This window comes from Pseudophryne corroboree, chromosome 4 (assembly GCF_028390025.1).
Source record: "Pseudophryne corroboree isolate aPseCor3 chromosome 4, aPseCor3.hap2, whole genome shotgun sequence".
In the NCBI taxonomy this organism is placed as follows: domain Eukaryota; kingdom Metazoa; phylum Chordata; class Amphibia; order Anura; family Myobatrachidae; genus Pseudophryne; species Pseudophryne corroboree.
This window is the reverse complement of record NC_086447.1, coordinates 594,665,519-594,737,607: the sequence shown is the minus strand read 5'-3', so window position 1 is coordinate 594,737,607 and position 72,089 is coordinate 594,665,519. Positions and strand designations below refer to the sequence as shown.

Below are 72,089 nucleotides of genomic sequence, written 5' to 3'. Positions count from 1 at the left end.
AGCCTGTTCATACGCTGATTCCGCCTGAAGTGGTTAGTGCAACTCATGTCCGGGATTCGGATAGGCCAAGGCAGGATGGTGAGTTTGTTTAATTTTTTTATGTAATTTAAACATCTGTGCTTTGTCCTTAGTTGTGTGAAATGTCTTTGCGCTAATTGTGTTTGTTATTTGGTTCTTTCTTCTAATGTGTTGGTGATGTAGTGCAGGCCTGGCCAACCTGTGGCTCTCCAGCTGGTGTAAAACGACAAGTCCCATCATGCCTTGCAACAGTTTTGCTATTAGTGAATGCAAAATGTGTTGCCGGGCATGCTGGGATGTGTAGTTTCACTACATCTGGAGAGACACAGGTTGGCCATGCCTGATGTAGTGTTACTCTCAATTCTGGTTTTTTTATGCCTTATGTATTGTCAATGTTTCTGGTTGGCTTGGCCTTTTTCTGGTGTTTGATTTTCAAAGTAAATGTTAGTCTGTGTATTTGAAAGAAGTGTGATTACTGTGTTTTATGTATATGCTTTTGTTTTTAAAATTTCAATGGACTTATGTTTATTTTGTGTTGTTCTGGCTTGTCATTTGTGTTGAATTTGTGTTTTTTCATGCATTTGTGGATTTGATGTTTACAATTTTGTGCAGATATTTGTGTTTTCTTGTTTGCGTCTAAAATTGGTAACTTAGCGTGCAATATTGTGGCTGTGTCAAGCTACGACGTTTGGCTTTTAAGTAGTATAATATTGTGCATTCTGCGCCTTTGTGTATGTATTGTTTGGTGAAATTGTTTCGCATTTAAAGTATACACACCCAATGAAGTCATGCATTCAAGCCTAAGCATCGTTTAGTTTAATTCTCAGCAGGTACCACATATGTTTACATCCCAATAAGTAATTTGCATAAACATATCAACCAAAGAGTATGTTCATATCGACATTCCTCATATTTCCAGTACGCCGGAGAAGCAGCACAGCCAGGCCACATCCAACATTGCCAAGAGATGCAGATGGTGGCAATGCAGGTAAGATTTAACTGTAACCACATATTCTGCAAACACATAGAAACACAAAATGTTAACGATTATCTTATCACATAGGTTCTTCGGCTAATCCACCTCCACTAAGGCGCCCATCACAGGGCTCGGTTACTGTGGCTACGAGGCCACCCAAGAGGCCCCGTCTTGAGGCTCAAGCTCCAGCACCAGCATCACCACCCCAACGGCGCATCTCCGCAGTGTCGGCCGTGCCACCACTTGCTCTTTTAGCCAGCCCACAAAGTGAGGATCCACAATCCCCTCAGTTGTCTGGTGAGTAAACATAACAATTACGTGTAAATAAGTTAAAAAACAGTGGGGTAGATTTATTAACCTGGAGAAGGCATAAGGAAGTTAAAAAACACTGATATGTGCAAGATGATAAAGGCAGCAGTACAAAATAAACACAACTGTTAATGTACATATTGGAGCTGTTTGTCTTGCGCCTTTAGCACCTAGCACATATCACTGGTTTTTCACTTCCTTATGCCTTCTCCTGGTTTATACATCTGCACCACTGTTAGTACTGGAAAAAAAAATGACCAGGCATACTTGCAATAATAAACAACACCAAGCAGATGGTGTTAAGGTATTTTTTGTCGGTTTATTGTCATATGTGATGTTGCCCATATCAACACATTTTGGAATTTTTTTTTTTGGCCTAAAAAAAAAAGGAAAGTGTCATCCAAATGTGTACATTTTAGACCACTATATTAGTTAACGTTTTGGACAGACCAATGACTGCCTTGAACAATGTATGAGTGTATTGGTCAACACATTAATTGTATTGTGTGTGTTGTTCCAAAGGAAGCTTCATACCCAATATGTAAATGTTGTACTTTGTATTTGTTAGAGTTCTTCGTGTTTAAACAGTAATTATGGCTCTGAATCCGACTATTTCCACAAACTTTAAACAACTGAGTAGTGAACGTTAGAAGCCACATATTTTTAATAAAAGGGGACCAACATAGTTAAGTTTAGGCCACAATCTATTTAGCTATTACATTAATATTAAGAAGTAATGCATGTTGACGTAAAGCTATCGTAAGACCAATGCTACATATGTACTAAATAGTGGCTGTCTTCAACCCCATACAGACCCAGGCATCATCACCGAGGATGTCCAGCAGGACCGTGACCAGGAGACCTTCACACTTCACCTGCAGACCATCGATCCCACACAGCCAAACATGCCTCAGGACATACCCCAACCACCCCAAACATCCCAAAGCCCCCAATTGAGCACAACACAAGGCCACACACAAATGGGCCCTGAGTTTTGGAGCCGTTGGTCCTCACAACAGGCACAACACTACGCGTGCCTCACCACCCACAGCCAATACCTGTCAAGTCTGCCCCATCATTTGCCAAGACTGAGTCGCAACTCAGGCAGACTTATAGTGCAGGTGGGCCGAATTGCGAACTCCATGAAACAGATGAGGGCAGACAACACCCAAATGCTGGCAAACCTACAACGCATCTTGGATGAACAGCAGCGCCAGCAACAAACACTCATCCAGATCATCCAACATAATCAAATGATCAATGATAATCTCTCTAGAATGATCGCAAACAACACTGCTGCTAATACGCAGCTCACAGCAAGTTTGAATAATCTTAGCCAAAGCCTAAGTGTGTTGCCATCACACCATGTGACATCGAGCTCGGGGACAACAACACCAAGCCACACCCCAGTTCAATCCCCAGATTCGACGCTCAAGTCGAAGCTGCGCCAACGAGCCTGCACAATCCTCCGCACCCAGCACCCCAAAAAAATAATAATAATAATGCATGGCCAGATTATGGTGACCATTTAATTTGTTCAAGTTTTTGTTGTGCCAAAATTGGTGTGTTAAATAAAAAAAATTGTTAACACAGAATATGTGTATTGCTTAATTCGCAACACAAACAACCTCCACATTAGTATCTAGGGCCAGAAGTGTATTGCTATAAATATATTGCCTACCCCTAGGTGTCCTCAGCTCAACGTATGTCTAATCTATGACACCCAGCACATTGAACATGGCCGCAAGATCACATAAAGCTACCCTGAGTGCATGCCACTGCGACTCCTGGGTAGGGAAGCAGAGAGAGGCATGTATGTAGTAGTGATGAGCGCCTGAAATTTTTCGGGTTTTGTGTTTTGGTTTTGGGTTCGGTTCCGCGGCCGTGTTTTGGGTTCGACCGCGTTTTGGCAAAACCTCACCGAATTTTTTTTGTCGGATTCGGGTGTGTTTTGGATTCGGGTGTTTTTTTCAAAAAACCCTAAAAAACAGCTTAAATCATAGAATTTGGGGGTCATTTTGATCCCAAAGTATTATTAACCTCAAAAACCATAATTTCCACTCATTTTCAGTCTATTCTGAATACCTCACACCTCACAATATTATTTTTAGTCCTAAAATTTGCACCGAGGTCGCTGTGTGAGTAAGATAAGCGACCCTAGTGGCCGACACAAACACCGGGCCCATCTAGGAGTGTCACTGCAGTGTCACGCAGGATGTCCCTTCCAAAAAACCCTCCCCAAACAGCACATGACGCAAAGAAAAAAAGAGGCGTAATGAGGTAGCTGTGTGAGTAAGATTAGCGACCCTAGTGGCCGACACAAACACCGGGCCCATCTAGGAGTGGCACTGCAGTGTCACGCAGGATGGCCCTTCCAAAAAACCCTCCCCAAACAGCACATGACGCAAAGAAAAAAAGAGGCGCAATGAGGTAGCTGTGTGAGTAAGATTAGCGACCCTAGTGGCCGACACAAACACCGGGCCCATCTAGGAGTGGCACTGCAGTGTCACGCAGGATGTCCCTTCCAAAAAACCCTCCCCAAACAGCACATGACGCAAAGAAAAAAAGAGGCGCAATGAGGTAGCTGACTGTGTGAGTAAGATAAGCGACCCTAGTGGCCGACACAAACACCGGGCCCATCTAGGAGTGGCACTGCAGTGTCACGCAGGATGGCCCTTCCAAAAAACCCTCCCCAAACAGCACATGACGCAAAGAAAAAAAGAGGCGCAATGAGGTAGCTGACTGTGTGAGTAAGATAAGCGACCCTAGTGGCCGACACAAACACCGGGCCCATCTAGGAGTGTCACTGCAGTGTCACGCAGGATGTCCCTTCCAAAAAACCCTCCCCAAACAGCACATGACGCAAAGAAAAAAAGAGGCGCAATGAGGTAGCTGACTGTGTGAGTAAGATAAGCGACCCTAGTGGCCGACACAAACACCGGGCCCATCTAGGAGTGGCACTGCAGTGTCACGCAGGATGTCCCTTCCAAAAAACCCTCCCCAAACAGCACATGACGCAAAGAAAAAAAGAGGCGCAATGAGGTAGCTGTGTGAGTAAGATTAGCGACCCTAGTGGCCGACACAAACACCGGGCCCATCTAGGAGTGGCACTGCAGTGTCACGCAGGATGTCCCTTCCAAAAAACCCTCCCCAAACAGCACATGACGCAAAGAAAAAAAGAGGCGCAATGAGGTAGCTGACTGTGTGAGTAAGATAAGCGACCCTAGTGGCCGACACAAACACCGGGCCCATCTAGGAGTGGCACTGCAGTGTCACGCAGGATGGCCCTTCCAAAAAACCCTCCCCAAACAGCACATGACGCAAAGAAAAAAAGAGGCGCAATGAGGTAGCTGACTGTGTGAGTAAGATAAGCGACCCTAGTGGCCGACACAAACACCGGGCCCATCTAGGAGTGGCACTGCAGTGTCACGCAGGATGGCCCTTCCAAAAAACCCACCCCAAACAGCACATGACGCAAAGAAAAAAAGAGGCGCAATGAGGTAGCTGACTGTGTGAGTAAGATAAGCGACCCTAGTGGCCGACACAAACACCGGGCCCATCTAGGAGTGGCACTGCAGTGTCACGCAGGATGTCCCTTCCAAAAAACCCTCCCCAAACAGCACATGACGCAAAGAAAAAAAGAGGCGCAATGAGGTAGCTGTGTGAGTAAGATTAGCGACCCTAGTGGCCGACACAAACACCGGGCCCATCTAGGAGTGGCACTGCAGTGTCACGCAGGATGTCCCTTCCAAAAAACCCTCCCCAAACAGCACATGACGCAAAGAAAAAAAGAGGCGCAATGAGGTAGCTGACTGTGTGAGTAAGATAAGCGACCCTAGTGGCCGACACAAACACCGGGCCCATCTAGGAGTGGCACTGCAGTGTCACGTAGGATGGCCCTTCCAAAAAACACTCCCCAAACAGCACATGACGCAAAGAAAAAAAGAGGCGCAATGAGGTAGCTGACTGTGTGAGTAAGATAAGCGACCCTAGTGGCCGACACAAACACCGGGCCCATCTAGGAGTGGCACTGCAGTGTCACGTAGGATGGCCCTTCCAAAAAACCCTCCCCAAACAGCACATGACGCAAAGAAAAATAAAAGAAAAAAGAGGTGCAAGATGGAATTGTCCTTGGGCCCTCCCACCCACCCTTATGTTGTATAAACAAAACAGGACATGCACACTTTAACCAACCCATCATTTCAGTGACAGGGTCTGCCACACGACTGTGACTGATATGACGGGTTGGTTTGGACCCCCCCAAAAAAGAAGCAATTAATCTCTCCTTGCACAAACTGGCTCTACAGAGGCAAGATGTCCACCTCATCATCATCCTCCGATATATCACCGTGTACATCCCCCTCCTCACAGATTATCAATTCGTCCCCACTGGAATCCACCATCTCAGCTCCCTGTGTACTTTGTGGAGGCAATTGCTGCTGGTCATTGTCTCCGCGGAGGAATTGATTATAATTCATTTTAATGAACATCATCTTCTCCACATTTTCTGGATGTAACCTCGTACGCCGATTGCTGACAAGGTGAGCGGCGGCACTAAACACTCTTTCGGAGTACACACTTGTGGGAGGGCAACTTAGGTAGAATAAAGCCAGTTTGTGCAAGGGCCTCCAAATTGCCTCTTTTTCCTGCCAGTATAAGTATGGACTGTGTGACGTGCCTACTTGGATGCGGTCACTCATATAATCCTCCACCATTCTTTCAATGGTGAGAGAATCATATGCAGTGACAGTAGACGACATGTCCGTAATCGTTGTCAGGTCCTTCAGTCCGGACCAGATGTCAGCATCAGCAGTCGCTCCAGACTGCCCTGCATCACCGCCAGCGGGTGGGCTCGGAATTCTGAGCCTTTTCCTCGCACCCCCAGTTGCGGGAGAATGTGAAGGAGGAGATGTTGACAGGTCGCGTTCCGCTTGACTTGACAATTTTCTCACCAGCAGGTCTTTCAACCCCAGCAGACTTGTGTCTGCCGGAAAGAGAGATCCAAGGTAGGCTTTAAATCTAGGATCGAGCATGGTGGCCAAAATGTAGTGCTCTGATTTCAACAGATTGACCACCCGTGAATCCTTGTTAAGCGAATTAAGGGCTCCATCCACAAGTCCCACATGCCTAGCGGAATCGCTCCGTGTTAGCTCCTCCTTCAATGTCTCCAGCTTCTTCTGCAAAAGCCTGATGAGGGGAATGACCTGACTCAGGCTGGCAGTGTCTGAACTGACTTCACGTGTGGCAAGTTCAAAGGGCATCAGAACCTTGCACAACGTTGAAATCATTCTCCACTGCGCTTGAGACAGGTGCATTCCACCTCCTATATCGTGCTCAATTGTATAGGCTTGAATGGCCTTTTGCTGCTCCTCCAACCTCTGAAGCATATAGAGGGTTGAATTCCACCTCGTTACCACTTCTTGCTGAGATGATGGCAGGGCAGGTTCAGTAGTTTTTGGTGGTGCTCCAGTCTTCTGTACGTGGTGCCTGTACGCCGAAAGTGTCCCGCAATTCTTCTGGCCACCGACAGCATCTCTTGCACGCCCCTGTCATTTTTTAAATAATTCTGCACCACCAAATTCAAGGTATGTGCAAAACATGGGACGTGCTGGAATTTGCCCATATTTAATGCACACACAATATTGCTGGCGTTGTCCGATGCCACAAATCCACAGGAGAGTCCAATTGGGGTAAGCCATTCCGCGATGATCTTCCTCAGTTGCCGTAAGAGGTTTTCAGCTGTGTGCGTATTCTGGAAACCGGTGATACAAAGCGTAGCCTGCCTAGGAAAGAGTTGGCGTTTGCGAGATGCTGCTACTGGTGCCGCCGCTGCCGTTCTTGCGGCGGGAGTCCATACATCTACCCAGTGGGCTGTCACAGTCATATAGTCCTGACCCTGCCCTGCTCCACTTGTCCACATGTCCGTGGTTAAGTGGACATTGGGTACAGCTGCATTTTTTAGGACACTGGTGACTCTTTTTCTGAGGTCTGTGTACATTTTCGGTATCGCCTGCCTAGAGAAATGGAACCTAGATGGTATTTGGTACCGGGGACACAGTACCTCCAACAAGTCTCTAGTTGGCTCTGCAGTAATGATGGATACCGGAACCACGTTTCTCACCACCCAGGCTGCCAAGGCCTCAGTTATCCGCTTTGCAGTAGGATGACTGCTGTGATATTTCATCTTCCTCGCAAAGGACTGTTGGACAGTCAATTGCTTGGTGGAAGTAGTAAAAGTGGTCTTACGACTTCCCCTCTGGGATGACCATCGACTCCCAGCAGCAACAACAGCAGCGCCAGCAGCAGTAGGCGTTACACGCAAGGATGCATCGGAGGAATCCCAGGCAGGAGAGGAATCGTCAGAATTGCCAGTGACATGGCCTGCAGGACTATTGGCATTCCTGGGGAAGGAGGAAATTGACACTGAGGGAGTTGGTGGGGTGGTTTGCGTGAGCTTGGTTACAAGAGGAAGGGATTTACTGGTCAGTGGACTGCTTCCGCTGTCACCCAAAGTTTTTGAACTTGTCACTGACTTATTATGAATGCGCTGCAGGTGACGTATAAGGGAGGATGTTCCGAGGTGGTTAACGTCCTTACCCCTACTTATTACAGCTTGACAAAGGGAACACACGGCTTGACACCTGTTGTCCGCATTTCTGTTGAAATAGTTCCACACCGAAGAGCTGATTTTTTTGGTATTTTCACCAGGCATGTCAACGGCCATATTCCTCCCACGGACAACAGGTGTCTCCCCGGGTGCCTGACTTAAACAAACCACCTCACCATCAGAATCCTCCTGGTCAATTTCCTCCCCAGCGCCAGCAACACCCATATCCTCCTCATCCTGGTGTACTTCAACACTGACATCTTCAATCTGACTATCAGGAACTGGACTGCGGGTGCTCCTTCCAGCACTTGCAGGGGGCGTGCAAATGGTGGAAGGCGCATGCTCTTCACGTCCAGTGTTGGGAAGGTCAGGCATCGCAACCGACACAATTGGACTCTCCTTGTGGATTTGGGATTTCGAAGAACGCACAGTTCTTTGCGGTGCTACTGCTTTTGCCAGCTTGAGTCTTTTCATTTTTCTAGCGAGAGGCTGAGTGCCTCCATCCTCATGTGAAGCTGAACCACTAGCCATGAACATAGGCCAGGGCCTCAGCCGTTCCTTGCCACTCCGTGTCGTAAATGGCATATTGGCAAGTTTACGCTTCTCCTCCGACAATTTTATTTTAGGTTTTGGAGTCCTTTTTTTACTGATATTTGGTGTTTTGGATTTGACATGCTCTGTACTATGACATTGGGCATCGGCCTTGGCAGACGACGTTGCTGGCATTTCATCGTCTCGGCCATGACTAGTGGCAGCAGCTTCAGCACGAGGTGGAAGTGGATCTTGATCTTTCCCTAATTTTGGAACCTCAACATTTTTGTTCTCCATATTTTAATAGGCACAACTAAAAGGCACCTCAGGTAAACAATGGATATGGATGGATACTAGTATACAATTATGGACGGACTGCCGAGTGCCGACACAGAGGTAGCTACAGCCGTGGACTACCGTACTGTGTCTGCTGCTAATATAGACTGGTTGATAAAGAGATGTAGTATGTATGTATAAAGAAGAAAGAAAAAAAAACCACGGGTAGGTGGTATACAATTATGGACGGACTGCCGAGTGCCGACACAGAGGTAGCTACAGCCGTGGACTACCGTACTGTACTGTGTCTGCTGCTAATATAGACTGGTTGATAAAGAGATGTAGTATGTATGTATAAAGAAGAAAGAAAAAAAAACCACGGGTAGGTGGTATACAATTATGGACGGACTGCCGAGTGCCGACACAGAGGTAGCTACAGCCGTGGACTACCGTACTGTACTGTGTCTGCTGCTAATATAGACTGGTTGATAATGAGATGTAGTATGTATGTATAAAGAAGAAAGAAAAAAAAACCACGGGTAGGTGGTATACAATTATGGACGGACTGCCGAGTGCCGACACAGAGGTAGCTACAGCCGTGGACTACCGTACTGTACTGTGTCTGCTGCTAATATAGACTGGATGATAATGAGATGTAGTATGTATAAAGAAGAAAGAAAAAAAAACCACGGGTAGGTGGTATACAATTATGGACGGACTGCCGAGTGCCGACACAGAGGTAGCTACAGCCGTGGACTACCGTACTGTACTGTGTCTGCTGCTAATATAGACTGGATGATAATGAGATGTAGTATGTATAAAGAAGAAAGAAAAAAAAACCACGGGTAGGTGGTATACAATTATGGATGGACTGCCGAGTGCCGACACAGAGGTAGCTACAGCCATGGACTACCGTACTGTACTGTGTCTGCTGCTAATATAGACTGGTTGATAATGAGATGTAGTATGTATGTCTAAAGAAGAAAGAAAAAAAAAACACGGGTAGGTGGTATACAATTATGGACGGACTGCCGAATGCCGACACAGAGGTAGCTACAGCCGTGGACTACCGTACTGTACTGTGTCTGCTGCTAATATAGACTGGTTGATAATGAGATGTAGTATGTATGTATAAAGAAGAAAGAAAAAAAAACCACGGGTAGGTGGTATACAATTATGGACGGACTGCCGAGTGCCGACACAGAGGTAGCTACAGCCGTGGACTACCGTACTGTACTGTGTCTGCTGCTAATATAGACTGGATGATAATGAGATGTAGTATGTATAAAGAAGAAAGAAAAAAAAACCACGGGTAGGTGGTATACAATTATGGATGGACTGCCGAGTGCCGACACAGAGGTAGCTACAGCCGTGAACTACCGTACTGTGTCTGCTGCGACTGGATGATAAATAATGATATAAAAAATATATATATATCACTACTGCAGCCGGACAGGTATATATTATATAATGACGGACCTGCTGGACACTGTCTGTCAGCAGAATGAGTTTTTTATAGAATAAAAAAAAAAAACACCACACAAGTCACACGACGAGTGTTTAACTTTTTCAGGCAATCACAATATAGTATACTACTAACTATACTGGTGGTCAGTGTGGTCAGGTCACTGGTCAGTCACACTGGCAGTGGCACTCCTGCAGCAAAAGTGTGCACTGTTTAATTTTAATAATATGTACTCCTGGCTCCTGCTATAACCTATAACTGGCACTGCTCCCCAGTCTCCCCCACAATTATAAGCTGTGTGAGCACAGTCAGATATATACATAGATGATGCAGCACACTGGGCTGAGCAGTGCACACAGATATGGTATGTGACTGAGTCACTGTGTATCGTTTTTTTCAGGCAGAGAACGGATTATATTAAATAAAACTGCACTGTCTGGTGGTCACTGTGGTCAGTCACTAGTAAACTCTGCACTCTCTACAGTACTCCTAAGCTCCAGTAAATCAAGTGTCTCTGTCTCAAATCAATCTCACTCTCTCTCTTCTAATCTAAATGGAGAGGACGCCAGCCACGTCCTCTCCCTATCAATCTCAATGCACGTGTGAAAATGGCGGCGACGCGCGGCTCCTTATATAGAATCCGAGTCTCGCGATAGAATCCGAGCCTCGCGAGAATCCGACAGCGTCATGATGACGTTCGGGCGCGCTCGGGTTAACCGAGCAAGGCGGGAAGATCCGAGTCGCTCGGACCCGTGAGAAAAAACATGAAGTTCGGGCGGGTTCGGATTCAGAGGAACCGAACCCGCTCATCTCTAGTATGTAGCCATCCAAGACATCCAAAACCTGAGTGGACATTCCAAAATTAAAGGTGAGTGTCATGACCTGTAAGCAATACAATACTGTGTTCTATTACATTACAGAAGCAACACTTAGACGTAGACGTGTATGTATGTGTTAACTCATCTGAATTACATATTTTAAAAAGGTAACCTGTGAGATACTAATTACATCGGCAGTCACAGCCTGGAAGCTGCCAGTAGCCATAAAGTGCAACACAGGCTGGAGTTTGTGCAGGCCTGAGACAGAGCGAGAGCGAACTGTCTCAGGGTCTAGGTTCAGTTTGACAAGGTCATACAAAGTGAAAATATTATTTACATTTAGTCTGCTCATCTGTATAACATGGTCATCAGCAATTTTGATATCGTTTAAACGCCCACTAAAAAAACAAGCCATGGCCAGCCTACACGGAACATGTACAACCTGCTGATCCTGTTGATTTTCCTGGCCTGGGTTTATTGTAGACTCATGGAGCAGTGTCAGATATCCCACAGCAAACAATACAGCAGTACTACACACAGTAGCAGCCATTTCAGATTGAGAGTGTTGTAAAATGTGTTGGGGCCCCTTTTAAAGGTCAAAAAAGTCAGGTGTGACTAATGCAGAATTGACAACACATGTAAATACGCTTCTCAAAAGAAGGTCTACTTTTTTTTAGGCTTTTTGTACGATTAGTAATTTTTGGCGGCCGTAATTGCATTTTCACGGTAGAAATTACAAATACGAATGCTTAGTAAATGACCGAGTTCTATATCTAAACAGCTGCGTTTGACCGATGGTGTATTCATTCGTACTTTTACTACACAGCCGTAATAAAAATACGAATGCCCTCATCACTGCCGAGATTTGTGTTTAGTAAATTCCCGAGATGACACTTTGAAGAAAAAACACCATCTCGGTCAAAATCGGGACCTTAGTAAATATACCCCATGGTGTGGTTATCTATCCAAAACATCAAGCTCCGCCAGACATCTCAGAAACTGGGTCCCCGTTACATTGGACCATTTAAAATCATCCAGAAAATCAATCATGTTGCTTTCCATCTGCAATTACCCAGATCTTTGAGAATCAATAATACCTTTCATTGTTCTCTATTTAAACTGGCATTTGTTTCTAAAAAATTTAAATTAAGAGGTTTCAGGAGACCTTCTCCAGTCATGACTCGGGGACATCAAGAGTTTGTTGTTGAAAGAATCCTGGACTCCAAGTTTGTGCGGGGTCAAGTACATTATTTAGTTAATTGGAAAGGCTATGGTCTGGAGGAGAGAGCTTGGGTGCCTGGGAGGTTCCTCCATGCCCCTGAACTAAAAAAAGGATTTTTTAAGAAATATCCCCAGAAACCAGGTTCTAGGGGTTTCTTAACCCCTCTTCAAGGGGGGGGGGGGGGGGGTACTGTTATCAGCCATGGCGCGGCTCGTAGAGGAGGCAGGTCTCAGCCATTGCCTAGTGACCGGGATGCTGCACTTCCTTCGTCAGCCGGCGGGTCCTGCCCTGCACCTAGCAATGCTAACGTAGGGTGGACTGGGAGCCGCCGAGCGCCTAGCATCCGGGTCGCTAGACACAGGTAGTGTTCCTGGTTGTTGGGCATCTAGTCTAGCTGTGTTTGTGGACGTGCAGCAGCACAGCTGAACATCCTTTTAATTTATCTCTAATACTGGATTCTGATTGGTGCAGCACCATTTATATTCTCTTCCTGATCTCTCCCAACTCACTGGTGATAGTTCCTGCTTCAGTGTGAACCTGTCAGCTCATATGAGATTCTGTCTGCCCATATTATGTGTGTAGTACGGCTGACCGGCGGTCTCCTGACCGACGGTCAGCTTACCGACGGCGGGATCCCGGCAGCATACCGACGCCGGGATCCCGGCGGGGAGGGGCGAGTGCAGCAAGCCCATTGCAGGCTCGCTGCGCTCGCCACGCTGCGGGTTCAGTGGCGACCTGCGGTCGTGGCTTCTATTCCCACTCTATGGGTGTCGTGGACACCCACGAGTGGAAATAGTCCCTGTTGGTCGGCATGCCGACTATCGGGACAGTGACCCGTCGGGCTGGTGGAGAAGGTCATGTGACTGTCGGTCAGCTGACCAGCGGTCACATGAATACCACCCCATATTATACCCATAACCCAGAGACCTTGCCAGATTAGTTGCCTGACCAGATCCAGCTAGCCTTATATTCTGGTTTTTGTGGAGTTTCCACACAGACACTGCTTTGCCTGCATTTCTTTATTATATACATCTTGTGCATTGTTGCATGTACTTCCAGTCTGGTTGCTTATAACATCTTTGAGCATTGTTACTTTCATATTTTATTAAATTGCTTATTATATCTTATGCATTGTTGCATTAAAAATCACTTATATATTCAGTGTCATTGCTTTCAACACTCTGTGCATTGTTATACGTACATTTTGTTTGTATTAAGAACACACTCCCCAGTCTGTGCTACAGCATATTAGTAAGATTGTGTCAGGTGACCGTCTCACCGTTCTGCATTTACCCTTGCCCAGCCTCCGATAGTCATCTTGTTTATACATAAAACCTGGGGGCATCTGAGTACTGGGAGGACCTAATTCATCCTGGAAAGGCGGCTGCTATAGGCAAAGTCTTTGGCTGCAGGAGACTAAAAGAGTGATGGGCAGTGGGTAATTGCATGAGCGTCACAAGACACCACCTGTAAACCTATGAAACTGAGTGTAACCATAACAATTCCATAGTGCTGTTATCTGCAGACTGAGAAAGTTCATGCGTACCAACTAATCTGCGGTATAAAACTGTCGTAGCCAGAGCAATATAGACTTGTAAGGTTCTTTCCATTAATATTTGGTTTTGTAATTGCATGCATGTTATGTTATGAAATTGCATTATTGGGCAAGATATTTAAGCACTTTACTTACCTGTAGGATAATTTGTGTATAGCAGGAGCCAGTATAAGCCAATGTTTGACTTGGTTGAAGTAAGGAGACGTAATATCCTAACTTATAGTATATGCATGATAGCTAAAGTACACCAACTTACTGTACTTTTTCCGATATTTGTATTTATAAAACAAATAAAATTGTTATCTGCAATGCCGATCTTTGAGGAGCTGATGTAGTTGCGTTCTAATAGGAGGCGAAGTGTAAGTGGTTCAATGTACGACAAAGAGTAATTTACACTATCTAGTTACTGGAAGTTAGTGCAATATTTACATGTATTGGGGAGGCTTCCCCAAGTAGGCCCCACTAGTACATATCTGAACATAGGGCCTAATTCAGACCTGATCGCAGCAGCAAATTTATTAGCTAATGGGCAAAACCATGTGCATTGCAGGGGGGGTCAGATGTATGTTCAGAGAGTGTTAGATTTGGATGGGTTATATGTTTTTGTGTGCAGGGATTAATACTGGCTGCTTTTTTTTACACTGCAATTTAGATTTAAGTTTGTACACACCCCACCCAAATATAACTCTCTCTGCACATGTTATATCTGCCCCCCTGCAGTGCACATGGGGCCTAATTCAGACCTGATCACTAGGGTGCATTTTTTGTATCCCCGCGATCAGGTAATCACCGCCTACAGGGGGAGGGGGAAATCGCTGTGCATGGGTGCAATCGCATGTGCAGAAGAGCTGCACAAACAGAAGTCTCTGCACAGAACAGGACTTACTCTTCCAGTGCAATGATCGGTCAGTTGCCACCCACAAATGTCCTCTTCATGTCAGTCACCTTGCAATCACCCGTGCAATCGCTATTCTCGCACCATCCCGTCGTTGCCCGCTGATCCCCGTCGCTACGGACCGGTGCGCTTGCGCATTGCGGTGCATACGCATGCGCAGTTGACACCTGATCGCAGGCTGTACAAAAATGCAGCCTAGTGATCATGTCTGAATTAGGCACATGGTTTTGCCCATTAGCTAACAAATTTGCTGCTGTGATCAGGTCTGAATTAGGCCAATAGATACTTGGGTGGAGGCATTGTAAATTATAGTTAGATAACCCTTTACAGGTAAGAGGGGGTTACACTATTTGTGGAACACACAGTTTATAATAGTAGACACCTGTCATGTCCCACGATATATGTGTTTCATGTTTTTTATTGCAGAGCTTAGCATTTTGTTAAAATTTGTCCCTCCTGATTTCCTGTAGCCAGGTTCTGATGTCATTAGACCTGCCCTCATCCTGTGCTCAGCTCTGTGTGTGTCTGCCATTTTAGATTCCAACCAGCTCTGGTAAAACATCATCTTTTCACCTACTACTGTTTTGTACAAGAATATCAGCTTGAAATAAACCCTCATCTGGATTCATCTCACATGTCGGAGGTTGAGTTGACACTATCTGATAAGGTCTCTTGGTGTGAGTACTGGTTAATGTAGACATATACCCAAAGTAACTGTCTGAAGAACACTATACTTACAGCCTAGTTATTGAGTCAGAATAGTGAAAAGATGTTTGATAAAAACTACCAGTAAGCCAGTTGCAGCTTCTGCAGATACAAATACATAACAAGCTTGCCTGCAGTGTAACAGGAAATCAGTGTTTGCAGCTATAACACAGCTCATTATAGCATAACCAGCTACAAACTTACTCTAGCTTTATTCAGATCCATTTTCCTGTGTACTATCATGGCTGAAGGAAATACAGTTCAGGCTATTCAGGATGAGCAATGTCTACAATCAGAACAAGGAGAAGTTATGGATCTCAACCTGCAGTCTAAACGCCCTGCAAAGCCTACATGCAAGGTAAAAGAGAATCTTGAAGGTAGGAAACATGAACTTACTAGGACAGCTTTGTACAGTATATGAACTTTATAAAGTGTCAAGTAAGGAATATATAGGCATTTTGAAGAAACTCAATAGCCAGGATTCTTTAGAAGAACTGCAACACTTTTATCGTCTTAATTTGGATCGAGACAGTCTATTGCGTGAAGTTAAGTCTAAGATAGCAGCCAGAATTGCACAATTATTGGAAACATCATCACGCATTTCTGTGTCCACCAGGCGTTCAAAACGATCATCTAAGTCACGAAGCTCAAAATATTCCATGCTCAGCGAACAACTTATAAATGCACGTGCAGAAGCAGAAACTGCTAAAATACAAGCCGATTTTGCACAACGGAAAGCAGAAATGGAATCTAGAGCAGCACGTGAAAGAGCAGAAATGAAAGCTCTAGAGAAACAATGTGAGTATGCCACAGCAATGGTACGGTTAAAGGTTTTGGAACAAGCTGGCAGTGGAAGTGAAAGGGACAGCATCAGTTCAAGTGAAGTGGATGTGGAGGATCCTCTTAAGCGCACAAGAGACTATGTCCTAAGTCAAAACAGTGAACCCCTGATTGCTGCAAACATTCCTGACAGTGCGGACATCCTTCCAGAACAAAAAGACTCTGATCCCTATGCAACATGCTACATCCAAGGTCAGTACAATGCACAATCACTTGGTCATCCTGACCCATTTTCACACACCACAGTGCACCAAGGCCCAACACCTCAACAAACTCAATATACAAATGCCTGGTCACAACCCAATATGCCAGTAAGTCACCAAATCCCTGGCAACCACACAGTTCCACATGCAGCGAGACCTACAGACCTTAAACCAGCTCTTAGGCTGAATGCCTATGCACCGCCCTATCTCCCTATGTCTCTTACCCAGAACACCACAAATAATATGAACAGCACTACACAGCCAGCAATTCCTTGCCCAAAGTCAGAGAAAACAGACATGTCAGACTTTGCAAGATTCATGGTTCGTCGTGAACTTATTAAGACCAGCCTCACTAGGTTTGATGACCAGCCCGAGAACTACAGAGGTTGGAAATGTGCCTTCAGATCCACAACTAATAACCTTGGTATTACTGCTGCTGAAGAACTAGATCTGCTGATCACGTGGCTGGGCCCACAGTCTACAGAACGTGTCAAGAGACTCAGATCCGTCCACATTGATAATCCTGCGGCAGGCCTCTTTGCTGCTTGGGAAAGGTTAGAACAAAGCTTTGGAAGTCCTGAAGCCATAGAGAATGCTCTGTTCAAACGGCTGCAGGATTTTCCAAAAATATCCGGCAAGGACAATGAGAAATTCCAAGAACTCAGTGACCTACTCTTTGAACTCCAGCTGGCCAAAATGGACACTCACTTACCTGGCCTCAGTTACCTGGACACAGCTCATGGGGTAAACCCAAAAGTTTCCAAGCTGCCATACGGTATTCAAGAAAGGTGGACTACACTTGGGTCAAGATATAAAAGAGAAAATCGAGTCTCCTTTCCCCCCTTTTCTTACTTCTGTGAGTTTGTCAAGAACATTGCGGAATCCAAGAATGACCCAAGCTTCTCCTACAGTGAGTCAAATCATCCTGGTTCACCTACCCCTAAGTTTGACAGCCCACGCTCTAACTACAAGAACCACAGAGGTCCAGTATCAGTGAAAAAGACTGAAATCCTTCCCACACCAGCATCAGCTCCTGTCAAGAGCAACCAAGGTGATAGGATCAAAAACCCCAACCGCATGTGTCCCATTCATAAGAAGCCACATCCCCTCAAGAAATGCATCGTTTCAGAAAGAAATCCCTCCAGGAACGCAAGGAACTTCTAAAGAATTTTGGGGTATGTTTCAGATGTTGTGCTTCTACTGAACATTTTGCTAAAGACTGTAAAACTGCTATTAAGTGCATAGAGTGCGGCTGTGAGGACCACATGCAGGCACTGCACCCATCTTAACCCAATACTACACCCCCTGCACATTTCCCCTCTGCACCAAGGCATGGCGGGGAGAATGCAGATCAAACAGCAAGTCCTACTACTGTATCTTCTTCATGCACTAAAGTCTGTGGGGAAGATCTCCGGGACAAGTCTTGTGCAAAGATATGTCTAGTCAAAGTATACCCCAAGGGACAGCCAGAAAAGACTCTAAGGGTGTACACCATCTTGGATGACCAGAGCAACCAATCACTCGCAAGATCAGAACTCTTTCATCTGTTAAACTTAAAGGGAGATGCTTACCCCTACACCTTGGGTACCTGTAGTGGACTTACAGAGGAATCTGGAAGAAGAGCCAGTGGACTGGTTGTAGCTTCTCTCAAGGACAATCTTGAGATACCCTTACCCACACTTGTTGAATGTAATGAGATACCATCCAACGAAGAGGAGATTCCTACCCCAGAGGCCGCTCTTCATCACACTCACCTAAGGCCTATATCCAACGAAATACCAACCCTTGACAAAAATGCAAAGATCTTACTTCTGCTTGGTAGAGACATTCTCAGGGTACCTAAAGTACGTCAACACATCAATGGACCAAATGATGCTCCATTTGCCCAACGTCTTGATCTAGGCTGGGTTATCATAGGCAATGTCTGTATAGACAAGATGAAGACGCCTACCAATATTTCCTCATTCAAGACAAACATCTTGCTTAACGGTCGCAGCACCTGTTTTCAGCCATGCCCACATCACTACTGGGTGAAAGAGAAGCTGGGCAGCAGTAATTCGCAGCATAGCCATCAAGATAACATGAACATGGTCCTGTCTTGGGACGACAGCCTCGGATCGACAGTGTTCAATTCAACAAGTGAGGACAACAAGTTAGCATCTGCGAGAGAAGATAGAGAATTTCTCAAGATAATGGACAAAGATTTCACTCAAGACGATTCCAACAGCTGGGTAGCACCTTTACCCTTCCGCTTTCCAAGAGTTAAACTACCAAACAATCTACAGCAAGCAGTTGCTAGATTTTCCTCTTTAAAACGAACTCTAAAGAGGAAACCAGAGATGGAAAAACATTTTGTGGATTTCATGCAAAACATATTTGACAGAGATCACGCAGAACCTGCACCACCAGTAAAGGAAGGAGAAGAATGCTGGTACCTTCCATCCTTTGGCGTGTATCACCCACGGAAACCCAATCAAATTAGAGTGGTTTTTGATTCCAGCGCTCAGTATGATGATGTCTCCCTCAACAATCTGCTCCTTACTGGGCCAAACCTAAACAACAGCCTCATAGGAGTGCTAATTCGCTTTAGAGAAGAGCCTGTGGCAGTAGTAGCTGACATCCAGCAAATGTTCCATTGCTTCATAGTCAGGAAAGACAATCGGAACTACCTGAGGTTCCTGTGGCACAAAGACAACAACGTCAATAATGAAGTAATAGATTACCGGATGAAGGTACACGTATTTGGCAACAGCCCTTCTCCTGCTGTAGCAATCTATGGACTCAGAAGAACAGCCCAGGAAGGTGAGAAGGACTATGGATCTGACGCTCGTCATTTTGTTGAAAAGAACTTCTATGTTGATAACGGACTTAAAACCCTACCCACAAGTGAAGAGGCAATCGATCTCACCAGAACACAAGAAATGCTTTCTGTAGCAAACCTCAGGCTCCACAAGATTATCTCCAACAGCCAGAAAGTAATGGAAGCATTTCCTTCTGATGATCATGCCACCAACTTGAAAGATCTTGATCTTGGTTCTGATGTTCCTCCCATACAACGCAGCCTAGGCTTGCTCTGGGACATTAAACAAGACATATTAACATTCCAAGTATCAGGCTATGACAAACCTTTCACCAAACGAGGAGTTTTATCTGTCATAAACAGTATCTATGATCCTCTTGGATTTGTAGCTCCAGTCACCATTCATGGCAAGATGTTGCTGAGACAGTTAACCAAGGTGAACTTAGACTGGGACACTCCATTACCTATCGAGCAACAACAAAGGTGGGAGACGTGGAAGAAGTCGTTGAAGATATTGGAACAACTCCAAATACCACGTTGTTACACTCCCTGGTCCCTTTCAGCTGCTGCCAGGAGAGAAATCCACATTTTCTCAGATGCATCGATGGAAGCCATAGCCGCAGTAGCCTAACTGAGGATCTTTGAAACCAACAACAAACTACACTGTGGATTTGTCCTGGGTAAAGCCAAATTAACCCCAAAACCTGCACACTCTGTGCCAAGACTCGAGCTTTGTGCAGCTGTGCTAGCAGTAGAAATTGCTGAAGTTATAAAGGATGAACTGGACATTCCAATTGATTCATTTGCATTCTACACAGATAGCAAAGTCGTGCTTGGTTATATACACAACCAAACAAAACAATTCTATGTATACGTCAGCAACAGAGTAGAACGCATCAGAAGTTTCTCCACTCCCGAGCACTGGCGTCACATTACCACTAGCCTTAATCCAGCTGATCGTGGAACAAGACCTTCACCAGCACCCAACCTTTGTGACATGTGGTTGTCACCTCCAAGATTCTTATATGATGATCCCTGCTTACCTCCTACCATTACCAATTATGGGCTGGTCGATCCGAGTCCGACAAAGAAATTAGGCCTACAAGCTCCACGCTCTACACTACCGTGACTACAAAACTGAAGCTGAAGTCACACCGTTTTGAGCGCTTCTCAAGTTGGTCATCCTTAGTACGAGCTGCTGCTCGTCTAATCCACATTGCTCACTGCTTTTCAAAGGTAAAATCCCCAGAGTGTCATGGTTGGCATATCTGTAAAGAACACCCTACAGTTGCAGACCTCGAATATGCAGAGGAGCTTCTCATTCGGTGTGTACAACAAGAAATATACTGTCAAGAAATTGATGGGATCGCAAAAGGAGTCAATCTGTCCAAGAACAGTGCACTCTTTGAACTGAACCCAGTAATGGATCAGCACAAATTGCTCAGGGTGGGCGGCCGTATAATGAGATCCGATCTATCTGGCAAGGAACACAATCCCGTCATCATACCAGGTCGACATTATATTGCTACGCTGCTAGTTCGACACCATCATGAACGAGTACAGCATCAAGGCAGACAGTTTACTGAAGGTGCCATCAGGTCAGCCGGCTTGTGGATCATAGGGATGAAGAGATGTATCTCCTCCGTGCTCCACAGATGTGTTAAGTGCCATAGGCTTAGAGGAAGACACCAACAGCAACAAATGGCAGATCTTCCAGCAGATCGTCTAAGTACAAATCCGCCCTTTACCTACGTTGGAGTGGATGTCTTTGGTCCATGGTCGGTCATTACATGAAAGACCCGTGGTGGAGCCGCAAACAGCAAACGGTGGGCCGTGTTGTTCACCTGTCTTAGCATCCGTGCAGTACACATAGAAGCAATTGAATGTATGGATTCTTCTTGTTTCATCAATGATCTCCGAAGATTATTCTCTATCCGTGGACATGTCAAACAACTGAGGTCTGACTGTGGTACTAACATTGTGGGGGCCTGCAAGGAACTGCAATTAGACAATTTCTTATTTAACAATGGGTGCACTTGGGTTTTTAATCCCCCGCATTCTTCCCACATGGGAGGATCTTGGGAACGTATGATTGGAATCGCACGTAGAATCCTCGATTCGATGTTGCTGGACTACAAGTCATCTCTTACCCATGAAGTTTTAGTCACCTTTCTTGCAGAAGTATCTGCCATAATCAATGCAAGACCACTCGTCCCAGTATCCTCAGACCCGGAGTCTCCAACCATTCTTACTCCAGTCACTCTTCTTACCCAGAAGATTGGAGCTACTTTAATTCCTCCTGAAATCTTAGACCACAAGAACATTTACAGACGTCAGTGGAAACAGGTTCAACACCTGTCCAATGTGTTTTGGCATCGCTGGAAGACAGAGTATTTACATATGCTTCAAAGTCGTTACAAATGGCAGATGTCAAAACCCAACCTCCAGATCGGTGACCTTGTTCTTTTAAAGGATAAAGAGGCCCATCGCAATGAATGGCCAATGGGACTTATCACCAAGGTTGTTCCCAGCGACGATGGAAAGATTCGTAAGGTAGAAGTTAAAGTGACCAAAGGAGGCTCTGCCAAAGTTTTCTTCCGTCCAATCACTGAACTAGTACTTCTTCTTCCAAAGGAAGATATCACATAAAGAAGGACATGGCTACTAGATTCACCTCATCATCGGAAGTATTCTACCTCAAACTTCCAGCTATGATATACCATCGACACCTTATTATTTGGATCATACTGTGGGTTGGTGGAAGTGTTTGAAAGTTGCGGCTTCCCCAATCCGAAGATGGGTTTATCACTTGGAACTTGATCCAACATTTTCCTACTTTTATGGATTACAAGCTTCAAGACTTCGAGTGAACTTATTTCTTGTTATCGTTGTTTATTGTTACAGGTTATCTCTTTTGTCTTACAGGTCGCAAGATTAGTTCTGGACTTCATCTAAGGACATTACTATAATGTTTGATTTATCGTGAAATCTAAAGATTTCAGACGGGGAGTGTCATGTCCCACGATATATGTGTTTCATGTTTTTTATTGCAGAGCTTTGCATTTTGTTAAAATTTGTCCCTCCTGATTTCCTGTAGCCAGGTTCTGATGTCATTATACCTGCCCTCATCCTGTGCTCAGCTCTGTGTGTGTCTGCCATTTTAGATTCCAACCAGCTCTGGTAAAACATAATCTTTTCACCTACTGCTGTTTTGTACAAGAATATCAGCTTGAAATTAACCCTCATCTGGATTCATCTCACATTTTGAGTTGACACTATCTGATAAGGTCTCTTGGTGTGAGTACTGGTTAATGTAGACATATACCCAGAGTAACTGTCTGAAGAACACTATACTTACAGCCTAGTTATTGAGTCAGAATAACACCAGTGTAATCGGCATATAAAGTGGGTAACACAGTGACACTTAACCAGGACTTCAGGTCTGTTGCAGTGTTACAATGTACAGCCACACTGACAGTAATCACAGCAGACAGTGGAGATGAAGCAAAGCAAACAGAAGATCATCCAGTAATGTATAAGCACATGCACAGTAGCAGTGACCATCTTAGTAAAGGGACCAAATGACTCAGTAACATGGATACAGAGCAGTAGCATTTTCAGCAGTATTAACCCTGAACACTATAGGGTAAATGTAGTAGGGTGCGAGACGCTAGTGGTCTGGGAGTTTGTGCGAGTCCAACCGTATTTTTAAAGGTGTTATCATTCACAAGGTGAAACCAACTTGGTTTTGCCTTGTAAATGATTGCCTCTTTAAAAATACGGGCAGACTCCCACAAACTCCAGCACCTCTGGCTTCTTGCACCCTTTTACATTTATTCCAATGCTACCTCATTTTTCTACCTCAGAGAACAAAATTTAATTCTACTGATCTTCATTTTTCCATACTATCTGTATCTCCCTGGTGAGACCTTAGCCATTTCAGGGTGTGTGTTTGTAGGCCTAATTGTGAACACTGCCCACACTAAGCTCATGTCCTAACTTGTGTTTTAAGACTGAGGCATTTAACATAACACTACTATATAATTTCTGCAGTGTTTAAACAGGTTTTCGCTGTCATGATTGATCATATGTAATTGTATTTGTTGTCAATGGTGATTCTTCCATTATCTGTCATTACTGAATGATATATCATTGTGTTCAGCTAATCTTTTAAACTGGAATTGTACTATTGTCTCATCACTTACTATTTACATTGCATAATCATCATAATCTCAGCCACTTAGTCCTATTCCCTTACTACTTATTTGAAAAGTTACCTTGTCATTTATTATATGTGTGAAGTGTCTCTGTGTAACACCACCAGTCATTTACTGCCAGTCAGGTCTGGTAGAACTTACCAAAAGCTTCAACCCTGAGGCAGGGGCAGAACTACCATTGGTTCAGCAGGTGCATTACACCAGGGCCCTTGAGCAGTGAGGGACCCACCGCTGCCCACACCAGCAATGAGTTATCCCCTGGCACCCTCACAGACCATTTTGAGCAAAGTCGGAAGAATGGCCCAGTGAAGACAGCAGGGTGGGCCCCACTGCCTGAGGGACCTGCCCCTTACCTTAGGGAGGCAGGGCTGACCTTGTGTGTGCCAGACTGATAGAGGAGTCCTATCACCTATCAGTGTTGATGGTCACAGTCACATACTGCCTCTAATTAACAGACAGCTCTATATTTATTTCTGATTCACTTCTGTCTATGAATTAAAGTCAGTTTACAACCAGTGTAACTGGCACTGTCAGAGTCTGCCTGATTGAGTGTCAAACTGAGAAAAGCACAAGGGGTGGGGGCCCTGCAGAGACTGCTGTGTTCCTGCCCTCACAAGGTACATATCCCATTATCAGCACAAAGCAGGACATTGTACTTGCACCCCTGTCACCCATTGCCTCCTCCTGCCTTCTGCTATCACCCTCTGCCTTTCATTATTAGTCTCTGCATCTCTATGACAACCTCTGCCTTATGCTGTCACCCACTGACTCTCCCTGTCACTCATTGCCATGTGGCATATTGAGAACTTGGGTTGGGGGTGGAAGAGAGGAGCCCAAATTATATTTTGCACCTCGGCCCACCACTCACAACTTCTGCCACAGCACCAAAGGGTCCATGTATTAAAAATGCAGTTATTGTGGAGAGAAAGCCATATTATCAGGGCAAAGCAGGAGGTGGCTAATGCAATTGTTACTAAAAATAGCCCCACAGAGGACATCAAACTTTAAGTCACCCCATTGGTGGTGTCCGCAGACAGCAGATACTGTGGACTCACCCTCTCTCCCGTCCCATGCAGCTGCAGCATAGATATGTTTTTTTTTTAAACAGACTTCATTAACAACCGGACAAAGTGACAGAGAGCTCACTTCCTTCTTCTACACTGAGGAGAGTCAAATAATGGCAGCTACAGGTGACAAAGCCAACGCTGGAGTAGAGAGCTGATGGTAAGTGACCTCTCTCCTTAGCAACACTATAGGTGCCTATGGCAGTGCCGATTTTCTAGCCTGCACTTAGCGCAAGCTGGTAGAAGGTAGAGAAATGCTTTTAGTACATATCGAGAGGTGATATGTGCAGGGATTTTCTCTGTGCTTTACTGTTTGTTCTCATCGCCAGTTAGTATATGGACCCCTATGTTTGATAAGAGGTGAAATTTTCATACTTGTGACAGTGGTCAATGGGGTATATAAGATAAGGCCTTGTGTCGCTTAGATAGGGTGGAAATGTTTGTAGGTGTACGTGATCTTTTCCCAGATTTCTCTGCCCACAAACTGATTGAGGGGCCAGGTTATTAGGTACTCATGTCTTGCCCATATCACTGACAGCTCAGTTAGGAAGAGAGTTCCACCACCAAAATAACTCCCAGCAAGTAATAGTCCTATGGCTGGAAACAGTTATTTTATTAATTTGCTGAATAAAGCTGACACAACATATGAAAAATAATAGATGGGATACAGGTGATACATTATTATCTGAACCATAGTATACAACTTGCCATACATTGTCATAGAGTTTGGCAGCTGATATGCATAAAATCACTAGTGTTAGTTGCTGTGGGCAAAGTAACACAAGTTCTGAACTAGTTGATTTACAGATCATTGGGGTATGAGGTCCTGTGCATGAGGTGGTGTATGAGTTAGTGTTTTTTTTTCTGTGCTGTATTGCTGCATACAAAGCATTTGGGGTGGTGGATATTGAGAAATTCTTATCTAAGACATGGTTTTGGGATGAGGACAATTTGTCCTTGGAAAATTTCCACCACATCACCTTTGTGTAATGTGAGCAGCAAAGCACGGCAAGCAGCACCCACACCAAGCGTTGGATAGCGAAAACACTAAGCGCTGGAGCACCTTCCATTGTCAGGGCTAATGAGCTGATACCACCCGCAAAGGGATTTTTGAATGCCAACTTTGGAGGGACCAATTATAGTTATGCATGGGGAGTGTTATTGCGTTGTGCATGGGGAGTGTTATTTGGATAATAGATAGTGTTAGGGCCCGTGCTGGTTGTTTGTACTGACTCTGCTGACAGTTTTCTTGCTGCTAATTTGTCTTTAAATAAAATGTACCCTTTTTTTTGACATACATAAGCCACTAGTTTGTTATGTAATGTTATTATGTTTCAGTTACACGCTCTAGTAATCACATCCACAACTGGGGCTATAATACTTATGTGAGTACAGGTTGGGGTCGGGTGACCAGCGGTCGGGATCCCAGCAGTCAGCATACCGACGCCAAGATTCCGGCTGCAAGGATGCCGGCAGGGGGGCGAGCGCAATGAATCCCCTTGCAGGCTCACTGTGCTTACCATACTGCGGGCTTGATGGCTCGTTGTGCTCGTCACAGGTTATATTCCCACTCTATGGGTGTCGTGGACACCCACGGGTAGGAATAGCCCTGGGACCCCTGCCAGCATTCTGGCGATCGGGATCCGAGCGTCAGTATGCTGACCACCAGGATCCCAACCGCCGGTCACCTGACTACATCTTGTGAGTCCTAATATATTATTATTGCCCTGTACTTAGAAAGTGCATATTACTTGCAGTGCTTTAGAATGGCGAAATTGGAATACAAACACTGATACAAGAGGTAGATAGTTCCCTATCTTTATAAAGTTACAGTATAAAGGAGTGGGGAAATGTGAAACACAGATTCATATCATAAATATAAATGATGCCCAAATAAAGACTGTTTCAGTAATGTCATAATTTTATATGGATCATCCACATTCTTGTAGATACTCTTGAAGCTGCACCCACTTTATGTAAGTATTCTGGCAAAACCTGCTTTGCCCCAACCTGCTGAAGGTATCTAGCATGCTGCCGCTGGTGGTAATGTAATGGCTAGGGGATTTTTCCATAGCACACATTGAGCCTCCTAATAAACGTTGAGTAATGTTAGAATGCAACACATAAATGGGCAGACGTAATATTTTCACGTGGGTAAAGCTCCGAGTTTAAGCCTGGAGCTATTCAATTATTAGTTAGCTTCCCTGCAAGGTAAATCCATGGGTAACGTGCATTAATCTATAGATTCTGAAATGTGTTGGAATCCATGGGTTACCTCACGCGTTATGTCCCAGAGGGTGCATTAACAGAAATGGATCGAGGATTAGGTCATACTCTGCCGCAGTTTTAGAGAAAGAAAAAACATTTTTGTTGTGAGTTCCTCACAGTACTTTTGAGATGACTTTACTTATTGGTTTGAAAATAGGGAGGATTAGTGAACATATCACCAGACTGTGAGAAGACCTTTGGTGCCCTTTCATCTATCCCACATATACACACAGACCACAGGAGCTTATATTTGCTTTGCCTGGTCAATGGCAAATACTGTGTTCCTTAACTTCATCCCTGTAAATGTTGGTCTGACTAAGTCAAGATATATTGTTCACAGATACTTGGCAAAGTAATCAAGTGAATAAGCAATCCTTTCAACTAGATAAAATAACAGTTTAATTTGCAAGAAAATAATTTTAACTAGTGTAAGATATAAGAAATTACTATAAGTATCCCTTTGGTACCAAGTAAAAATATTAAACAGTAAGGGCTCCAGTTAACAATGGATCTTCTTACCAACTGCATATTTCATTTAGTATGGCAATAATAATAATAATGAATATGCCATTGTTATTTAACATTACTTCTCGAAAGGATCCTGTGGTCTGCTGCTGTCAGCCTAACGCTGCCAGTAATGGGGTTCTGAGTCATGGGCATGCACAATACCAGCCTGCACATGTGCATGAGTGTCATCCGGTGGCGACTTGGCAATGTGTGGAAGGTTTGCTGAAGCTGGAAAGGCTACGCTGTGGGGAGTCAATCAATTTACCAGTTGTTGGGATCCCGGCTGTCAGGATACCAACGCCGAAATCCTGACACCCGGTGAAATACCGGTGGTCAGAATCCCAAGCGCCAGCTGGAATCCCCACTTGGGTGGTGGTCCACGCCACCCCCCGATAGGGAATATAACCCTGTGATGACCAAAGGTCGCCACCGGAACCAAATCGCGGCAAACGCAGTGAGTGTACGAGGAGACACGCTGCGCTTGACACCGGTATCCCACTGTCGGTCTCCTGACTGCCAGGATATCATACTGATCCCATGCTGTAGCCTCATTTTCAGCTCTGGAGACCATATTGCTTTCAACATCTATTGATGGCATAATTGAAACAGTGACATACAGCGGTAATCTTAGTTTACTGGTGTTTTTTGAATACTGAATGGAGGACATGACCCCTATAGTATTCGTTATGTCTCATTATTAAATGAGGCCCTTTGTCAGTTTAACATGCAAAAAATAAAGTTTGTGAGGCTATTTTAAAAAACATATATAATGTGAATCCAGAGCACAATAGTAATTTCCACCTTCGTTAGTGGGGTATGGTATCTTAGGTCATCAGTGACCATGTCAACATTCCTATTGTATGGAATGTCTACATGGTTATAATGTTGACAGAGAACCCTAACTGTAAACCTAACATTTTCACTATGTTGACATGGCTTATGCCAACATTTTGTTCATGTCAACATTTTCCAGATGTCAAAACCAAAGAAAAAATAGGGTGCAGATATCACTGGGTGCCCAGTGGCAGAACTAATGACAGCACTAACAAACAATAAAAGAAATGTAACAAATATACATCCCTTATACTGAAGAGTCCAATCCTCAAACTTCAGGCCTCCTCCTCATAGTGTATAACAACATGGATCAGCATATATGCAAAGTAGAGGGTGAGAATAGCCACATGTGTAGTACAATCGATTTAATGGTCACACATAGACACATAAAACATGAATCAATGGAGATAAAAGTACATTGGCAACAGCTACATAGGGCCTGTGGAACAATTACCAGAGGGTCTGAGAACCAGTAACAAACAGTTCTCAGACAAGCTCTTACCACCAAGAATCCACCCGGGTCTAGAAACTGGGAAACCCCTGGTCCTTGTAAACACAGATCGTCTGCTTTCAGCTGGTAGCAAATGGTGCCGACTGACGCGTTTCAACTCCTGCTTCCTGGAGTCTTTCTCAAGGCTGAATGAAGCATACACAATCCCCAAAGTAGGTGAATGTATAAAAAACTATTTAATAAAATTCATAAAAATACATACCCAAAGTAAATACTTGAGAAACAATTCAGTGCACTTAAAAATGGTTTTACCCTATCACTGGTCAGGAAATTCACTGCTATTTGGACATCCATCTTAAACACAAGTGTAACTATTGGAACGGACTCCTCCAGCTAAGTGTCACTCCAGTGAGAGATTTTGCTTATTTCCTGACCAGTGATAGGGTAAAACCAGGGCTTAAAGTGGTCCTGGAGAGGTTGTGGAACTCATTTAGCCCGCCACTTACCCCCGCCCCCAAACAATAAATTAGTGCCCTACTTCCCATACTTTATAAAGGAACATTGATCTCACAAAGAAGCAGCATGGTCACACAATAGTACCCTTAGTTAACAATCTTATTCACACTACACTGCATGTAGTGCCCCTGATTCATATTACACCACATAGTAATGCTCCTTTTTATGAGCCACCTGGACATGAGAAAGGTGGAAATGGCTGCAGCTCATTAGTAACACTAGCGCCGCCTGCATCATCTATTGACATAGGTGATGGGGCGGGCTTTTCTGTTGGAAATACTGTGCAGGGAAATGGAGGAGGTGGAACTAGTTCCCCCTACCATTAGATAATCAGCTCCACCTCGTTTCCCCTCACTTTAACCCCTGGGTAAAACCCTTTTTAAGTGCACTGAATTGTTTCTCAAGAATTTACTTTGCGTATGTACTTTTATGAATTTTATTAAACTGTTACACTATACATTCACTCTCTCTCAACATTGCTTTTTGAGTGCAGCCTCCCTCTTCTTTAATTTGTTTATAGCTATATTGTGGGACTAACTCTCCCCTACCAAGGCAGCTGCTCAGTAAAGCATCTCTTGTCCTAAACGCCATAATATTCTCAGGTATATACAATCTTTTTCCGCTTATTTGAAATAGGTGTCTGTGAGCAGAGGTGTAGCATATAGACATGGCACCTGGAGCATGTGCATGCTACAGCGCAACCCCTCCCCCCAAGTCTGCATGTGGGGTCAAAATAAAGAGGAACAAAAATAAATATTAGGGGAAGTATCAAACTGGGGCATGGTGGGCTAGATATTAGTGATGTGCACCGGATATTTTTCGGGTTTTGTGTTTTGGTTTTGGATTCGGTTCCGCGGCCGTGTTTTGGATTCAGACGCGTTTTGGCAAAACCTCCCTGAAAATTTTTTGTCGGATTCGGGTGTGTTTTGGATTCGGGTGTTTTTTTACAAAAAACCCTCAAAAACAGCTTAAATCATAGAATTTGGGGGTCATTTTGATCCCATAGTATTATTAACCTCAATAACCATAATTTACACTCATCTCCAGTCTATTCTGAACACCTCACACCTCACAATATTATTGTTAGTCCTAAAATTTGCACCGAGGTCGCTGGATGACTAAGCTAAGCGACCCAAGTGGCCGACACAAACACCTGGCCCATCTAGGAGTGGCACTGCAGTGTAAGGCAGGATGGCACTTCAAAAAAATAGTCCCCAAACAGCACATGATGCAAAGAAAAAAAGAGGCGCAATGAGGTAGCTGTGTGACTAAGCTAAGCGACCCAAGTGGCCGACACAAACACCTGGCCCATCTAGGAGTGGCACTGCAGTGTCAGAGAGGATGGCACTTCAAAAAATAGTCCCCAAACAGCACATGATGCAAAGAAAAAAAAGAGGTGCACCAAGGTCGCTGGATGGCTAAGCTAAGCGACCCAAGTGACCGACACAAACACCTGGCCCATCTAGGAGTGGCACTGCAGTGTCAGACAGGATGGCAGATTTAAAAAATAGTCCCCAAACAGCACATGATGCAAAGAAAAAAAGAGGTGCCTGACTTAAACAAACCACCTCACCATCAGAATCTTCCTTGTCAATTTCCTCCCCAGCGCCAGCAACACCCATATCCTCATCCTGGTGTACTTCAACAATGACATCTTCAATTTGACTATCAGGAACTGGACTGCGGGTGCTCCTTCCAGCACTTGCAGGGGGCGTGCAAATGGTGGAAGGCGCAACCTCTTCCCGTCCAGTGTTGGGAAGGTCAGGCATTACAACCGACACAATTGGACTCTCCTTGGGGATTTGTGATTTAGAAGAACGCACAGTTCTTTGCTGTGCTTTTGCCATCTTAACTCTTTTAAGTTTTCTAGCAGGAGGATGAGAGCTTCCATCCTCATGTGAAGCTGAACCACTAGCCATGAACATAGGCCAGGCCCTCAGCCGTTCCTTGCCACTCCGTCGTAAATGGCACATTGGCAAGTTTACGCTTCTCCTCAGACGATTTTGATTTAGATTTTTGGGTCATTTTACTGAGCTTTATTTTTTTGGATTTTACATGCTCTCTACTATGACATTGGGCATCGGCCTTGGCAGACGACGTTGATGGCATTTCATCGTCTCGGCCATGACTAGTGGCAGCAGCATCAGTCGGAAGTGGATCTTGATCTTTCCCTATTTTACCCTCCACATTTTGGTTCTCCATTTTTTAATGTGTGGAATTATATGCCAGTAATATATCAATAGCAGTGGCCTACTACTATATATACTGCGCACAACTGAAATGCACCAGAGGTATGGATGGATAGTATACTTGATGATACAGAGGTAGGTAGAGCAGTGGCCTTCTGTACCGTACTGCTATATAGTATATACTGGTGGTCAGCAAACTGTGCAAAACTTAAATGCACCACAGGTATGGATGCATAGTATACTTGACGATACAGAGGTAGGTAGAGCAGTGGACTACTGTACCGTACTGCTATATATATAGTTATACTGGTGGTCAGCAAACTGTGCAAAACTGAAATGCACCACAGGTATGGATGGATAATATACTTGACGACACAGAGGTAGGTAGAGCAGTGGCCTTCAGTACCGTACTGCTATATAGTATATACTGGTGGTCAGCAAATTGCAAAACTGAAATGCACCACAGGTATGGATGGATAGTATACTTGACGACACAGAGGTAGGTAGAGCAGTGGACTACTGTACCGTACTGCTATATATATATAGTTATACTGGTGGTCAGCAAACTGGGCAAAACTGAAATGCACCACAGGTATGGATGGATAGTATACTTGACGACACAGAGGTAGGTAGAGCAGTGGCCTTCTATACCATACTGCTATATAGTATATACTGGTGGTCAGCAAACTGCAAAACTGAAATGCACCACAGGTATGGATGGATAGTATACTTGACGACACAGAGGTAGGTAGAGCAGTGGACTACTGTACCGTACTGCTATATATATATATATAGTTATACTGGTGGTCAGCAAACTGTGCAAAACTGAAATGCACCACAGGTATGGATGGATAGTATACTTGACGACACAGAGGTAGGTAGAGCAGTGGCCTTCTATACCATACTGCTATATAGTATATACTGGTGGTCAGCAAACTGTGCAAAACTGAAATGCACCACAGGTATGGATGGATAGTATACTTGACGACACAGAGGTAGGTAGAGCAGTGGCCTTCTGTACCGTACTCCTATATATTATATACTGGTGGTCAGCAAAATTATGCACTGTACTCCTATTATATACTACAATGCAGCACAGATATGGAGCGTTTTTCAGGCAGAGAACGTATAATACTGGTGGTCACTGGTCAGCAAAACTCTGCACTGTACTCCTGCTATATAATACTGCTGGTCCCCAGTCCCCACAATAAAGCAGTGTGAGCACAGATATATGCAGCACACTGGGCACATTTATGGAGCGTTTTTCAGGCAGAGAACGTATAATACTGGTGGTCACTGGTCACTGGTCAGCAAAACTCTGCACTGTACTCCTCCTATATAATACTGGTGGTCCCCAGTCCCCACAATAAAGCAGTGTGAGCACAGATATATGCAGCACACTGAGCACAGATATGGAGCGTTTTTCAGGCAGAGAACGTATAATACTGTGGTCACTGGTCACTGGTCAGCAAAACTCTGCACTGTACTCCTCCTATATAATACTGGTGGTCCCCAGTCCCCACAATAAAGCAGTGTGAGCACAGATATATGCAGCACACTGAGCACAGATATGGAGCGTTTTTCAGGCAGAGAACATATAATACTTGTGGTCACTGGTCAGCAAAACTCTGCACTGTACTCCTCCTATATAATACTGCTGGTCCCCAGTCCCCACAATAAAGCAGTGCGAGCACAGATATATGCAGCACACTGAGCACAGATATGGAGCGTTTTTCAGGCAGATAACGTATACTGGTGGTCACTGGTCAGCAAAACTCTGCACTGTACTCCTCCTATAATACTGCTGGTCCCCAGAATAAAGATATTTGCAGCCCCCTGAAAGTTCTGAAACAAAGTGAGAGGACGCCAGCCACGTCCTCTCACTATCATTTCCAATGCACGAGTGAAAAATGTCGGCGACGCGCGGCTCCTTATATAGAATCCGAATCTCGCGAGAATCCGACAGCGGGATGATGACGTTCGGGTGCGCTCGGGTTAACCGAGCAATACTGGAGTATCCGAGTATGCCTCGGACCCGTGTAAAATGGGTGAAGTTCGGGGGGGTTTGGATTCCGAGGAACCGAACCCGCTCATCACTACTAGATATGCAAACCCACTAAAATAATACCACTAATAAAATCCACAGCTTTGTGTGTACTAAATAAAAATACATCTTACCTATATGGTGGTTTCTCTGCAACAGGTAACCTCTGAATAAATTGATTCTCCCTGGGCAGATGGCATCTTTAGTAGAGATCACATGATACCGAAAGATGCCTGTTTGTGTAGGAATATAACCAATGTCATCATTACACAACAGAGGTTTAAACAGACTAATGTCTCCTAGCCTGTCTTTCCAGCTGGGATGTAGATATGTGACCGGTGGTCAGGGGACCCCCCTACATCCCGCCCCCTTAGAAACCTGGGACTATTCCCCCTCGTGGGTGTCCACAACACCCACAGAGTGGGAACAGAACCTGTGGTGACCACAAGGGGCTTGTTGACCGCCCCTGCCAGCATTTCGCTGCTCGGATACCGGCGGAGATATGCAGACCGGGGGTATGCAGACTGGTGGTCTCCTGACCGCCGGTCACGCATACCCAACCCCTTCCAGCCTCATGCCTCATCACTCCAGCTCTGTCTCTCTGGCCTCCTGCCCCCAGTGTCTATGTAGCTTACTGCCCCCTTTGTCTTTCCAGCCACCTGCACCCTGTCACTACAGCATCCACCTCACTCTGTGTCTTTCTCAGCCTCCCCCTCTGTGTCTCTCAACCTCCCCCTTACTCTGTGTCTCTCAGCCTCACTGTGTCTCTCTCTGTCTCCCTGTGTCACTCAGCCTCCCCCTCACCCTGTGTCTTTTGCAGCCTCCCCCTCACCCTGTGTCTTTCTCAGCCTCACCTTGTCTCTCTCAGCTCCCCCTCACTGTGTGTCTCTCAGCCTCCTCCTCACATTGCGGGATGCCGGCTGATCTCTGACTTTTTTTTAAAGGGACAATCACAAGGCATGATTTACTCCTTTAAAAATAATCTAGGACTCCATATCTTGTATTGACTGCCTTTCAGTAAAAACAGGAATAACATGCCCCTAAAGCCATGGCCACTCAAATGGCGGCATGTCTCCAGAAATCTGAATCCGCCTGAATTTTGTGGATCCAAACCTATTCAAAACCCGGTCCAGAGCTCCTGATGAGATCTGATCTGAACCGAGTCCCAGTTCGTATCTTCCCGCAGTTCAGAATCTCAATTTTAAATCTGAATTTCAGGTTTTGGATAAGCATAAGGAAGTACAGGAAGTGGGATTCTGTGTCTCCAAAGGTCACCAAGGTTATGCTGAGTGCAAGTATATTGAATACTTAAGCAAGATTGTGCATTGCATGATGGGGATGCTCCACTTTGGTCCAACTGGGGTGAATCGACACAATAAAAGTCCCCACCACAATAACATGACCATCAATAAAGGTGTATAGACGATTCACCACAGAATGGAAAACCTGTCTATCGTATATGTTCAGGGCATATAAAGAACAAAGTGTAAAACATAGATTGTTGAGTGTAATAACATAGCAGGGGTCAGTTATTTTTGAAAGAAGAACACAAGCAATAGCGCTAGCTACAAGAATGTACCTTCACTGACATCAGATGAAAGAGCCACTAATTCAGATGGTTAGATCTTATGCAGAATAGTAGAAATCCACAGCATTCCTTGTTTATGCCCCTTAGGAACCCAGCAACAATGACAGTATTTCTGTAGGTGTCCAATGGTCCTGGGATATGAGGATGAACAACAGCTGTAGGAATGGAGCAGCCCTTCAGTGGAAGTCTACCCTGCGAGATTGCCACCAGCAGACAAATCGCAGTACCAGTGGATGGGGGCCAGCCAGTGGTGCAAGTAGACTAAATCACTTATTTACATTGCGTGCGCACCGAAGATGTGGCGACATGCCACTAAGGGCATTTCTACTCAAACGGAGGCATGTCTCCAGTAATCCCAATCCACCCAAATTGATGATGGATTCCAATAAAAACAAAAAACAAAACATGGGGATCTGCACACATCTCCAGTGTCTACATGACATGCCACCTGATTCTCGTCACTCTGGGAGCATTCCTTTCCATTGCATTCCAAATGCACCATACCTATGTGGTGGTTTCTTGCAACGGGGAACCTCTGAGGAAATTGATCCTCCCTTGGAAGACAGTGTTTTTAGTCAGTTTTCACTATTCATGTAGAATAACACATGGTCCAGAAGATGCCTGTTTGTGGAGGAATATAACCATGGTCATTGTCATACAATAGAGGTTCAAGCAGACTCATGCCACCTGTGTCACCTCCTCCACCCTGTGTCTCCCAGCCACACCATCATCTCCTCCTGCATCTCAGCCACACCATCATCTCTCCTCTGTGTCTCTCAGCCACACATCATCTCCACCCTGATTTTTCAGTCACACCATTATCACCCCTCCTGCATCTCTCAGCCACCCCCCCAAACCTCACCATATCCCTCACTTTCTGTCTCTCAGCCTCCCCCCTTCACTCTGTGTCTCTCAGCCTTCCCCTCTTCACTCTGTGTCACTCAGACTCACCCATTCATTCTGTATCTCTCAGCCTTTGTCTCTCTGCTTTGCCACCCTCTTCACTCTGTGTCTCTCAGCCCTCCCACCCACTTCAGTCTGTCACTCAGCCTCCCCACCCCCTTTACTCTGTGTCTTTCCACTTCCCCACCCCCTTCACTCACAACCCCTGTCTCTTAGCCTCACCTCTGCCTTTTTTGTCTGAGGAGAAAGGTGAGGACAGGCAGGTGCTGCTGGAAGAGCATAGCAGGGTAGGCTCTTATTCATGCCAGGGCAGAGATTGTGATATGACATCTGCATTGTGCTCCTGGCAAGCCCTGGCTAAATGGAGGAGCTGTCTAGCTGCTGAGCACTTTTATGTGCTTAGTAGTGTAGTGTAGAAACTAATTGTGGCTAATAGTGGCTACACAGTTTGGTACATCATATCCGCTGTCAAACTTTTAACGTTACGCCATACCCAAGTGTACCCACATTCTAGCATCGCTGGTCCCATCAAGCTGCAAAGCCACCTGGTCGTGAGCTGCCAGAGGTGGAAGGAGCCACAGAGAGAGCAGCAGTGACCGAGCAGTCTGGGTAAGAGAGGACTCTGACTTTCCAAGATCACCTCCTCAGCTGACGTGAGTTCCTGCTGGTTTTCCCCCCATTTTTCCAGTGCTATAACGGGCTCAGAGGTTCAGGCTTGGTTATGCATTTGAGGGGGACCCCATGCTCTTTTTAAATTGTAACTATATCAAAGACATTTAACTGTAAGAAGCAATGTACATATCAAATTGAACTGAACATTCAAAACCGAGAGCATTTAGAAGTGCAAAATCCGACTGACATCGAAACCAGGTGGATGATTAATATGTAGATTTTGCCATCAGAAATTCAGTCAATGTAAGTCGGTTTTAAATCAATTATACAACAGAATTGGAAAAGTGATCGGCGCAAAACATCATATAGGTATGTAGAAAGTCCTTACATCTGATAATAAACAAGAGAATCCCCTTGTAGTCCTTCACTGTAGTGTTTTGCATGTGTCCTCTTATCTCGCCCTCCAAAAGTGTGATCTCTTATCTCAAAAAAGAAAACAAATCATCGGGCAGACCAATTTGGACAAAAGGGACAAACAAATTTATTGCACAGAACACTCACAATGTATCTTTAAAAATATAGCATATATCCACAACACAAAAGGGTGGGTGTCAAGGGGTGCTATCAGCTGGAGTCAAGTTACCCTCCTGGAAAAACGCTGGAGATTCCGGACATTGATGCTTCTGATGAAGGACTCTAACGTCCGAAACGCGTCAAGCTAGTGGTGCCCAGTGAGGAGAGGTGGAGCTGTCTTCCTTGGATGATCCTTCCCTTCCGTTACGCTGCAGAAGTCCGGAATCTCCAGCGTTTTTCCGGGAGGGTAACTTGACTCCAGCTGATAGCACCCCTTGACACCCACCCTTTTGTGTTGTGGATATATGCTATATTTTTAAAGATACATTGTGAGTGTTCTGTGCAATAAATTCGTTTGTCCCTTTTGTCCAAATTGGTCTGCCCGATGATTTGTTTTCTTTTTTGAGATAAGAGATCACACTTTTGGAGGGCGAGATAAGAGGACACATGCAAAACACTACAGTGAAGGACTACAAGGGGATTCTCTTGTTTATTATCAGATGTAAGGACTTTCTACATACCTATATGATGTTTTGCGCCGATCACTTTTCCAATTCTGTTGTATAAATTTCTTGTGGAATTAGTTGTGAAGATTCCTGTGTTTAGTAGTTGGCTGCATATACATCATTGGCAGCGCATGTGATTAATTCTTCCTTTTGCTGGTTTTAAATCAATTACAAAAATCTTTTGTATATGTAACTCTCACTAGGGAATTCAATTTAAATAGATAACGTCTTAAGACCCGTTAACTTGCGGTCACGTGATCATTTTTCCGGGTGAAATATTATCGGTATATTCATTTACGTGTTTATCGGGTGATATGTGTATTTTCGTTTTTGCTTTCACCCGTAACCGATTTTCAATGGTTAAAGATAGGTTTATCGCGGAATGGTATTCAATTTTTCGAAACCGATTTTTTTGGGTCATTTTGACGGGTACTTATCGCCGTTTTACTTCACCTACTGCTGAGTAGGTGAAATATATTTTTATGTTATTTTTTTTGCTGCAAAAAGGCAATAGTTTAGTTGTTTGTTTTTTTTAAAGTGTGCCCCATGATTTTTTTTTAAATTTCTCTTTTTTTATATTTTTCAAAGCATTTTTAAATTATTTTTTGGGTTACTGTAATATTAATCCCCATGATGCAATGCAAAAGTCCCCAGGATGCATTGCTCCTGTTTTGACAGGAATCTGTCACTCCTCTCTTGGGACTTCAAGGAGAAACACAGCAATTGTGCAGTCTGCTGTTGGATACGCTTTTTTGCTGTTAGTTTGCGGATTTATTACTTGACAACTTTTTAGCTCTGTCTACAATCATGGAGCCATTCACTGATACAGTTTGGATGTTCATGATCCAGGCTGCTGTTGTGACACAGGAGGACAGGACAGATGAGGAAGGTGATCAGTCAATTGCTCCAGGTGGTGAGGTAGAGCGCGTTTCAATTCCACGCCCACGCCCACGTAACTATCGTTGTAGGCGTGTGCTGGCAGACTTCTCCGAGGTGGATGTGATTAAGAACTTTCGCTTATCCTCTCGTTCAATCCATATGCTGTATGACTTGATGGAGCCGGACCTTGAACCACGGGTGCCCACTAATCACGCTGTCAGTGGTATGTCTAAACTGCTGGCTGCATTACATTATTTTGCGTCTGGCACTTTCCAGCCAGTTTTGTCCCAGTCGGTTTTTCCCAGCCCACATTTTCGCGTATTTTAACTCAGGTCTGTACGGCTTTCCGTAAATTAATGACCCAGTTTATTTATTTTCCAAGCACTGTCAGCGAATGGAGGGAGGTCAAATTGGACTTTTTTGAGAAATCACGCTTTCCCAATGTTCTGGGCACGATAGATTGCACTCATGTGGCAATTGCACCACCAAGGCAAATGGAAGAGTGTTTTCGTAATAGAAAATCTTTCCATTCCTTGAATGTACAGATGGTGTGTGATGCCAAATTGAAAATCACCAATCTTTTTGTGGGCTTCCCTGGGTCGGCCCACGACTCCTTTATTTTGAGCCAGTCATCCGTGTTCTGTGATTTTAAAGATTGCAACATGCCGGATGGGTGGCTGTTGGGTGAGGGGTTTTTTTTTCTTTCTGATTTTTAATTAATTTTTTAATTGTGGTTTATTATTTGTGTTTTTTTCCCACCATTTATTTCTTTAAGGTGATGGTGGATACCCTAACAAGAGTTGGCTTCTTACCCCATTGTCCAATCCCGTTAGTGATGCTGAGCATATGTACCAAAAAGCGCACATTACATCGAGGGGTGTAATTGAAAGGACCTTTGGTGTGCTTAAATCCCGGTTTCGCTGTTTAGACAGGTCCGGGGGTACGCTGTTATATTCTCCGGATAAAGTTTGCAATATAGTTAATGCTTGTTGCATTTTACATAACATCTGTGTTGCAAACCGATATCCGGAGAATATAGATCCAGGTGTTTGGCGGGATTCAGACATTTGCTCAGCATCACTTGAGGGTATGAATGATGGAGGTGATACTCGTCGAACACTAATTGATGGATTCTTCGCTGGTGAGTTTTTTTTATTGCCTTTCTATTTGTTTGTGCTTGTTAGATACTGATCCTACTAATGTTTTTTTCTTTTTTTTTTATTTGCAGAAGAATGTGCATGAGATTTTCTTCCGAGTTTGGCCCCTGTTGTTTAAAATATGGCCATTTGTTTTTTCTAGCGCAGTTGTTTATTTTTCAATTTACTTGTTGGATGGGTTTTTAAAAATTTTTACTTACATTTACCTGTCCCTGGCTCCTGTGATCCATCCTTCCCTGCAGCGAGATGGCCTCTCCACTTCTTTCCTGGCAGAAGGAGGTTGATGCTGAGGGATCCCTTCAGTCTCCTTTCCGGTGAGTATCTCCCTAATCCCCTCCCTGCCTCCTCTGTGTCCACGCTAGCTTTTAGATTGTAAGTGTGTACTAAGCCCAGTGTGTGTGTGTGTGTCTCCCTCTTTTTTTTGCAGCTACCGTTAACCTTGACTCCTTGACAGGCGTCTCCTTTGTGCCCACACTTACCTGTCCCTGGCTCCTGTAATCCATCCTTCCCTGCAGCGAGATGGCCTCTCCACTTCTTTCCTGGCAGAAGGAGGTTGATGCTGAGGGATCCCTTCAGTCTCCTTTCCGGTGAGTATCCCCCAAATCCCCTCCCTGCCTCCTCTGTGTCAATGCTAGCTTTTAGATTGTAAGTGTGTACTAAGCCCAGTGTGTGTGTGTGTCTCCCTCTTTTTTTTGCAGCTACCGTTAACCTTGACTCCATGAGAGGCGTCTCCTTTGTGCCCACACTTACCTGTCCCTGGCTCCTGTGATCCATCCTTCCCTGCAGCGAGATGGCCTCTCCACTTCTTTCCTGGCAGAAGGAGGTTGATGCTGAGGGATCCCTTCAGTCTCCATTCCGGTGAGTATCCCCCAAATCCCCTCCCTGCCTCCTCTGTGTCCATTCTAGCTTTTAGGTATTAACTGTGTACTAAGCCCAGTCCTCTTTGTTTTTCCTAGGAACACTGATTGGGACTTTTCTTTGATCCTTTCAACACAACCAAATCAACTTTCTTATCAAACTGAACAGAAGGTTGCAAAATTTTAAACTTCTTAAAGGTTACAATGTAAAAGATTATTCAAGGATGTTTTAATGAGTTTATTAAAGTGATGAATTTAATTTGTTTTGTAAATGTCAATGAACTGTAAACATTATTTACTTGTGTTTGCATTTTTATTCAAGTTTTTTTAATAAACTTACATATTAAAAGTAATTTGTTCAATTTTTTTTTTTAAGAAATAACAATATAATTAGTATAGTATACCTATATAAATATATAGGTATAGTGTATATCCCTCCATTTAACAGTGCACACACATAAGCATCCAAAAGCACAGAAACAAATCATGTAGGCAAGACGCCAAACAATCAAACACAGTTATGTTTACACTGAGAAACAAATGTAAAATGTATAACATTAAAATGAATGATAGTGCAAACCACAACGAGTAGTATATATAGACATTGGTCCAATTTGAGAGGACAAGTAACAATTAACAATGTGATTCATCTGGTTTTTGTTGTTGTGTGTATGGTCCTGGTGTGGTTGCACTATCAGGAGGAGCAGGACTAGGAGCTGTTGGCATTTGCGGATGGACATCACCAGAGTGCAATCCATGTAATTGTCCCTCTGGACCAAAACCTGGAAATGGTTGAGTTGATTCTTGAATGGCTGGATGGTGTTGTCCCTGACTCAAAGCAGCCAACATCTTCAACATGATAGTATTCATAGTTTGGAGTTGTGTAGCTATTAGAGATGTATTTGCTGCAGTTTGGCTATGGCTGGTCTGCATGATTTGTAGGGTGTTCCCTTGGCACGAAGTGTTGTCCACAAGTTTGTTTAAGGCAACAATCATGGTACCTAGTTTGGACTCTATGCCCTGTAACACGGTAGAAGTGGAGGTTGTCACGTCTCTTAGATAATCAGAGAAACGTCCCAGTGTTTCGTCCATCTTTAGCAGACGGTGGTCTACGGTTACACGAAAGCTTTCTTGTCTGTTCTCCATTTGTTTCGCTATGTCATTCACACGTTCAGTAGTCCCTGTCGATAGGCCTGTCCGTATATCCTCCAACACTTGAAATTGACTTTCTAAAAAAAATATATAGATTTAATAAAAATGTTAGTTAACTATTATTCAGTCATACTTGCGTATAGTTTACATTTTAGAAAATTAAAAAAGTTGGAATACACTAGTTACACATTACTGTACCTATAGGAGATGATACTTGTGTCCTATCAGGCTCATCTAAAGGTTCTACATCTTCCTCAAGGGAAAAAGCTGCAGTAATTGCTGTGGCAGATTCAATCAGCTTCTCCGATGTGTTGGTATGTACATCAGATAATCGTGTACTCTCTTGTTCTGGTTCCTGAAATGGCTCATTTATTGAGCTTGAAGGAGAAGTGGAAATTAAATCTACAATTGAAGAAAAAGTAAAAAATATGAAACATGTTAGTTTACAGTAAATATGTGTTTTGAGCGAGTGCATGAATACGCTTCAAATGTGGAGGTTCAATCTGCTGCTGACAATGGGGGTAATTATGAGTTGATCGCAGCAGCAAGTTTGTTAGCAATTGGGCAAAAGCATGTGCACTGCAGGGGAGGCAGATATAACATGTGCAGAGAGAGTTAGATTTGGGTGGGTTATTTTGTTTCTGTGCAGGGTAAACACTGGCTGCTTTATTTTTACACTGCAATTTAGATTGCAGATTTAACACACCACACCCAAATCTAATCAATCTGCACAGGTTATATCTGCCTCACCTGCACTGCACATGGTTTTGCCCAACTGCTTAAAAATTTCCTGCTGCAACCAACTTGGAATTACCCCCCATATATGTTGTTCTCAGTCTCTCAAGTGTGCAACATAACTTGTAATGTTCCTTTACATTTTTCGAGGCAAGAGCAGCTGCATGTTATGCAGATAAATATTAGAGATGATCTCAACGTACTTCTGGCAGAATGGTGTGTAATGTTACACAATGGTCATACACCTTCACACTTTTTTAAACCATGGTTGCCACAAAGCATATTTGCACATGATTATTTCCTTAAAACATTGTGAAATTGGGGAGCTCATCTTGCATTTTCACATTAAATAGTATTGGTGGTTGCATCACAATTGCAGGATATGGTCCAAACTTGAATATTCTTTTACCTTCCACAGTGGACTGTGGGTTCTGGGTTATCGTCAATATGGCAGTGGTGCTGCTTTCCAGAATATGTGAGGGTGTCAATTTTTCAGTAACTTTTTTATTACCGTATATACTCGAGTATAAGCCGAGTTTTTCAGCACATTTTTTGTGCTGAAAAAGTTCCCCCTCGGCTTATACTCGAGTGATGCTCCGGAGCAGAGCGTAGAGAGCTCTGGGAAGGAGGGAAGGAGGAGGAGGGAGGGGGACACGGGAGCCGCAGCAGCGCACTGTAATTGGTGCATCAATCAGTGACGCTGCTGCAGCCGTCCGTCTCCCTCTCCCTGCTCGCTGAAGCACCGCCGCGCCGCCCGCCTCCTCAGCCGCTGCAGACTTTCCTGTATGACCTAAGGCCGGCCACCGATGCCCGCACCGCCTGCTGCTGCCCGTATTCCGCTGCCCCTTCATTCGTTTACACATAGCCCGTCAATGGTGAGTAGAGACAGGCGGCGGCAGTGGGGGGGTGGGGGGGGGGGGTTGGGGGCTGTGCATATCTGGCACCATGAGGGTATATCTGGCACTGTGAGGGCATATCTGGCACTGTGGGGGAATGTGTAGCACTGTGGGGGCATATCTGGCACCGTGGGGAAAATCTGGCAGTATGAGGGCATATCTGGCACTGTGGGGGCACATGTAGCACTGTGGGGGTATATCTGACACCGTGGGGGAATATCTGGCAGTATGGCACTGTGGGGGCATATCTGGCACTGTGGGGGCATATCTGGCACTATGAGGGCATATCTGGCACTGTGGGGGCATATCTGGCACTGTGGGGGCATATCTGGCAATGTGGGGGCATATCTGGCAATGTGGGGGCATATCTGGCACTGAGGGCTGTGTACGGCTAGACTTGCATTTCCCACCCTAGGCTTATACTCGAGTCAATAAGTTTTCCCAGTTTTTTGGGGTGAAATTAGGTGCCTCGGCTTATATTCGGGTCGACTTATACTCGAGTATATACGGTAATTAATTTTCCTGGAGTAGGATCAGCTTGGACGTTTTTTACGGCTTTGTCATGTCTTCTTCTTACATCCTCACTCGTCAGTTGACTCATGGTCAATGTACCTGCTTATTAAGTAAGTTTACTTAGAATAATTTTTAAAACAGTTTATTTAGTTACCAAAATTACTACAAACTTAAGTCGTACTCAATTATTTAACTAATAGATTTACCATGAGTTTTACTTGTCTTTTTGGAAGATGTTCCAGCTGCTGATGCCATTTTTTCAGCAAGATTTCTTAAAAGCTGTGAATCTCCTAATTTTGGAAATTAGGGCATTACAGGTGTACAATTTTTTTTTTACAGAAAATTAATACAATGTAGACCACTTTATTGCTGATATGAATATTGCTTGATATTATCTGGTAAATGTGTAATTACCTTGGCCTTTTGATGACTTTGAAGTTGTGGCTTGTCTAGTCCCGCTACCGGATACCTGAACTTGTCTTGGTCGATGTGTTTCACTGGGATCTGTATTAAAGGGAGTGTTATGCATAAATGTTAATCTGCTTAATACAAAGGCAAGTCTGAAGTATTGAATATTTTTTATAAAATAAAAAAAAACAGACAAAAAAGATGCATGAATTAATGACAGATAAACCGAAATCTACGTTATTTGCTAAACAGATTGTAAATTTTTTACAAGAAATAATCAAATGAAAGTCAAAAAAACAAAATAATAATAATATTCTTCAGGTGCATATAGTTATTACTGTTTTATTTGGGTGAATTGGTGATGAATACATGGTAGTCTTATTTATTGAAAGTGAGGTGAAGTTTACTTTTGGCCAGCTTTTTGAACACATTTTTTTTTAACCCTTCAAAATAGTCTGAAATATTTTAATCCATAAGAAAAATGGCATACAAGAGCAGTATTTTTAAACACAGCTTGTAATGTGTTTTGGAGTACTTGAGTTTATTATAAATGGACTTTTAAAATACCTTCTTCAGTGTGTATTCTGCTGACCATTGATGCCATCCTTGCTTGTTTAGGGTGATGGGATTTTGCCATTTTTTCAACTTCTGCAGTGCGTATTTTTTTACTTGGTCTGCCTTCTTGACTCTCCTTACGAGTTCTTTCTTGAATTCCACCTTTAGAACATACTACATTAGTAAAAAACAAAACTTTTAAATTTGTATACAATTTTTAATTCAAATACTTACTTTGTGCCTGACTTGAGACTAAAGCCCGAGAGTGTCTGTGAGCAGTACCACTTGTTGATGGACCTTGATGTCTTTCCATTGATTCGCTTATATCTGTATATTTTTGATAAAAATGTCAAAAAAATTGGTTAAATTAAATATAATAAAAATGGGGGTGGGTGGTGGGTTGGTTATAATGATTACCTGTGCTTATAACAGGCCTGGAAATGCTGCTATCTATGCTTGCTGGCAAGCCTTGAACCATAGCCGGATTCATTCTCTGAATGATTTTTTCTTCCCAGGGCAGCCAAGTTATGTCCAATGCCGGTCCTCCACCTGTACCTTTTTTATAATTATGCTCTTTGGCCATTTTTTTCTTGGTGCATCTCCTGCAATCACTGTATCTTTTTTTTACAAACATCTACTTCCCTGACTACACCAGAAACTGCAGTAACATTATCTGCAATTTTCCGCCATCTTTTCATCTTTTCACTCGGATGAGTTTTAGCAGAGCGATGTCCTAAAAGCTTGTCATAAAATTTGTCAACACCATCGATTAATGTATCATTCTCTGCATTGTTAAATCTGGCAGCTCGGATTGCCTTAGTTTTTTTAGATTTGGAGTGAGCAGGTACCTCAGCCTCAGAGGTGTCAGTATCCTCATTATTTCCCTGTAAAAAAAAAAAAATTACAAAAGTTACAACAACAAAAAAAGGGATGGTGGGGTGGGTGCATGTGTGTGGAGGGATGGCGGGGTGGGTGCATGTGTATGGCGGGGTGGGTGCATGTGTGTGGAGGGATGGTGGGGTGGGTGCATGTGTGTGGAGGGATGGTGGGATAGGTGCATGTGTGTGGAGGGATGGTGGGATGGGTGCATGTGTGTGGAGGGATGGGTGCATGTGTGTGGAGGGATGGGTGCATGTGTGTGGAGGGATGGTGGGGTGGGTGCATGTGTGTGGAGGGATGGTGGGGTGGGTGCATTTGTGTGGAGGGATGGTGGGGTGGGTGCATGTGTGTGGAGGGATGGCGGGGTGGGTGCATGTGTGTGGAGGGATGGTGGGGTGGGTGCATGTGTGTGGAGGGATGGTGGGATGTGTGCATGTGTGTGGAGGGATGGGTGCATGTGTGTGGAGGGATGGTGGGGTGGGTGCATGTGTGTGGAGGGATGGTGGGGTGGGTGCATGTGTGTGGAGGGATGGCGGGTGGCTGCATGTGTGTGGAGGGATGGCGGAGTGGGTGCATGTGTGTGGAGGGATGGCGGGGTGGGTGCATGTGAGTGGAGGGATGGCGGGGTGGGTGCATGTGTGTGGAGGGATGGTGGGGTGGGTGCATGTGTGTGGAGGGATGGTGGGATGGGTGCATGTGTGTGGAGGGGTGGTATTCATGTGACCGACAGTCGGGAGACCGACGGTCACATGACCTCCTCCAGCATCCCGACCCCCACTATCCCGAGGGTCGGCATGCCGACCAACAGGGACTATTTCCACTCGTGGGTGTCCACGACACCCATAGAGTGGGAATAGAACCCGTGGCAACCGTAGGTTGCCACCGAGCCCGCAGCGTGGCGAGCGCAGCGAGCCCGCAAGGGGCTTGCTGCACTCGCCTCTCCCCGCCGGGATCCCGGCGTCGGTATGCTGCCGGGATCCCGGCGTCGGTAAGCTGACCGGCGGTCAGGAGACCGCCGGTCAGCCATACTACACCCATGTGGAGGGATGGGTGCATGTGTGTGGAGGGATGGGTGCGTGTGTGTGGAGGGATGGTGGGATGGGTGCATGTGTGTGGAGGGATGGGTGCATGTGTGTGGAGGGATGGGTGCATGTGTGTGGAGGGATGGTGGGGTGGGTGCATGTGTGTGTGTGGAGGGATGGTGGGATGGGTGCATGTGTGTGTAGGGATGGGTGCATGCAGGGCCGGTGCAAGACTTCTCGACACCCTAGGCAAAGCTTCTGCCTGCTCCCCCCCCCCCCCCATACACCCACCCACCCCTCAGGTAAAAGTGTGGAAGTGGTTTCTCAGAAGTTCCACAACTGTCAAAAAGAGCCTGTCCCCTAAAAAAGTATGTAAAAAAAAAACACGCTTACTGACACAGATTCCGCTGACACATACACACTTACTGAAAGAGATACACTACCTGCACTTACTGACACAGACACACATACATACTTACTGACAGACACCCCCTAACTGACATAGACACTAGTTACTGGCAGATACCTCTTACTGACACAGATGCCCCTTACTGACAAATACCCCTGACATACACCAGTTATTGGCACACACCCAGACTTAACTCACTGACACAAAAATTTACTGACACAGATACTTACTGACATATACCCTTTACTGAAACACACACTACTTACTGATATACAGTATACCCATTACTGACACAACTTACTGGCATATACATAGACACCCTTTGCTGACAAAGATACAACTTACTGATACACACTACACAGACACCACTTACCGACACAAAAGCTTACTGACACACACACATACAACTACTTACTCACACACTACTTACTGACACACACATGCACCACTTACTGACACACACACCACTTACTAACACACATGCACCACTTACTGACACACAGACGCACCACTTACTGACACACACACACACACACACACACATCACTTACTGACACAAATGCACAGACACCACTTACTGACACAAATGCACATACTACACAGACATCACTTTCTGACACCACTTACTGACAAACACACGCACCACTTACTGACACAAATGCAGACCCCACTTACTGACACAAATGCACATACTACACAGACACCACTTTCTGACACGAACGTACAGACACCACTTACTGACACACAAACGCACCACTTACTGACAGCCTGCAGGCTAGAGTAAAATCTCTTACCATCTCCTGAAACTTTCATACTGACATCGTCTCAAAACATTCTGTGACCTGGACATTTCTCCACAGAATACTTGAACATTGCAGCCTTGTGTAACATGATGGAAGGGGGAGCGTAACATGAGAGATGCAATCGTGGGGAAAGGCAGGGGCAAACGCAGGATATGCAGGAGGGGGTTTCCAGAGGGGGTCGAGCTAAGCACGGGGGTGGAGATTGTGGTGACCCAGTATATGCCATTTCCGTTAAACTAGCATAGAAATAGGCCTACATGAGATGATAGATAGATAGATAGATAGATACTCGTAGAAAGACAAATGTATTTTAGAATAGTCAAAGAGCTATTCTAAAAATGTATTAGAAAACCACCACTGTATAGAAATATATGTATTCCCCACAACGTTTTGGGGAATACACTCCCCGTCCACAGGTTGCATATCGAGGACGGGGAGTGTATTCCCCGAAACATTGTGGGTTACATAAAGTAAAATCGCAATCACTACCTGCAGTGCCATGCCTCTTTTCCATTTTGGAGGACTACCGTTATGTATATCGGCTGATGCATGGGCACGCAGGAGGTTGAAACAATCCAGGGGAGTGCCGAACCTATCCGACTGCATATATATATATATATATATATATATATATATATACACACACACACACACACACACACACACACACACACATACACTGTATATATAATATATATATAATATATATTATATTTGTACACATGTAGCCACGCTCATCCATCTCATGATGCAAATGCATCGCGGCATGGATGACGTGACTAGTGTGCCCGCTGTGCATGCTCGTGCGTGTGTACGCATGCGCATACAATGTATTCCTATGTGCAAATGCCACGCTGCGATCAATCGCAGTGTGGCGGATTTGCAGTATCTGCGATGCGTATGCCCGTGCGTACACATCGCGAGATAGATGAGGCTGGCTACATCGGTAATATATATATATATCTGTATATATATATATATATATATATACACACACACGTGTATATATATATATATATATACACATATATATAACCTTCCAAAATGACCCGGCACTCCTGCGGTCCCCTCCGCTGTAATGAAACTGCTCCCGGTGCCCTCCTCTGAGAGGCAAACCTCTGGTATATATGGCAAGCAATGAGGCGGCACTCCGGAGTCTTTTGAGTGAGGTTTATTGCAGTGTCTACGTTTCGGGGACGCAGCCCCTTCGTCAGGATACATGTATCCTGACGAAGGGGCTGCGTCCCCGAAACGTAGACACTGCAATAAACCTCACTCAAAAGACTCCGGAGTGCCGCCTCATTGCTTGCCATATACACATATATATATATATATATATATATATATATATATATATACACAGAGCAAAAAGCAAAAAGCGGCACTCGGAGACTTAAATGTGAAAAAGTTATATTTCAAATCAGCAACATGAAAGCTCCAACGTTTCGGAGCTCAGCCGCCCCTTTGTCAAGGTGCACATGCACCTCGACAAATATAACTTTTTCACATTTAAATCTCCGAGTGCCGCTTTTTGCTCTGTGTCAGTATTGGATTTGAGGGCACCGGAGTTTACATATACAGCTATGGGAGTGCCGGTCTGAGGACATTGATTATATATATATATATATATATATATATATAACATATATTAAAACTTTTACAATTTTACTGCAGGAGGAATAACGTATACTGTATGTATATTTATCTAAGCTTGAAATACCTTCCTCCAGTAAGGAAGAGTATCAGACAGTGGGCTAAGTGAATAGAGGAATGTAAGGACTGCATCCAACAGCAGCTGATACACAGGCAGTCCAGGATAGGCTCAAAACCCGCGATTTGCGGGTCTCTAAAGGGGGCGGAGCCAAATATCAAAGGGGTGGGGCTTAAATCGCGGGACGCAGCGGCTGCTTTTTTTTTTTTACAAAACCATAAATTTGGTCTGTCAGGGGGGGGTTCTGGGTACTCAGAACCCCCCCCCCCTGCGTGCGCTAGTGGAAGGGGGTGCAATATGCCAGAGGCAATTGCGGGAAGTGGGAAAGTGACAAGCGGCAGGCAATCGCGGGAGGGGGCGGGTTACATGTGCTAGGCAATCGAGGGAGGTGGGTGGGTAACATGCGGGAGACAAGCGCGGGAGGGAGGGTGAGTAACACGCGGCAGGCAATCGCTGGAAGGGGGGCGGGTAACATGCGGGAGACAAGTGCGGGAGGGAGGGTGTGTAACATGCGGCAGGCAATCGCTGGAAGGGGGACAGGTAACATGCGGGAGGCAAGTGCGGGAGGGGCACAGCTAATATGAAGAATGCAATGAGGGAGTCTGAATTAATTAACGAGGTTGCAGTCGTAGTGCGGGGCAGGAAATTACCGGGTTCCATCGCGCGCGGGGGAGAGGGGTTGGATTACAGACAGTGACACTGACAGTGCTACTGATTTAATATAACAATAGCCGCCCTGCTCATCACCTGATGGGTTACACTTACCAATGTTACACAAACATCAGTGCCGTGGCAGTTGATAACAGCAGCATCCCTGCTCCAATCTTTCATCGGCAGCATGCGGCTCCGCCCTCCAGTGGCCGGCGCTCATAGGCAGCTGCCTAAAGCTGCCTTGTGATGGCGCCGGCCCTGGGTGCATGTGTGTGGAGGGATGGTGGTGGTGGGTGCATGTGTGGGGAGGAAGCATGCGGTGTCAGCCAGTGACGGGACAGAGCAGGTGGGGATGGGGTGAGGTGGGGGGGTGGATGGATATGGTAGAGTGGTGGAGGAGTTTGTTAAGCACTGTTTTTAAAAAAAATACCTGTGTCTGTTGATGATGAGACCCTGGACTCTGTATTGGCTCAGGCTGCCACTCCTCATCACTATCAGGATTTGAAGACACTGGAGAAGGGATTGGCCTCTGTCTCTTCTCACGAGACATTCTTTTAACCGCTGTTTTAAAAAAACAGAAGTAAACATGCAGCAGAACATTGAACATGATAGAACATGCAGCACTACACTGCATTTGAAACAGAATAATTTCAGACAATTTTTATAAAATTACTGTTATTTAAAAATAAAAAAAAACACAAAAAAAAAATATCAACCAAAAAACAAAAAAACACAAAAAAACATTAGCATGATGCCCCTCCACCCACCCATCTGAACTTGCCATGTGGCCCCTGCCAGCATATGCCCTTTGCCATTTGGCCCCCGGGGGCCCCATGGCACAGGGGTTAAACTACAGGGGGCCCATGTGGCCACATGGCAGGTTTGTAGGGGCGGGTGGGAGTTGGGGCCCCCGGGGGCCACATGGCACAGGGTGGAAAATACAGTGGGCCCATGTGGCCACATGGCAGGTTTGGATGGGTGGCCGGGAGTCGGGGCCCCCGGGGGCCACATGGCACAGGGAGGAAAATACAGGGAGCCCATGTGGCCATATGGCAGGTTCGGATAGGCGGGCAGGGGTCGGGGCCCTCGGGGGCCACATGGCACAGGGGGGAAAATACAGGGGGGCCATGTGGCCACATGGCAGGTTCGGATGGGCGGCCGAGAGTCGGGGCCCCCGGGGGCCACATGGCACAGGGGGGAAATACAGGGGGACCATGTGGCCACATGGCAGGTTTGTAGGGGCGGGCACAGGGGGGAAAATACAGGGGGCCTATGTGGCCACATGGCAGGTTTATATGGGTGGGCGGGGGTCGGGGCCCCCGGGGGCCACATGGCACAGGGGGGGAAATACATGGGGCCCATGTGGCCACATGGCAGGTTCGGATGGGCGCGCGGGGGTCGGGGCCCCTGGGGGCCACATGGCACAGGGGGGAAAATGCAGGGGGCCCAGGTGGCCACATGGCAGGTTCGGATGGGCGGGCGGGGATCGGGGGCCACATGGCACAGGGGGGAAAATACAGGGGGCCCATGTGGCCACATGGCAGGTTTGTATGGGCGGGGGTCGGGGCCCCCGGGGGCCACATGGCACAGGGGGGAAAATACAGGGGGCCCATGTGGCCACATGGCAGGTTCGAATGGGCGGTTGGACGGACAACACAGATTGGGCAATTTAGCAATCTACTCCACCAAACAGGACAAGAAAAATATGCTTCTTCTAACTGGCTGGCTTCTAGGCTGGCTTCTGGCTGGCTTCTAGATAGCTTGTAGCTGGCTTCTTGGCTGGCTTCGCTTCTTGGCTGACTTCTGGCACTTGCAGTACTTCCACATTAAACATACAGGTATGCTATACACCGTGGAGGCTGAACAACGGCGGGAAAAACAAGCTTATATATAGCGATATTTGGCACCACCCCATATACGGCCGATTGAACAGTTAACGGTTGAAGTGGGCGTTAAGTCGTTGCTAATTGGATACCTGCACAAAGACGAAACCGAAAGTAATATTTTTCAACCGAATGCACCGAAAACACATTTCACCCGAAAACGTGTGGCGCAGTTCGATAAATTGAATATACCCCACAGTATCTACAAATGGACTTTGTTCCTTGGTATTTGGTTTCAGTAGTGAGGATGTACTCTTTCTTCGCTAATCTATGCTTTCTGTATCGTACTGCTGGCTGCTAAGGTCCATTATAATTCCGAAATTAAGGGCTTTTCAATTACTGGTACAAAACATACCTTTTTTTTTTTTTTTTTTTTAGATATTTGGGGGTTTGTTTTACTAGAACTAATGATCACCTGTTTAATAGTGATGAGCGGGTTCGGTTCGTCGGAATCCAAACCCCCCCGAACTTCACCTTTTTTTACACGGTTCCGAGCAGACTCGGATCCTCCCGCCTTGCTCCGTTAACCGAGCGCGCCCGAACGTCATCATCCCGCGGTCGGATTCTCGCGAGATTCGTATTCTATATAAGGAGCCGCGCGTCGCCGCCATTTTTCTTTCGTGCATTGGAGATGATCGTGAGAGGACGTGGCTGGCGTCCTCTCAGTTTCTATGTTCAGTGTGCTGCAAATATCTGTGCTCAGTGTGCTGCAAATATCTGTGCTCAGTGTGCTGCAAATATCTGTGCTCAGTGTGCTGCAAGTGCAAATATCTACGTTCTCTGCCTGAAAAACGCTCCGTATCTGTGCTCAGTGTGCTGCAAATATCTGTGCTCAGTGTGCTAATTTCTTTATTGTGGGGACTGGGGACCAGCAGTATTATATAGTAGGAGGACAGTGCACAGTTTTGCTGACCAGTGACCACCAGTATTATACGTTCTCTGCCTGATAAACGCTCCATATCTGTGCTGCATTGTAGTATATAGTAGGAGGATAGTGCAGAATTTTGCTGACCACCAGTATAACTATATATATAGCAGTACGGTACAGTAGTCCACTGCTCTTCCTCTGTGTCGTCAAGTATACTATCCCATCCATACCTGTGGTGCATTTCAGTTTTGCACAGTTTGCTGACCACCAGTATATAATATATAGCAGTACGGTACAGTAGGCAACTGCTCTACCTACCTCTGTGTCGTCAAGTATACTATCCATCCATACCTGTGGTGCATTTCAGTTTTGCACAGTTTGCTGACCACCAGTATATAATATATAGCAGTACGGTACAGTAGGCCACTGCTCTACCTACCTCTGTGTGTCAAGTATACTATCCATCCATACCTGTGGTGCATTTCAGTTTTGCACAGTTTGCTGACCACCAGTATATAATATATAGCAGTACGGTACAGTAGGCCACTGCTCTACCTACCTCTGTGTCGTCAAGTACACTATCCATCCATACCTGTGGTGCATTTCAGTTTTGCACAGTTTGCTGACCACCAGTATGTATAATATATAGCAGTACGGTACAGTAGGTCACTGCTCTACCTACCTCTGTGTCGTCAAGTATATTATCCATCCATACCTGTGGTGCATTTCAGTTTTGCACAGTTTGCTGACCACCAGTATATGATATATAGCAGTACGGTACAGTAGGCCACTGCTCTACCTACCTCTGTGTCGTCAAGTATACTATCCATCCATACCTGTGGTGCATTTAAGTTATGCACAGTTTGCTGAAAACCAGTATATAATATATAGCAGTACGGTACAGCAGGCCACTGCTCTACCTACCTCTGTGCCGTCAAGTATACTATCCATCCATACCTGTGGTGCATTTCAGTTTTGCACAGTTTGCTGACCACCAGTATATAATATATAGCAGTACGGTACAGTAGGCCACTGCTCTACCTACCTCTGTGTGTCAAGTGTACTATCCATCCATACCTGTGGTGCATTTCAGTTTTGCACAGTTTGCTGACCACCAGTATATAATATATAGCAGTACGGTACAGTAGGCCACTGCTCTACCTACCTCTGTGTGTCAAGTATACTATCCATCCATACCTGTGGTGCATTTCAGTTTTGCACAGTTTGCTGAACACCGGTATATAATATATAGCAGTATGGTACAGTAGGCAACTGCTCTACCTACCTCTGTGTCGTCAAGTATACTGTCCATCCATACCTGTGGTGCATTTCAGTTTTGCACAGTTTGCTGACCACCAGTATATAATATATAGCAGTACGGTACAGTAGTCCACTGCTCTACCTCTGTGTCGTCAAGTATACTATCCATCCATACCTGTGGTGCATTTCAGTTTTGCACAGTTTGCTGACCACCAGTATATATAATATATAGCAGTATGGTACAGTAGGCCACTGCTCTACCTACCTCTGTGTCGTCAAGTATACTATCCATCCATACCTGTGGTGCATTTCAGTTTTGCACAGTTTGCTGACCACCAGTATATCATATATAGCAGTACGGTACAGTAGGCCACTGCTCTACCTACCTCTGTGTCGTCAAGTATACTATCCATCCATACCTGTGGTGCATTTAAGTTTTGCACAGTTTGCTGACCACCAGTATATAATATATAGCAGTACGGTACAGTAGTCCACTGCTCTACCTACCTCTGTGTCGTCAAGTATACTATCCATCCATACCTGTGGTGCATTTAAGTTTTTGTGCGCAGTATATATAGTAGTAGGCCATTGCTATTGATAAATATATTACTGGCATATAATTCCACGCAATAAAAAATGGAGAACAAAAATGTGAAGGGTAAAATAGGGAAAGATCAAGATCCACTTCCACCTCATGCTGAAGCTGCTGCCAGTAGTCATGGCCGAGACGATGAAATGCCATCAACGCCGTCTGCCAAGGCCGATGCCCAATGTCATAGTAGAGAGCATGTAAAATCCAAAAAACAAAAGTTCAATAAAATGACCCAAAAATCAAAATTAAAATCGTCTGAGGAGAAGCGTAAACTTGCCAATATGCCATTTACGACACGCAGTAGCAAGGAACGGCTGAGGCCCTCTCCTATGTTCCTCATGACTAGAGGGTCAGCTTCACATGAGGATGGAAGCACTCATCCTCTCGCTAGAAAAATGAAAAGACTTAAGCTGGCAAAAGCACAGCAAAGAACTGTGCATTCTTCTAAATCACAAATCCCCAAGGAGAGTCCAATTATGTCGGTTGCGATGCCTGACCTTCCCAACACTGGACGGGAAGAGGTGGCGCCTTCCACCATTTGCACGCCCCCTGCAAGTGCTGGAAGGAGCACCCGCAGTCCAGTTCCTGATAGTCAAATTGAAGATGTCACTGTTGAAGTACACCAGGATGAGGATATGGGTGTTGCTGACGCTGGGGAGGAAATTGACAAGGAGGATTCTGATGGTGAGGTGGTTTGTTTAAGTCAGGCACCCGGGGACACACCTGTTGTCCGTGGGACGAATATGGCCATTGACATGCCTGGTCAAAATACAAAAAAAATCACCTCTTCGGTGTGGAATTATTACAACAGAAATGCGGACAACTGGTGTCAAGCCGTGTGTTGCCTTTGTCAAACTGTAATAAGTATGGGCAAGGACGTTAACCACCTAGGAACATCCTCCCTTATACGTCACCTGGAGCGCATTCATCAGAAGTCCTTGACAAGTTTAAAAACTTTGGGTGACAGCGGAAGCAGTCCACTGCCAACTTAATCCCTTCCGCTTGTAACCAAGCTCCTGCAAACCACACCACCAACTCCCTCAGTGTCAAATTCCTCCTTAGACAGGAAAGCCAATAGTCCTGCAGGCCATGTCACTGTCAATTCTGACGAGTCCTCTCCTGCTTGGGATTCCTCCGATGCATCCTTGAGTGTAACGCCTACTGCTGCTGGCACTGCTGTTGTTGCTGCTGGGAGTCGATCGTCATCCCAGAGGGGAAGTCGGAAGACCACTTGTACTACTTCCAGTAAGCAATTGACTGTCCAACAGTCCTTTGCGAGGAAGATGAAATATCACAGCAGTCATCCTGCTGCAAAGCGGATAACTCAGGCCTTGGCAGCCTGGGTGGTGAGAAACGTGTTTCCGGTATCCACCGATAATTCACAGGGAACTAGAGAATTGATTGAGGTACTGTGACCCCGGTACCAAATACCATCTAGGTTCCATTTCTCTAGGCAGGCGATACTGAAAATGTACACAGACATCAGAAAAAGAGTCACCAGTGTCCTAAAAAATGCAGTTGTACCCAATGTCCACTTAACCACAGACATGTGGACAAGTGGACCAGGGCAGACTCAGGACTATATGACTGTGACAGCCCACTGGGTAGATGTATTGCCTCCCGCAGCAAGAACAGCAGCGGCGGCACCAGTAGCAGCATCTCGCAAACGCCAACTCGTTCCTAGGCAGGCTACGCTTTGTATCACCGCTTTCCATAAAAGGCACACAGCTGACAACCTCTTACGGAAACTGAGGAACATCATCGCAGAATGTCTTACCCCAATTGGACTCTCCTGGGGATTTGTGACATTGGACAACGCCACCAATATTGTGCGTGCATTACATCTGGGCAAATTCCAGCACGTCCCATGTTTTGCACATACTTTGAATTTGGTGGTGTAGAATTATTTAAAAAACGACAGGGGCATGCAAGAGATGCTGTTGGTGGCCCAAAGATTGCGGTCCACTTTCGGCATTCAGCAACCGCGTGCCGAAGACTGGAGCACCAGCAAACACTCCTGAACCTGCCCTGCCATCATCTGAAGCAAGAGGTGGTAACGGGGTGGAATTCAACCCTCTATATGCTTCAGAGGATGGAGGAGCAGCAAAAGGCCATTCAAGCCTATACAGCTACCTACGATATAGGCAAAGTAGGGGCAATGCACCTGACTCAAGCGCAGTGGAGAATGATTTCAACGTTGTGCAAGGTTCTGCAACCCTTTGAACTTGCCACAGGTGAAGTCAGTTCAGACACTGCCAGCCTGATTCAGGTCATTCCCCTCATCAGGCTTTTGCAGAAGAAGCTGGAGACATTGAAGGAGGAGCTAAAACAGAGCGATTCCGCTAGGCATGTGGGACTTGTGGATGGAGCCCTTAATTCGCTTAACCAGGATTCACGGGTGGTCAATCTGTTGAAATCAGAGCACTACATTTTGGCCACCGTGCTCGATCCTAGATTTAAAACCTACATTGTATCTCTCTTTCCGGCAGACACAAGTCTGCAGAGGTTCAAAGACCTGCTGGTGAGAAAATTGTCAAGTCAAGCGGAACGTGACCCGTCAACAGCTCCTCCTTCACATTCTCCCGCAACTGGGGCTGCGATGAAAAGGCTAAGAATTCCGAGCCCACCCGCTGGCGGTGATGCAGGGCAGTCTGGACCGAGTGCTGACATCTGGTCCGGACTGAAGGACCTGCCAACGATTACTGACATGTCGTCTACTGTCACTGCATATGATTCTGTCACCATTGAAAGAATGGTGGAGGATTATATGAGTGACCGCATCCAAGTAGGCATGTCAGACAGTCCGTACGTATACTGGCAGGAAAAAGAGGCAATTTGGAGGCGCTTGCACAAACTGGCTTTATTTTACCTAAGTTGCCCCCCCTCCAGTGTTTACTCCGAAAGAGTGTTTAGTGCAGCCGCTCACCTTGTCAGCAATCAGCGTACGAGGTTACTTCCAGAAAATGTGGAGAAGATGATGTTCATCAAAATGAATTATAATCAATTTCTCCGTGGAGACATTCACCAGCAATTGCCTCCAGAAAGTACACAGGGACCTGAGATGGTGGATTCCAGTGGGGACGAATTAATAATCTGTGAGGAGGGGGATGTACACAGTGAAAGGGGTGAGGAATTGGACGATAAGGAGGAGGTGTACATCTTGCCTCTGTAGAGCCAGTTTGTGCAAGGAGAGATTGATTGCTTCTTTTTTGGTGGGGGCCCAAACCAACCAGTCATTACAGTCACAGTCGTGTGGCAGACCCTGTCGCTGAAATGATGGGTTTGTTAAAGTGTGCATGTCCTGTTTATACAACATAAGGGTGGGTGGGAGGGCCCAAGGACAATTCCATCTTGCACCTCTTTTTTCTTTCATTTTTCTTTGCATCATGTGTTGTTTGGGGACTATTTTTTGAAGTGCCATCCTGTCTGACACTGCAGTGCCACTCCTAGATGGGCAAGGTGTTTGTGTCGGCCACTTGGGTCGCTTAGCTTAGTCACACAGCTACCTCATTGCGCCTCTTTTTTTCTTTGCATCATGTGCTGTTTGCGGACTATTTTTTTGGAGTGCCATCCTGTCTGACACTGCAGTGCCACTCCTAGATGGGCCAGGTGTTTGTGTCAGCCACTTGGGTCGCTTAGCTTAGTCACACAGCTACCTCATTGCGCCTCTTTTTTTCTTTGCATCATATGCTGTTTGGGGACTATTTTTTTGAAGTGCCATCCTGTCTGACACTGCAGTGCCACTCCTAGATGGGCCAGGTGTTTGTGTCGGCCACTTGGGTCGCTTAGCTTAGTCACACAGCTACCTCATTGCGCCTCTTTTTTTCTTTACATCATGTGCTCTTTGGGGACTATTTTTTTGAAGTGCCATCCTGTCTGACACTGCAGTGCCACTCCTAGATGGGGAAGGTGTTTGTGTCGGCCACTTGGGTCGCTTAGCTTAGTCACACAGCTACCTCATTGCGCCTCTTTTTTTCTTTGCATCATGTGCTGTTTGGGGACTATTTTTTTGAAGTGCCATCCTGTCTGACACTGCAGTGCCACTCCTAGATGGGCCAGGTGTTTGTGTCAACCACTTGGGTCGCTTAGCTTAGTCACACAGCTACCTCATTGCGCCTCTTTTTTTCTTTGCATCATGTGCTGTTTGGGGACTATTTTTTTTAAGTGCCATCCTGTCTGACACTGCAGTGCCACTCCTAGATGGGCCAGGTGTTTGTGTCGGCCACTTGGTTCGCTTAGCTTAGTCACACAGCTACCTCATTGCGCCTCTTTTTTTCTTTGCATCATGTGCTGTTTGGGGACAATTTTTTTGAAGTGCCATCCTGTCTGACACTGCAGTGCCACTCCTAGATGGGCCAGGTGTTTGTGTCGGCCACTTGGGTCGCTTAGCTTAGTCACACAGCTACCTCATTGCGCCTCTTTTTTTCTTTGCATCATGTGCTGTTTGGGGACAATTTTTTTGAGGTGCCATCCTGTCTGACACTGCAGTGCCACTCCTAGATGGACTGATATACAAAGAGAAAAGACAACTCCTTTTTATGGGGCACTCTTACTAATAATCTAAATCTTAACTTTTATTGAAATTGGACTCACATTGACATACTACATAAAACATATATTCAAAAGAGACAATTGGTGGTATGACTGGCTATGCCTCCAAAAATATCTCCCTGTGACGTCCTTCTCGCTGTATCGATTATAGTATCCTAATTGTTATAAATTGTCCATAATTATTAAGTTCTACTGCTGTAGATGATTGTTTGTAGGGAAGCTGTTCTATGGACTGCTGCCAGAAACAAAGTTTCAAAGTATAAATGTAGCCATTTATCTTACGTAACACAGGTGATTAGTACCATAGAGCTGATGATTATCCCCAAAGATAACTGGTAATTCAAGCAGCTATCACGGTACACATGTAAATGAACGTATGCTATGGCTGAGTTTTTGTCAGTTGATGGTATACAAATAATATGCAGGTAAACTTAATTGGACAATTGTAAACATAGGAAAAGAAAAAGGAGAAAAGGAAAATGTCAGAAGGAAGACGGGGAGGAATAGGTGACTAAGTGCCTGGTTTCTGCTTTTGGAAATCTGCTAAAAAGCATTGAATTTCCAATGAGAGAACCACCTGGAGCATATGCACCACTCCCAAGACCTGTATCTGCTGTTAACTTTTTGCCCAGTTGGGGGCAAAGTTAATGAGAGTGCAGGGGAGAGGTCCCTAGCCAGTATATAACACCTGTATTGCTGACTGCTTGTAAGCCCATTAATGAAATAAAAAACAACAATTATTTGAAATATCACCTTGTTATCTAAGTTCACAATTAAATCTGTGGCATATATGAAAAACACTCAGGAAAGCAGAGGCAAAATTCCTTGTATAAAAGATAATGGATATGAAACATAGCTATTAAATTTAAATAGTTTCTATGAAATACAGATTTCATATGCAGTAACGACCAGGATTTCTACTGTCCTCAATCATGTCTATCGACATCAAATTAAAGATGAGGGGATCCTTTTGGGTGTTTGTGCAATATGAAAAAAGTGTGCTTCTGCTGTCGGTATCTCAATAGATGAGTTAAGCCGACGAGAGAGCACTGAAATAGAAAGGAGAGAAAAGAGGGAAGAAAGATAAATCATATAATTAATAAGGATGTATCCTTATGAGTGTATCCACAGCAGATCTTACTGCATATTAAGTAGCCTAATATCTAACCATTACGCCCCCACACAGTTTGTATTTCATAGTAAATGAACACAAGGTTAATATTCCCGAAAATGGAGGTTCATAGGTTAGAAACACATTTTTTTTGTGATAAACTTAGTACAAGCGTAATGATAATGTCACAGTTGCGTCATATATACAAATAAAAAATTGCATCATATTTGCAGTAATATCAAAATTGCATAATATTTGCAAACGGCGTCACGTATGTACGTCACCAAATTAGCACACTTATAAATTGGAGATTATATTCCCTTATTTCTATCTAATTTATTTTTCGTTTCCATTTCACAGTTGGGAAATAAAGCACCTAGATTCATGTGCTATTTACTGCTATAAGATATTAAATATAGTAAGGAAAGTTTTTACTTATCTGCTGTATATTCTCCTGAATAATAATATTATTCCCCCAGTCCAACTCCTTTATGCGGGGTAATGGAGGCTATTTGACACTCAGGGTATCAGGTATGACCGTCTATATCTCACCCCTCCATTCCGATAACATCTATAGGGGCCGCAGGAGTGACCAGGATAACCGTCGCTCCAACGTACTCGCAACGGGTTTGATAGCAGCGAATCACTGCTCATAATCAGTCCAAGCAGCATGTAAAGGTGCTGCTGACAGCGTGCGGCTCACCACTGATCACAGGGTCCGTGGTGAAAGGCAGCATGTGAGGCCGCTGTTGGCACTCATATGTACACTATACCTATATAAGGGTAGCTCAGTGCGCTATTTCCCCCACAACCAATCCAGTGCCACTCCTAGATGGGCCCGGTGTTTGTGTTGGCCACTTGGGTTGCTTAGCTTAGTCACACAGCTACCTCATTGCGCCTCTTTTTTTCTTTGCATCATGTGCTGTTTGGGGGCAATTTTTTTAATCTGCCATCCTGTCTGACACTGCATTGCCACTCCTAGATGGGCCAGGTGTTTGTGTCGGCCACTTGGGTCGCTTAGCTTAGTCATCCAGCGACCTCGGTGCAAATTTTAGGACTAAAAATAATATTGTAAGGTGTGAGGTGTTCAGAATAGACTGGAAATGAGTGTAAATTATGGTTATTGAGGTTAATAATACTATGGGATCAAAATGACCCCCAAATTCTATGATTAAGCTGTTTTTGAGGTTTTTTTGTAAAAAAACACCCGAATCCAAAACACACCCGAATCCGACAAAAAATGTTCAGGGAGGTTTTGCCAAAACGCATCCGAATCCAAAACACGGCCGCGGAACCGAATCCAAAACCAAAACACAAAACCTGAAAAATTTCCGGAGCATATAACTACTGTTTAAATCTAATTATATTCCTAATTTGCAGTCCTTTAGAGATTACCTAACTAAGTGGTATCGTCTCTATATTTTCTGCTTTGGGAAAATCAAATCCTTGAAAATGAATGTTTAACCAGGCTGCTCTATTTCTTCCAAACATTACCATTTGCCATATATACCTCTTTTATCATAACACTTCAATCACATTTGTGTGGCATGATAAGAAACCACGTAATCATAGAGCTTGTCTTGCTAAACCTACCGTTTCAGGTGGCCTTGGCCTACATATCTATGAAAGGCACTACCATGCTGCACAACTGTCATGACACATAGTCTTGGGTGATAAAATATGGGTGGATAAAGAATGGGCTTTGATCAAAGACCTGCAGATTAGGCTCCTCCACTGGCTTCCAACTCACATAAGACCAGCTTTGAGCCATACATTTTCATTTGTATTATTTACTCCATACCCATCCCCTATGATAACGATTTTGAGACACCTTAGTATCCCCCTGGGATGTGTCCAAGCATACTAAAGAAGTATTTATAAATTAAAAGCTTTATTCATTCCTTGAGTAAGTTGCCTAAACTTACATGTTCTACATCTTTGTAATGACTGCACTCATGACCCTAGTCGAAGGGGATCCATTTCTATTTGCCACTCCACGATAGTCAGCACATTGACTACAGAAGCTTATCCCGTTTTGAGCTTGAATGATGTTAAGAATAAAAATAGGAGGAGTGGTTTCTTATCAGAAGCAGAGTTTATATCAGTGACGAGCGGTGAGGTCACTGGTTGGGGAGGCAGTGGCAGCTAACAAGCTCTCTCCCCCCCCCCCCCGCCCCCCCCCCCGAAAAAAAAAAGTGTGGTCCCCCGACACATCAGTAAAATCAGCACTAGGCAGAACCAGCCAGGGGGAGTAATGCCATAGCAGGGGAGACACTCAGTGTGGGGTCCCCCTGCCATAACATTAATCATCCCCCCGAGCCAGTCAGCCCACGGTTGGAATTCCTCGGAAAGTGGGAACCCCAAAAAATTAAAATGGGGTCCCCCTTCCCGAGCAATAACCAGCACTGGGCTGATAGCCCAGTGCTATGCCCCGCACCCCTGGTGGCGGTGGGTGCGGGGTTCATTGTATGTTAATATTGTTCTTTACAGGTGGCCTACAGGTCCCAGCAAGCCTGCCCCAGCATGCTGGCACTTGGAGAACCACAAGTGCCAGCATGCCCGGACATAAAGGGCCCGCTGGCACCTGTAGTCCACCTGTAAAGAAAATATTAAACTAAAACACCACACAGTCTTAAAAAGAAGTTTTATTAAACTGGATCTTCACCTGGGGGCGGCGGCCTTTAAGCTCTTTTGCGTGGCCGCCGCCTTCCCAGGGCTTCCTGCGTCTTCACCTGGGGGGCGCCACATCCCCAGGGCTTCCAGCGTCTTCACCTGGTGGGCGGCGGCTGCTAAGCTCTTTTGCATAGCCGCCGCCCATCCAGGACTTCCGGCGTCTTCTTTCTTCAGGAGCTCTTCACAGCTCCTCCGCCGCCGTCGGACTGACGCTCCTCTGCCTCGCGCTGACTTATATAAGTCAGCCGGAGGGGGCGGGGCGATGACGCGGCGAGCCGTGATTGGCTCGCGGCGGCCATCTTGAATTTCAAAAATGACGCTGAGGCGCCATTTTTGAAACTGGTACCGCTCCGCTGCCAAACTCTGCAGGATAAAGGTAAACTTCTGCAGCCCGCACCGCCGCCGCAACCCGCCGCCCGCACCACCGCCGCATCCCTCCGCCCGCACCACCGCCGCATCCAGCCGCCCGCACCTCCTCCGCCAGCGTCGCCCACACAGTGATTGACAGCGGATCCAGTGACAGATCCGCTGGCCAATCACTGTGGCCTCACTGACAGGGACATGCTTTCATAGGTTGAAAGCACGTCCCTGTATGAAAGCGGCACCTCTAATGGTGCCGCTTTCCCATATATTTTCAATGGGCTTTTACTGCCCATGGCTAGTCCCCCGCCCGTGCCCGCCCCCTGCTCCCATACTTTTCCTCAGTGACAACGGGAGGCACCACGATCGGTGCCTCCCAAACTCATAAAGAATGGAGCAATGCTAAGAATAATATTAAGAAGATACATATGACACAGAATATGTGTCATATGCATCTTCTTGGTATTATCTTAATCATTAATGACAGGGGAGGCACTGCCTCCCCTGCCTCCCCTGACTGCACGTCCCTGGTTTATATTACCTTTGTTAACATAATTTTAATGAAAATAAATATACAATTTGTCTTGCTGGTTTATGGTCCCTATGAACTGGTTTATGGTCCCTATGAAAATACATTTCATAAACTCACTGACAACTGGCCTCTGTATATATGGTGAGAATGCTTGCTTATCTCAAGATTTTGGGATATGGAAATATCTCTGATAGTTAGGACTGACCTACAGGGCCTTGTTATTTATTAATAAACATTTATAACCATTGCGATTTACAATTGGGAGCAAAACAGTACTAAAACAAGTCCAGGTAATAACAGACAGAGAAAGAGGTAGGAGGGCCCTGCTCGCAAGCTAACAAGCTATTAAACAATTAAACTGATGTTCTTGTGTTGTGTTTTTTTAAAAAAGGTCACCAGCATTTTTATTTAATTTGAGACCATATTTATAAAAATAAAAATGTAAATTTAATGTAAAAAAGTTGTGTCTCACTACTTCCCCCGCCCTTCCAAGTTTGTTTATGTTTACAATATGTTTATTGTAACATTACCTTCCATCCCTCAGTGGCAATAGATTCCCCAAATTGGATAAGAAAAATGAAAATCTCTATCATTATTTTCCTGACATGCCTCCCTGCCCACCAACTTTTTCCCTCACATCCCGTCTACCAACTGTCACAACTGAGGGCTGGTGAAGGTAGCTGGAAACCTCAGTTACAGAGGCTGACGGGTACCGGAACTTAGGAGGAGTGAGTGGACTCCTAGACATGCGTTGGACAGTAGCAGTAAGTGCCCGAAGGTGTGACCACAACAACTGGAGATATCTTTGAGGGTGTTTATTAAATGAAAAGTCAAATATGGTGCAATGAAACAAATAAAAGTCACAGGTGAATATAATACAGCGGGTTAGGACCAGTAACCCGGAATGAGCATGAAAGTTCAGTACAATACTTGGGAACCAAGGTGAGGTATAACGTGAAGCTGAGATTAGCAGGTGAACTTTAAATAATACTGGGGGTGCTCAGGTAAATTATAAATTAAGCTGGTGTAGATAAACTGTAGGCGAAGCTGAGGTTCGCAGGAGAACTGAAGAAGAAGCTGGGGTTCCCAGGAGAACTGTAAAAGAAGCTGGGGTTTGCAGGAGAACTGTAGAAGAAGCTGGGGTTCGCAGGAGAACTGAAGAAGAAGCTGGGGTTCCCAGGAGAACTGTAAAAGAAGCTGGGGTTCGCAGGAGAACTGTAAAAGAAGCTGGGGTTCGCAGGAGAACTGTAAAAGAAGCTGGGGTTCGCAGGAGAACTGTAGAAGAAGCTGGGGTTCGCAGGAGAACTGTAAAAGAAGCTGGGGTTCGCAGGAGAACTGTAAAAGAAGCTGGGGTTCGCAGGAGAACTGTAAAAGAAACTGGTGTTCGCAGGAACACAGAGGGTAACTGGAGAGTGGCTACTGGAAAGCCGGAGCATAACCCTTTTGTTAGCACTGGGTGCGGGAGCAAAGATGACAGGCTGCACCACAGGGCTTAAACACTGGAGACTGGAACAACACCGCAAGGGGAAACCACCAAGGAGTCAGGCTGAAACGCAGGAGAAGTCCACAGTGAACTGTACACTGCACTCACAGGATAGACAATGGAAGCACACTCTTCTGGGAGCTGGGACAGGATAATTATACCTGCTGCATAACAGGGATTGGTCTGGCAATTATGACATGGCTCCAGCAGCACTGAGGATAGGTGAATGGGTATCATGTGTCAAAGTCCAAGATGGCTGCACCCATTAACAGAACCAGAAGGGGAACTAAGTACTGAGAAGCATGAATACAAACAACAATGGCGGCGGAGGCCGCAGCAGCCGGACTCCACGCGCCCAGACGCGCACAGCGGCCACAGGGATGGAAGTGGCGGCCAGGGCACACCGAAAATGCGCATCCAGCAGAGGACCAAAGGCGCGGCAATGACGGCCGCGACGGGGCTGAGAGCACCGCACTACCGTGAGTACATTTACTGAGGAGGCCGCTGATACCAGCGCTGTAGGCAGTAACCACAACCATAGTTAAAGCCCGGCCCTGGCTCGCTGAGCCAGCCTCAGGAGACATCTGACAGGTAGAAAACGATGTCTCAGTACCCGGATCGTGACACCAACCAGCCAATTAGCAGCTTGCCAATCAGTTTAATTCAGTGGTTCCCAAACTTTTTGGAATCATGGCACCCTAGAGTATCAGCATTTTATTCATGGCACCCCTAGGCCAAAAATTTCTTAGCGAGTAATTTTGAAATAGAAATTAAATCAAATATTGTGTTTATATGTCATCTGTAGGTTCCATTATGTGGTGAGGAACAAGATTTGCTTCTGTTTGTCCACATATTTTATGATTGGCAGCCACCAGCACTGGTTTTGCCTATTACGTTGACCAGAAATAATTTTGATTGGTCCTGGACCACCAATCCAAGGCACCCCTGCAAGTGTTCTGAGGCACCCCAGGGTGCCTAGGCACACAGTTTGGGAACCACTGGGATAGGAGGTACCCTAATATTCCCAACAGCAGCAACCCCTGAGACATATACACCAAGATACTTTTAGTAGCACAGTCTATATCTACAATTACACCCCCAATTACCAGCCATCTGCAGTTCAGATTCCCCCAATTACCAGCCATATGCAGCAGATGCCCGCCAATTTACAGATGTAAGGTGATCCGATACCCACCCACCTGCCATATGCTGCTCAGACAGCCCCCAGATACCAGCTGTATGTATGCTGTTCCCCAACAGCTCGCCATATGTACACTGCTCAGTTGCCCCCTTATACCAACCGTATGCTGCTCAGATGCCCCCCAATTACCAACCATATGCTGCTCAGATGCCCCCCAATTACTAACAGTATGCTGCTCAGTTGCCCCCTTATTACAACCGTATGCTGCTCAGATGCCCCCCAATTAGCAGCCGTATGCTGCTCAGATGCTGCCCAATTACTAACCGTATGCTACTCAGATGCCGCCCAATTACCAGCCGTATGCTGCTCAGATGCCGCCCAATTACCAGCCGTATGCTGCTCAGATGCCGCCCAATTACCAGCCGTATGCTACTCAGATGCCGCCCAATTACCAGCCGTATGCTGCTCAGATGCTGCCCAATTACCAGCCGTATGCTACTCAGATGCTGCCCAATTACCAGCCGTATGCTACTCAGATGCCGCCCAATTACCAGCCGTATGCTGCTCAGATGCCGCCCAATTACCAGCCGTATGCTGCTCAGATGCCGCCCAATTACCAGCCGTATGCTACTCAGATGCCGCCCAATTACCAGCCGTATGCTGCTCAGATGCTGCCCAATTACCAGCCGTATGCTGCTCAGATGCTGCCCAATTACCAGCCGTATGCTACTCAGATGCCGCCCAATTACCAGCCGTATGCTGCTCAGATGCCGCCCAATTACCAGCCGTATGCTGCTCAGATGCCGCCCAATTACCAGCCGTATGCTGCTCAGATGCCGCCCAATTACCAGCCGTATGCTACTCAGATGCTGCCCAATTACCAGCCGTATGCTACTCAGATGCCGCCCAATTACCAGCCGTATGCTGCTCAGATGCTGCCCAATTACCAGCCGTATGCTGCTCAGATGCCGCCCAATTACCAGCCGTATGCTACTCAGATGCCGCCCAATTACCAGCCGTATGCTACTCAGATGCCGCCCAATTACCAGCCGTATGCAGCTCAGATGCCGCCCAAAATCCAGCCGTATGCTACTCAGATGCCGCCCAATTACCAGCCGTATGCTACTCAGATGCCGCCCAATTACCAGCCATATGCTGCTCAGATGCTGCCCAATTACCAGTTGTATGCTACTCAGATGCCGCCCAATTACCAGCCATATGCTGCTCAGATGCTGCCCAATTACCAGCCGTATGCTACTCAGATGCCGCCCAATTACCAGCCGTATGCTACTCAGATGCCGCCCAATTACCAGCCGTATGCTGCTCAGATGCTGCCCAATTACCAGCCGTATGCTACTCAGATGCCGCCCAATTACCAGCCGTATGCTGCTCAGATGCCGCCCAATTACCAGCCGTATGCTGCTCAGATACTCTCACTGACCAGCAATACGCTGATTAGATACTCCCCTATTGCCAGATATATGCTACTCAGATGCCCCAGAATTACTAGTCATAGTCACATGCTGCACAGACATATTGTCAGATATATGTTGTATAGATTAATCCTTTCTGCACATCCTACCACTTTACCTATTAATAAACTGTCTTCTCCTAGCTCCTCCATACAGTATCACTCTCTAGAAATTCCGAGGTCATCAAGTGCTATAAACTTTAATGGCCTGAATGATCCCGGAAGGCGGAAGCATTGTGAACGTTCTAGGAATAAGTGCAGGAGCCACACAGGCCTATTACCCTGCAATCAATTTTTTTTCCGGTCTAACACATGAGCATTTGAAGTTTTCCAATTTGGTCCTGGAAAAAAGTGACAAAATTGTCCCTCTGTGGGCACTCAGAACTGTCATGTAATACCTAAACAAGCTATGTGTTGCATATATGTAATGTAATGGATAATATTCTCACAACTTTAAAAACAGGGGTCTATTCATGAAGCAGTGAAAAGAGTGGAGAAGTGAAGCTGTGGAGAAGTTGCCCATAGCAACCAATCAGCTGCTCCATACAATTGTATAGTATGCAAATTATAAATATTACATGCTGATTGGTTGCCATGGGCTCACTTCTCCACACTTTTCACTGCTTCATGAATAAACCCCTTAATTTAATCACATGACCCTCTGCCTGACAGATGTTCCCTTACATGACCCCACCTAGCAGATAAGAATACCAGATGCTGCTCCTCTACATCAGCAGCCAATGCTCAGTAAAGGGGCATTGTGATGAAAATAAATTCACTGAATGCATGACATTATGCCTGATATCATTCAGTGTTTTAGAGACACCATAGGCAACAGCCTAGGTTCGTGTGGTGAAGGGCAGGTGCCGGCTAACCTCTTACCTCATCACTGGATTGGTGCCTTCTCATGGTCTGTTCATTGCTCTTCTATATGCTTTCTGCTTTTCCTACTCAGGGAGGAAGGAAGCATCAGCATTTGCTTCTGCCCTGACCAGGTTCTATGTGGTGATGTGATGTTGGTCACACAGCTGGTTTAACCTTCCTGCTGTCGGCCGCTTCAAACTCTCCACACTTATTGCCAGGGCTTATCAGTCTCAAGAAGCAGAGCTAACAGACCAATAGGCTGGTCTCTGAGGAGGACATAGCCACCACACTAATACTGGGGCCAGCTCTAATAAGCCCACCCTTCCCTGTTTAAAAACAAAACAAAACCTAAACAGTAGGAAAAAATAAGAATTTACTTACCGATAATTCTATTTCTCATAGTCCGTAGTGGATGCTGGGGACTCCGTCAGGACCATGGGGAATAGCGGCTCCGCAGGAGACAGGGCACAAAAAGTAAGCTTTTAGGATCACATGGTGTGTACTGGCTCCTCCCCCTATGACCCTCCTCCAAGCCTCAGTTAGGTACTGTGCCCGGACGAGCGTACACAATAAGGAAGGATCTTGAATCCCGGGTAAGACTCATACCAGCCACACCAATCACACCGTACAACTTGTGATTTGAACCCAGTTAACAGTATGATAACAACGAAGAAGCCTCTGAAAAGATGGCTCACAACAATAATAACCCGATTTTTGTAACAATAACTATGTACCAGTATTGCAGACAATCCGCACTTGGGATGGGCGCCCAGCATCCACTACGGACTATGAGAAATAGAATTATCGGTAAGTAAATTCTTATTTTCTCTAACGTCCTAGTGGATGCTGGGGACTCCGTCAGGACCATGGGGATTATACCAAAGCTCCCAAACGGGCGGGAGAGTGCGGATGACTCTGCAGCACCGAATGAGAGAACTCCAGGTCCTCCTTAGCCAGAGTATCAAATTTGTAGCTGCTCGGCAAAGTTGTAATGCCGAGACCCCTCGGGCAGCCGCCCAAGATGAGCCCACCTTCCTTGTGGAGTGGGCATTTACAGATTTAGGCTGTGGCAGGCCTGCCACAGAATGTGCAAGTTGGATTGTGCTACAGATCCAACGAGCAATCGTCTGCTTAGACGCAGGAGCACCCATCTTGTTGGGTGCATACAGGATAAACAGCGAGTCAGATTTTCTGACTCCAGCCGTCCTTGAAATATATATTTTCAATGCTCTGACAACGTCCAGCAACTTGGAGTCCTCCAAGTCGCTAGTAGCCGCAGGCACCACAATAGGCTGGTTCAAGTGAAAAGCCGAAACCACCTTAGGCAGAAACTGAGGACGCGTCCGCAGTTCTGCCCTGTCCGAATGGAAAATCAGATATGGGCTTTTGTACGATAAAGCCGCCAACTCTGATACTCTCCTGGCTGAAGCCAGGGCCAGTAGCATGGTTACTTTCCATGTAAGATATTTCAAATCTACCGATTTGAGCGGCTCAAACCAATGGGATTTGAGAAAATCCAAAACTACGTTGAGATCCCACGGTGCCACTGGAGGCACAATCGGGGGCTGTATATGTAGTACACCTTTGACAAAGGTTTGTACTTCAGGCACTGAAGCCAATTCTTTCTGGAAGAAAATCGATAAGGCCGAAATTTGAACCTTAATAGACCCCAATTTGAGGCCCATAGACAATCCTGCCTGCAGGAAATGTAGGAATCGACCCAATTGAAATTCCTCCGTTGGGGCCTTCTTGGCCTCACACCACGCAACATATTTTCTCCAAATGCGGTGATAATGTTGTGCGGTCACTTCCTTCCTGGCTTTAATCAAGGTAGGAATAACTTCCTCTGGAATGCCCTTTTCTTTTAGAATCCGGCGTTCAACCGCCATGCCGTCAAACGCAGTCGCGGTAAGTCTTGGAACATACAAGGTCCCTGCTGAAGCAGATCCCTTCTTAACGGTAGAGGCCACGGCTCTTCCGTGAGCATCTCTTGAAGTTCCGGGTACCAAGTCCTTCTCGGCCAATCCGGAGCCACGAGTATTGTTCTTACTCCCCGTAGCCGTATAATTCTCAGTACCTTTGGTATGAGAGGCAGAGGAGGAAACACATACACGGACTGGTACACCCACGGTGTTACCAGAGCGTCCACAGCTATTGCCTGAGGGTCTCTTGACCTGGCGCAATATCTGTCCAGTTTCTTGTTGAGGCGGGACGCCATCATGTCCACCTTTGGTTTTTCCCAACGGTTCGCAATCATGTGGAAGACTTCTGGATGAAGTCCCCACTCTCCCGGGTGGAGGTCGTGTCTGCTGAGGAAGTCTGCTTCCCAGTTGTCCACTCCCGGAATGAACACTGCTGACAGTGCTATGACATGATTTTCCGCCCAGCGAAGAATCCTTGCAGCTTCTGTCATTGCTCTTCTGCTTCTCGTGCCGCCCTGTCTGTTTACGTGGGCGACTACCGTGATGTTGTCCGACTGGATCAACACCGGCTGACCCTGAAGCAGCGGTTTTGCCAGGCTTAGAGCATTGTAAATCGCTCTTAGCTCCAGTATATTTATGTGAAGAGACGTCTCCAGGTTCGACCACACGCCCTGGAAGTTTCTTCCCTGTGTGACTGCTCCCCAGCCTCGTAGGCTGGCATCCATAGTCACCAGGACCCAGTCCTGTATGCCGAATCTGCGGCCCTCTAACAGATGGGCACTCTGCAACCACCACAGAAGAGACACCCTTGTTCTTGGTGACAGTGTTATCCGCTGATGCATGTGCAGATGCGATCCGGACCATTTGTCCAGCAGATCCCACTGAAATATTCGTGCGTGGAATCTGCTGAATGGAATTGCTTCGTAAGAAGCCACCATCTTTCCCAGGACTCTTGTGCATTGATGTACTGACACATTTCCTGGTTTTAGGAGGTTCCTGACAAGTTCGGATAACTCCCTTGCTTTCTCCTCCGGGAGAAACACCTTTTTCTGAACAGTGTCCAGAATCATTCCCAGGAACAGCAGACGTGTCGTCGGGGTCAATTGAGATTTTGGAAGATTCAGAATCCACCCGTGTTGTTGAAGCACTACTTGGGTTAGTGCTACTCCGACTTCCAGCTGTTCTCTGGACCTTGCCCTTATCAGGAGATCGTCCAAGTAAGGGATAATTAATACGCCTTTTCTTCGTAGAAGAACCAT

The 72,089-nt window shown here is 45.5% G+C and overlaps 1 protein-coding gene across 1 annotated transcript; it reads right to left on the bottom strand.

The window, feature by feature from the left end:
• Positions 1 to 40,998: 40,998 nt before the first annotated feature.
• LOC134910967 (uncharacterized) lies at positions 40,999 to 45,227 on the bottom strand. Its single transcript, XM_063919357.1, has 7 exons — positions 45,062 to 45,227; positions 44,879 to 44,971; positions 44,657 to 44,818; positions 44,096 to 44,185; positions 43,888 to 43,971; positions 41,736 to 41,939; positions 40,999 to 41,614 (listed from the first exon to the last, which is right to left on the bottom strand). Exons 1-7 carry the CDS (start codon positions 45,225 to 45,227, stop codon positions 41,019 to 41,021), a joined length of 1,395 nt encoding a protein of 464 aa, XP_063775427.1. The 3' UTR covers positions 40,999 to 41,018.
• Between the last annotated feature and the right edge of the window lie 26,862 nt (positions 45,228 to 72,089).

Excerpts from the sequence above, each read along its gene's own strand:
- LOC134910967 (XM_063919357.1), bottom strand. The coding sequence starts at position 45,227 with ATGGCCAAAGAGCATAATTATAAAAAAGGTACAGGTGGAGGACCGGCA. Across the intron at positions 44,972-45,061 it reads CAGGCCTGTTATAAGCACAG|ATATAAGCGAATCAATGGAA; the intron begins GTAATCATTATA and ends AAAAATATACAG. Across the intron at positions 44,819-44,878 it reads AGTCTCAAGTCAGGCACAAA|TATGTTCTAAAGGTGGAATT; the intron begins GTAAGTATTTGA and ends TTACTAATGTAG.